Source organism: Salmo salar, chromosome ssa04 (assembly GCF_905237065.1).
Source record: "Salmo salar chromosome ssa04, Ssal_v3.1, whole genome shotgun sequence".
In the NCBI taxonomy this organism is placed as follows: domain Eukaryota; kingdom Metazoa; phylum Chordata; class Actinopteri; order Salmoniformes; family Salmonidae; genus Salmo; species Salmo salar.
The window spans coordinates 52250803-52322891 of NC_059445.1; the positions used below are offsets into that span (position 1 = coordinate 52250803).

General features: G+C 43.6%; 3 protein-coding genes across 6 annotated transcripts; 1 reads left to right on the plus strand and 2 right to left on the minus strand.

Annotated features, from left to right (window-relative positions):
- Positions 1-9173: 9173 nt before the first annotated feature.
- Positions 9174-12577, minus strand: si:ch211-284e13.5 (zinc finger protein 135). Of its 2 annotated transcripts, XM_045717085.1 has the most exons (4): positions 12306-12577; positions 11497-11572; positions 11027-11386; positions 9174-10780 (listed from the first exon to the last, which is right to left on the minus strand). In XM_045717085.1, exons 3-4 carry the CDS (start codon positions 11358-11360, stop codon positions 10200-10202), a joined length of 915 nt encoding a protein of 304 aa, XP_045573041.1. In that variant the 5' UTR covers positions 11361-11386; positions 11497-11572; positions 12306-12577; the 3' UTR covers positions 9174-10199. The 2 variants fall into 2 exon arrangements, with proteins under 2 accessions (XP_045573041.1, XP_014052937.2); XM_014197462.2 differs by having other exon boundaries at positions 11497-12576.
- LOC106603593 (insulin receptor substrate 1-B) lies at positions 11871-34004 on the plus strand. 3 transcript variants are annotated; one of them, XM_014197461.2, is made up of 3 exons: positions 11871-12152; positions 23343-26636; positions 31734-34004. In XM_014197461.2, the coding sequence occupies exons 1-3, from the start codon at positions 12128-12130 to the stop codon at positions 31739-31741; spliced, it is 3327 nt and encodes a 1108-aa protein (XP_014052936.1). In that variant the 5' UTR covers positions 11871-12127; the 3' UTR covers positions 31742-34004. The 3 variants fall into 3 exon arrangements, with proteins under 3 accessions (XP_014052936.1, XP_014052934.1, XP_014052933.1); XM_014197459.2 differs by lacking the exon at positions 11871-12152 and adding an exon at positions 20246-21652 and having other exon boundaries at positions 23343-26630; XM_014197458.2 differs by lacking the exon at positions 11871-12152 and adding an exon at positions 20247-21652.
- A 3455-nt stretch (positions 34005-37459) lies between these two features.
- On the minus strand, positions 37460-39534 carry LOC106603618 (uncharacterized). Its single transcript, XM_014197500.2, has 6 exons — positions 39296-39534; positions 39049-39147; positions 38723-38761; positions 38226-38368; positions 37966-38055; positions 37460-37855 (listed from the first exon to the last, which is right to left on the minus strand). The coding sequence occupies exons 1-6, from the start codon at positions 39441-39443 to the stop codon at positions 37715-37717; spliced, it is 660 nt and encodes a 219-aa protein (XP_014052975.1). The 5' UTR covers positions 39444-39534; the 3' UTR covers positions 37460-37714.
- Positions 39535-72089: the final 32555 nt, after the last annotated feature.

Genomic DNA, 72089 nt, shown 5'->3' on the forward strand with positions numbered 1-72089 from the left:
TGGTAGCTGGGGATTTTAACAAAGCAAATTTGAGAACAATGCTACCGAAATTTCATCAGCATATTGATTGCACGACACGTAGGGGATAATACTCTCGACCACTGCTACTCTAACTTCCGCGATGCATAGAAAGCCCTCCCCTGCCCTCCCTTCGGCAAATCCGACCACAACGCCATCTTGCTCGTCCCGGCTTATAGGCAGAAACTCAAACAGGATGTACCAGTGACGAGAACCATTCAACGCTGGTCTGAAGCCACATCCAAGATTGTTTTGATCACGTGGACTGGAATATGTTCCAATCAGCCTCAGAGGACAATATTGACCTATACGCTGACTCCGTAAGTGCGTTTATAAATAAGTGCATTGGAGGCGTTGTACCCACTGTGACCATTAAAACCTACCCTAACCAGAAACCATGGATGGATGGCGGCATTCGCATTAAAACTGAAAGCGCGATCCACAGCATTTAACCATGGAAAGAGGTCTGGAGATATGGCTGAATATACAGTCGTGGCCAAAAGTTTTGAGAATGACACAAATATAAATTTTCACAAAGTCTGCTGCCTCAGTTTGTATGATGGCAATTTGCATATACTCCAGAATGTTATGATCAGATGAATTGCAATTGATTGCAAAGTCCCTCTTTGCCATGCAAATGAACTGAATTCCCAAAAAACATTTCCACTGCATTTCAGCCCTGCCACAAAAGGACCAGCTGACATCATGCCAGTGATTCTCTCGTTAACACAGTGTTGACGAGGACAAGGCTGGAGATCACTCTGTCATGCTGATTGAGTTCAAATAACAGACTGGAAGCTTCAAAAGGAGGGTGGTGTTTGGAATCATTGTTATTCCTCTGTCAACCATGGTTACCTGGAAGGAAACACGTGCCCTCCTCATTGCTTTACACAATTAGGGCTTCACAGGCAAGGATATTGCTGCCAGTAAGATTGCACCTAAATCAACCATTTATCGGATCATCAAGAACATCAAGGAGAGCGGTTCAATTGTTGTGAAGAAGGCTTCAGAGCGCTCAAGAAAGTCCAGCAAGTGCCAGGACCGTCTCCTAAAGTTGATTTAGCTGTGGGCTCGGGGCACCACCAGTACAGAGCTTGCTCAGGAATGGCAGCAGGCAGGTGTGAGTGCATCTGCACACACAGTGAGGCAAAGACTTTTGGAGGGTGGCCTGGTGTCAAAAAGGGCAGCAAAGAAGCCACTTCTCTCCAGGAAAAGCATCAGGGACAGACTGATATTCTGCAAAAGGTACAGGGATTGGACTGCTGAGGACTGGGGTAAAGTCATTTTCTCTGATGAATCCCCTTTCCGATTGTTTGGGGCATCCGGAAAAAAGCTTGTCCGGAGAAGACAAGGTGAGCGCTACCATCAGTCCTGTGTCATGCCAACAGTAAAGCATCCTGAGACCATTCATGTGCGGGGTTGCTTCTCAGCCAAGGGAGTGGGCTCACTCACAATTTTGCCTAAGAACACAGCCATGAATAAAGAATGGTACCAACACATCCTCCGAGAGCAATCTCTCCCAACCATCCAGGAACCGTTTGGTGACGAACAATGCCTTTTCCAGCATGATGGAGCACCTTGCCATAAGGCAAAAGTGTTAACTAAGTGGCTCGGGGAACAAAACATCGATATTTTGGGTCCAAGGCCAGGAAATTCCCCAGACCTTAATCCCATTGAGAACTTGTGGTCAATCCTCAAAAGGAGGGTGAACAAACAAAAACCCACAAATTCTGACAAACTCCAAGCATTGATTATGCAAGAATGGGCTGCCATCAGTCAGGATGTGGCCCAGAAGTTAACTGACAGCATGCCAGGGCGGATTGCAGAGGTCTTGAAAAGGAAGGGTCAACACTGCAAATATTGACTCTTTGACTCTAATTGTCAATAAAAGCCTTTGACACTTATGAAATGCTTGTAATTATACTTCAGTATTCCATAGTAACATCTGACAAAAATATCTAAAGACACTGAGGCAGCAGACGTTGTGAAAACGTATATTTGTGTCATTCTCAAAACTTTTGGCCACGACTGTAGACTGTGTAGTTATTCGTTCCGCAAGGCAATCAAACAAGCGAAATGCCGGTACAGGGACAAGGTGGAGTTGCAATTCAACCACTCAGACATGAGACGTATGTGGCAGGGTCTACAGGCAATCACGGACTACAAAACAAAAACAGCCATGTCACAGATACCGACGTCATGCTTCCAGACAAACTAAACACCTTCTTTGCCCACTTTGAGGATAATACAGTGCCACTGTCGCGGATCGCTAACAAAGACTGCGGCCCCCCCTCTCCTTCTCAGTGGCCGACGTGAGTAAAACATTTAAACTTGTTAACCCTCGCAAGGCTGCTGGCCCAGATGGCATCCCTAAGCGCGTCCTCAGAGCATGCGCAGACCAGCTGGCTGGTGTGTTTACAGACATATTAAATCGCTCCCTATCCCAGTCTGTTGTTCCCACATGCTTCAAGATGGCTACCATTGTTCCTGTACCCAAGAAGGCAACTATAACTCTGCTAAATGACTACCACACCGTAGCACTCACTTATGTTGTCATGAAGAGCTTTGAGAGGCTAGTCAAGGATCATATCACCGCCACCTTACCGGCCACCCTAGACCCACTTCAGTTTGCATATCGCCCCAACAGATTCACAGATGATGCAATCGCCATCACACTGCACACTGCCCTATCCCATCTGGACAAAAATAATTCCTATGTAAGAATGCTCTTCATTGACAACAGCCCACCATTCAACACCATAGTACCCTCCAAGCTCATCATCAAGCTGGAGGCCCTGGGTCTCAACCCCTCCCTGTGCAACTGGGTCCTGGACTTTCTGACGGGCCGCCCCCTTGTGGTGAAGGTAGGAAACAACATCTCCACTTCACTGACCCTCAACACTGGGGCCCCACAAGGGTGTGTGCTCAGCCCTCTCCTGTACTCCCTGTTCACCCACGACTGAGTGGCCATGCACGCCTCCAACTCAATCATCAAGTTTGCAGATGACACAACAGTAGTGGGCTTGATCACCAACAACGACGAGACAGCCTACAGGGAGGAGGTGAGGGCACTCAGAGTGTGGTGTCCGGAAAACAACCTCTCACTCATCGTCAACAAAACAAAGGAGATGATCGTGGACTTCAGGAAACAGCAGAGGGAGCACCCCCCCATCCACATCGAAGGGACAGCAGTGGAGAAGGTGGAAAGTTCCTGGGTGTACACATCACAGATAAACTGAAATGGTCCACCCACACATGCAGTGAGGTGAAGAAGGAGGCTGAAGAAATTTGGCCTGTCACCCAAAACCCTGACAAACCTTTACAGATGCACAATCGAGAACATCCTCTCGGGCTGTATCACAGCCTGGTACGGCAACTGCACCGCCCTCAACCGCAAGGCTCTCCAGAGGGTGGTGCAGTCTGCACAATGCATCACCGGGGGCAAACTACCTGCCCTCCATGACACTTACAGCACCCGATGTCACAGGAGGGCCAAAAAGATCATCAAGGACAACATCCACCCGAGCCACTGCCTGTTCACACCGCTATCATCCAGAAGGCGAGGTCAGTACAGGTGCATCAAAGCTGGGACAGAGATTGAAAAACAGCTTCTATCTCAAGGCCATTAGACTGTTAAATAGCCATCATTGGACACTTTAATAAATGGATCACTAGTAACTTTAAATAATGCGACTTTAATGTTTTACATATCTTACATTACTCATATCACATGTATATGCTGTATTTTATACTATCTACTGCACCTTGCCTATGCCGCTCGGCCATCGCTCATCCATCGCTCATCCATATACTTATACAGTTGAAGTCTGAAGTTGACATACACTTAGGTTGGAGTCATTAAAACTCGTTTTTCAACCACTCCACAAATTTCTTGTTAACAAACTATAGTTTTGGCAAGTCGGTTAGGACATCTACTTTGTGCATGACACAAGTAATTTTTCCAACAATTGTTTACAGATTATTTCACGTATAATTCACTGTATCACAATTCCAGTGGGTCAGAAGTTTACATACACTAAGTTGACTGTGCCTTTTAAACAGCTTGGATAATTCCAGAAAATGATGGCATGGCTTTAGAAGCTTCTGATGGGCTATTTGAGTCAATTGGAGGTGTACCTGTGGATGTATTTCAAGGCCTACCTTCAAACTCAGTACCTCTTTGCTTGTCATCATGGAAAAATCTAAAGAAATCAGCCAAGACCTCAGAAAAACAATTGTAGACCTCCACAAGTCTGGTTCATCCTTGGGAGCAATTTCCAAACGCCTGAAGGTACCACATTCATCTGTACAAACAATAGTACGTGAGTATAAACACCCAAGGGACCACGCTGCCGTCATACCACTCAGGAAGGAGACGCGTTCTGTCTCCTAGAGGTTAACATACTTTGGTGCGAAAAGTGCAAACCAATCCCAGAACAACAACAAAGGACCTTGTGAAGATGCTGGAGGAAACAGGTACAAAAGTATCTATATCCACAGTAAAACGAGTCCTATATCGACATAACCTGAAAGGCCGCTCAGCAAGGAAGAAGCCACTGCTCCAAAACCGCCATAAAAAAGCCAGACTACGGTTTGCAACTGCACATGGGGACAAAGATTGTACTTTTTTGAGAAATGTCCTTTGGTCTGATGTAACAAAAATGGAACTGTTTGGCCATAATGACCATCGTTATGTTTGGAAGAAAAAGGTGGAGGCTTGCAGGCCGAAGAACACCATCCCAACCGTGAAGCATGGGGGTGGCAGCATCATGTTGTGGGGGTGCTTTGCTGCTGGAGGGACTGGTGCGCTTCACAAAATAGATGGCATCATGAGGGAGGAAAATTATGTGGATATATTGTAGCAACATCTCAAGAAATCAGTCAGGAAGTTAAAGCTTGGTCGCAAATGGGTCTTCCAAATGGACAATGACCCCAAGCATACTTCCAAAGTTGTGGAAAAATGGCTTAAGGACAACAAAGTAAAGGTATTGGAATGGTCATCACAAAGCCCTGACCTCAATCCTATAGAAAATGTGTGGGCAGAACTGAAAAAGCGTGTGTGAGCAAGGAGGCCTACAAACCTGACTCGGCTACACCAGCTCTGTCAGGAGGAATGGGCCAAAATTCACCCTACTTATTGTGGGAAGCTTGTGGAAGGCTACCCAAAACATTTGACCCAAGTTAAACAATTTAAAGGCAATGTTACCAAATACTAATTGAGTGTATGTAAACTTCTGACCCACTGGGAATGTGATGAAAGAAATAAAAGGTGACATAAATCATTCTCTCTACTTTTATTCTGACATTTCCCATTCTTAAAATAAAGTGGTGATCCTAACTGACCTAAGACAGGGAATTTTTACTAGGATTAAATGTCAGGAATTGTGAAAAACTGAGTTGAAATTTATTTGGCTACGGTGTATGTAAACTTCCAACATCAACTGTATGTACATATTCTCATTCACCCCTTTTAGATTTGTGTGTATTAGGTAGTTGTTGGGGAATTGTTAGAGTACTTGTTAGATATTACTGCACTGTTGGAACTAGAAGCTCAAGCATTTCGCTACACTTGCATTAACATCTGCTAACCATGTGTATGTGACCAATAAAATTTGATAATGCACACATCTGGATGTAAATACCTGAGCTGTTTCAGCTGACAGTACCACTTCTGTTACATCTGCTTATAGCCCAGTGAGGAGTGCAGTAAGGATAAGGAGCTGTACTGGTCTCTCCTGCTCTAAACCGAAAAGCAGGCAGGCAGGTATTCACCACGTAACACTTGAATTATTGCATTTTAAGAATAAGAATACTTTTAATAAACTTTCTGAGCCTAATACAAATAGATGCATATTGGTGGTGGTCAGTGGCAGTCAGTGCCGTTTAAGATGAGGGAGGACGAGCATGGCCTTATTTCTATTACAGCATATTCAATGACTGGAATATCTATGACATTCACCCAGTTCAATGTGACAGCGATAGGTTTAGGCTACTACATGATACTCAAATTGAAAGTTTACAATATAGGTGCACAAAGGTTCGAGAGAAATTTGAGGTGATAGTGACACATTCAATACCGCCTTGCACACTCTTGCCTGCATCTAGCTGATCTAGGGTGTAACCATTAGTCCAACAGTTTCTATTGGACAAATTCAGGTATGTTTATCCCTGTTTCGTTCTGTTTGCTTCCTTTTAAGATTTTTTTTTTTAAACAGAATTGATGGGATGAATACACCCCTGATCATGTGTAAAGACAGTTCACTTTTATAGCAGCCACATTGTATTCCTTCTTGCATCAATGCGCTCTCCTCCTCTCATCTTTTCCCTTCGCTTGTGCACTTCAATGCAGAACACATCAGTTTTAACACATCGACCTGGCCAAGGCTTTCGACTCTGTCAATCACGTATTCTTATCGGCAGACTCAATAGCCTTGGTTTCTCAAATGACTGCCTGTCCTGGTTCACCAACTACTTCGCAGACAGAGTTCAGTGTGTCAAATCGGCGGGCCTGTTGTCTGGACCTCTGGCAGTCTATGGGGGTACCACAGGGTTCAATTCTCGGGCCGACTCTTTTCTCTGTATATATCAACGATGTCGCTCTTGCAGCAGGGGATTCCCTGATCCACCTCTACGCAGACGACACCATTCTGTATACATCTGGCCCTTCTTTGGACACTGTGTTAACTAACCTCCAAACGAGCTTCAATGCCATACAACACTCCTTCCGTGGCCTCCAACTGCTCTTAAACGCTAGTAAAACCAAATGCATGCTTTTCAACCGTTCGCTGCCTGCACTCGCCCACCCGACTAGCATCACTACTCTGGACGGTTCTGACCTAGAATACGTGGACAACTACAAATACCTAGGTGTCTGGCTAGACTGTAACCTCTCCTTCCAGACTCATATTAAACATCTCCAATCCAAAATCAAATCTAGAATCGGCATTCTATATCGCAACAAAGCCTCCTTCACTCACGCCGCCAAACTTACCCTAGTAAAACTGACTATCCTATCGATCCTCGACTTCGGCGATGTCATCTACAAAATAGCTTCCAATACTCTACTCAGCAAACTGGATGCAGTCTATCACAGTGCCATCCGTTTTGTTACCAAAGCCCCTTATACCACCCACCACTGCGACCTATATGCTCTAGTTGCCAGACCCACTGGCTCCAGGTCATCTATAATTCTATGCTAGGTAAAGACTGGTCACAATAACAACACCCACCTGTAGCACGCGCTCAAGCAGGTATATCTCACTGGTCATCACCAAAGCCAACACCTCCTTTGGCCGCCTTTCCTTCCAGTTCTCTGCTGCCAGTGACTGGAACAAATTGCAACACAAAAAACAATCGTTGAAGCTTTAGACTTACATTTCCCTCACTAACTTTAAACATCAGCTATCTGAGCAGCTAACCAATCGCTGCAGCTGTACATAGTCCATCTGTAAATAGTCCACCCAATCTACCTACCTCATCCTCATATTGTTTTTATGTACTTTTCTGCTCTTTTGCACACCAGTTTCACTACTTGCACATCATCATCTGCTCATCTATCACTCCAGTGTTAATCTGCTAAATTGTAATTACTTTGCTACTATGGCCTATTTATTGCCTTACCTCCTCACGCCATTTGCACACACTGTATATAGACTTTCTTTTTTCCCCTATTGTGTTATTGACTGTACGCTTGTTTATTCCATGTGTAACTCTGTGTTGTTGTTTGTGTCGCACTGCTTTGATTTATCTTGGCCAGGTCGCAGTTGTAAATGAGAACTTGTTCTCAACTATCTTACCTGGTTAAATAAAGGTGAAATAAAATTTAAAAATTTAGGTGACAAGGTGAAAAAACCTTTCCAAGCCAAACCATATCATAACCGCTACATACAACCTACATCGTTGTAACGGCATAGTCAGCATAGCTAATAGAACTAACGCTGTAACACTAGTAAACCCGCTAAGGGAAAGGGGGATACCTAGTCAGTTGCACAATTGAATGCATTCAACTGAAATGTGTCAGTAAGCAGTTTAGCACTTACACCGGCGGGCCCCGTGGCAATACATTTGTAAAACCGAAAGCTTACCTTAACTTGGAAGAGTTCCAGTGTTGTGTTGGATAGTCATAGCCAGCTAGCTAACATAGCATCCCTCTGTTTGAGCAGGGTTTTTTAGTAGGCAAAAATAGCTATCTGCATTTGCTAGCTAAATAAATGAAACTGAAAGTGAAAAAAATACTAATTTGCTTCTCCATTTTGGAAGAAATTAATTTGTTCAAAACTGTTAAACTATTGTCGTTCTCTCTCTCGTCAACTACTAACCACATTGTATGAACTGCAGTGCTAGCTAGTTGTAGCTTATGCTTTCACTACTAGATTCATTATCTGATCCTTTGATTGGGTGGACAACATGTTGGAGGACGTCGTCTGGAAGTTGTCATAATTACTGTGTAAGTCTATGGAAGGGGTTGAGAACTATGAGCCTCCTAGGTTTTGTATTGAAGTCACTGTACCCAGAGGAGGACGGAACCTATCTGTCCTCCGGCAACACCATGGTGCTGCCCTAAAGAGTGCTGTTGAGGCTACTGTAGATCTTCATTGCAAAAAAAGTGTTTTTATCAATTATTTGGTGACATTAATATATTTAGTATAGTTACATCTAAAAAAATATAACTTTTTAAATTTGCCATTTTTCCTCCTCTGAGGAGCCTCCACTGGTGGTGGTATTAGCTGGATCCTATAATTCTCCTGACCTTTATAGATTCAACTAGGGAGACCTTTTCCATATACATGCTGAGGCATTTAGATCTTCAACTAAAGTTGAATCATTGAGAAACTCCCAGATCAGTACAGTAGATCTCAGTAATCAGGGTTTCCCAAAGTTGGTCCTGGGACCCCCCATGGATGCACGTTTTGGTTTTTGCCCTAGCATTACACATTCAAATAACCAACTCATCATCAAGCTTTGATTATTTGAGTCAGCTGTGTAGTGATTGGGCAAAAAACAAAATGTGTACCCGGGGGTCGGAGGGGGGGGATGAGCAGGACAGAGTTTGGGAAATCCCGAAGAAATGTTTAAAGATAATGTTTCTGTATTGAAATCCGATTGATTTGACAGAATACATCTAGCATGAGAAAATAAAGACAAAGGATACAAAATCTGTTTTGTGAAGTATTAATACATAAACATGTCAATCTCATTGGGACTCCATTACAGTAAAATAAGCGAGGCCATAGTACAACAGCAGTTGATTTCATGTGTCTGGGAATAGATTGTTTTTTTAACAGGATATTTCAAGTCCTACATTAGTCTACATCAATGATCCATCGCATCTCACCTTGAATGAACCGGACTAACAACTGTGCTCCACTCAAAGTTCTGCCTCCTTTGACTCCAGTTATTTCTGTTCCTTCCAGTAAAACACAGGATAAATGTATTAACATTTACAGTAAGCTTTAATACATAACAGCTACACCATCAAGAGTATCCTGACTGGTTTGCATCACTGCCTGGTATGGCAACTGCTCAGCCTCCGACTGCAAGGCACTACAGAGGGTAGTGCGTACGACCCAGTACATCACTGGGGCCAAGCTTCCTGCCATCCAGGACCTCTATACCAGGCGGTGTCAGAGGAAGGCCCTAAAAATTGTCAAAGACTCCAGCCACCCTAGTCATAGACTGTTCTCTCTGCTACCGCATGGCAAGCAGTACCGGAGCATCAAGTCTAGGTCAAAAAGGCTTAACAGCTTCTACCCCCAAACCATGAGACTCCTGAACAGCTAATCAAAGGTCTACCCCCCTCCTCCACTGCTGCGACTCTCTGCTTATTATCTATGCATAGTCACTTTAACTCTACCTACATATATACATATTACCTCGACTAACCTGTGCCCCTGCACATTGACTCTGTACCGGTATCCCCTGTATATAGCCTCGCTACTGTTATTTTGCTGCTGCTCTTTAATTATTTTGTATTTTTAACCATTTTTTACTTAACCAACAATTAAATTAAGAAAAATGTGTTAAGGGCTTGTAAGTAAGCATTTCACTGTAAGGTCTACACCTGTTGTATTCAGTGCATGTGAGAATTTGATAACAGTAAATGTTTCCCCCTCTGCGTATATCCCCAGTGCATTTCTTGCTCCCTGTCTTTCCATCCATTACAGTCCATCATGAAGGCCTTATCAGCCGAGCCCTCCCATTGAGTGAGTGCGTTGGTGAAAGCGCAGCCCCCCACAGTTTCGGAAAGTCTTGCCACACTGGCTGCAAGTGTAGGGCTTCTCTCCTGTGTGAATACGGAAGTGTCTTGTGAGAGCCCAAGAGTGACGGAAGCGTGCGTTGCACACGGTGCAGGCATAGGGCCTCTCTCCAGTATGAATACGCTGATGGATCTTCAGGTGCTCCATGCGGTTGAAGTCTCGACCACACAGGGAGCAGTGGTACGGGCTCCGCCCAGGGGGGTAGAGGTTGCGCTTGGGGAGCTTGTTCATATCCTTTGGGTGAATAAGACTACGATGTCGCCGCAGCTCCTCAGACAGATGGAACTTCTCTCCACAGATCTTGCAGATGTGCTGTGCTGCAGCCATGTTGTTCACTTCACCTGTCTGAGGGCTGTACATCTGGTGTGAGTGAGAAGTGGAAGCCCCAGCAGTCTCTCTGGGTGGGTACTGCTGTTGTTTACCAAAGCCTGCATGGAGACCTGTAGCTGAAGAAGACGATAGGATGTCCAAGTCTGGTATGTTTGGGGTGAAGATGGGGGAGTCCGCTACAAAGTCAAAGAAGAGAATATGTATTAACCATTAACCACTTGAAATTCTATCATCATCATCATCATCAACATCATCATCACTGACATGAGATCAAAACCAATTTACTACAGAACTCCTTGGACTGGGGTTCCAGACAACTTAAGGCTAGTCCGGGACTAAACATTCTCTATTGAAATTGCTTTTTCAGTCCAGGACTAGGCTTAATTTGTGTGCAGGAAACTGGTTCTTAGTGCAGGACTTACATAGCGAGTGGCTGGTGGAGGGGGTGAATGAGTCTGGGTCACTGAGTGGGAGCTGCAGTGCCTCTGGCCTCCAGTCCTCCAGCAGCCTGGTTTGAGCCAAAGAGAGACCGTCTGGACAGTAGTCCTCTTCTCCCCCTCCAGTATTGGGACCACAGTTCCTACTGCTTCCCAGGTCTACAGACTCCACCTTCACCTCAACCAGACACTTCACAGCTGCATCCTTCATGGTACCTTCAGGAAAGGGATGGCCGTCAACATGGGCTCTTGATGTATCATGTCCCATGGTTGGCTCTGTGCATGCTCGGTTAAAATCTTCATGGTTGTCCGAGTACATGTTTGAGACAACCTCTTCTTTAGTCCCTGCAAATAAATATTGACATAGACAACATGCATCATAGCTTTGATGAAATAATAAGTTACAGAACATTTTAAATGTAAATCAACAGTAGTGAGTGACAGTCACAACTTACCAGCTTCATCTTCCTGATTTAAAGTAAAAAAATCCGGTTTAATATCTTGAGTGCACACCCGACCATCCTCACGGATCTCACAAAACGATTCGTTAAGAAATGCAGGGTTATCTACAACTTCTGATTCAAATTCTTCATACCTATCCTCAACATTTGTTGTACCAAGAGACTGATTGGATTCAAGAACTCTGTGCTCTCCTTCGCTTCCTGATTTTATTTTATTTTGTGAGACGTTTAGAGAATTCAGCTGCTGATGAACCTGTTGGATTCTACTATTGGTGCTGTTTTTTCCCCTATTATTGATTGTACTTGACGCTCCTCTCCTCGCGCTGCACATAATTCAAGTTCGGCTGCTTGCAAGCGAAACTTTAGGGACTTATTGTCCCGCAGCGTCTCGTGCATTTGATCCCGCACGTCCCTCAACACTTGGCCGACTAGTTTTGTAATCTCAACCACCGCTATCTCCACTGCTACTCCTAATGCATTTTGAATGGTAGCAGTCAATTCATCCTGAAACGAGAAAGATAATTCCGCTACTAAAGCAGTGTTTGGAGGACTCACGTTTGCTGACATTTTCGTGTTACCCTCGTCAAATTCTGACCTCCGAAGTCATTACGTATGAAAAATACTGATGTCCAGAGATGTTTTCAAACCAGGTAAACAAGCTAACTAGTACCTACGTGTGTTAGCTGCTTAACATGCAGGCCTATCTATGTAACTAGCCAAGCTATCTGGCAGGGAGTGGACTCACTATAATCACTCCTTGCCTCGGACTAAACGCTGTCCCTTCGCTTGTTCACTTTACTTACCTAGCGAGTAAAGCGTTTAGACTTTACCTAACACTTAGTCACAAAAGAATGTGAAACTATCATTTCAAGTTACGTTTAAATAATTATTGCACGCTTTCCATTTCGTATCTTTCCTCGACTCTAAGCGGAAGTTTCTTCTTCCTGTTTGCGGTTAGGGCCAACCGGTCTCTGTACATTCAAATTGTAGACTACAACAGCAATATCTTTCAAGAGGATATATAATAGATCATGTAACTATAATACGTTTAATAGAAACTCTGACTTTAGAATATACACGATGAATGTTATGTGTTTATCAAGTCATGTGAAAAACAAACGCAATGTTAAACTCTGGGCTGAGTCTTACTTGGCCATCTATTTCACATCAAATGGCCCTGTTCGAATACGTGTTCGCCAAATGCATCCTTCCTTCCTTCCATGCTTGAAATGATGACTACTGGCAAATTAGTGAGTAAACCATTATTAGTTTGATCATTGTGGGGAAAGAGTTAAACAAATGAGGAATTCATGCATTTTAAAGGGCGTAGGATTTTTTTTAAATCTACATGTCTTATGCCTTTGTTAGACAAAATGCTATTATTTATTGTATGATTGATTGATGTGGAGGATGATGAGCAATTTATGTAGTTGCTGCTTGTAGGCCTAAGGATGTTGTTGTTGTCATTAACCACATTTGAGTTTTCTTGCACGTTTCCTTACACCTTGCAGTAATGTTACCAAGTATTTTAATTTTACAATTCTTAAAGGACATTTTCAAAAAATGTCTACTTCATATTCATCATCTCCAGCACCACCCCTACATCGACATATGTGAAAATGGTGCGTTTCTATGTTTTGTAGTAAAACATATAGAGGAAGATAAGCGTTTCCAATGACATCATCAACCAATTAGTAGGCAATGCCTACTCATAATTGGTTAAAAACACACAATGCACACCAATGCCATTGGAAACATTTATCTTACTCTGTCTTTTTTACTACAAAATATACAAATGCACAATTTTCACGTATGTTGATGGGGTGGTGCTGGAGATGATGAATAAAAAGTTTTAACATTTTGAAATTTCTCTTTAAACATGGAATCCGTAGTAGGCACTGTCCGCACCAAGGCCTTTTCAATGTTTTTGTTTTGTTGATGAAGTAGAGCTGGGGAGCGTTGTGCATCAAGGTAAAAAATATGCTGTACATATGCTGTTGTTCTATCGTGCGCGCAATGATTGTTGTTGTAATATCACAAACGGACGTGAAAGTTTCACCATTATGGATTCCAGCTTTAAGGGGAATTTCAAAGAGTCAACAGGCCCCCCACCTGCTGCCACACAACAACACAGGTCATTTAGAGCTGACCACGGTGCTGGTCAAAGAGCCTATACAGAAACTGTTTTTCCAATAGAAATCCCTGAACATGCTTGTAAGTGATGTCATGGCAACATGCTAGCTAAGCTCATGCACAGAAAGACGTCATTGGGCCTAATGGTTATCTTGCACTGAACTGTGCATGTGCAGGCCATCAAATCAAATGCACTACTTCACTAAAAAGTTGTTTTTGATGGAAATTCAAATGTGTGGGTTTGTAACTAAGTTTAAGATGTATAACTTTCTAAATACAGAAATACAACCGACTCTATTTCTGTATTTAGAAAGTTAGATCTCTTGAAAACTTGATTGCTGATTGATTTTGGGACAATATTAACAATGGACTAATGAAACAAATACCAAAAGATTGTTTTGGGATGGAATTTTCCTTTAAGACATTGACTCAAATCTAGATTGTGTCTTAGATTTCGAGAAAATTTACAATTTAGGCTACATTTTTCACTTCTCCCATTGACTTCCCAAACCCCAGTCTGGTCTAGTAGAAAGAAGAGGAAGGGAAGTGCTACTAAGGTACACAATAGTACATTTTGGTAGACAGAAGGTGCTCTTTGGTAAAAGGGGTGAATTGGTCATCAAAAAGAAATGAGGACCAAGGCACTCTTCATATAATTAATTAAAATGCCTTTATTTGTATGGCATGTTCAATAGAAACAACGTTTTAAAAATCGCGTTTCAGCTGCATGGCCTTCGTCAGGGAGTACAAATAAATAATGAAATGTCCTCTTTTGAACAGCTTTTCCAATTAGCCCTAATTTGAAGAGGGCGTGGTTACAAAATTGATTGGACACACCTAGTAAGCAATACTATACACATTAAAAAGTGAAATACTGTAGCTATGTTATCAAAAAATGTAACTCCAAGCTAGAAGTATCAGAACGCCTAGAAAGGTAGTTCTAGTCTTAAATATGACTGGGAGAAGTGTCAAGAAAATGAAAGCAATATATTCCATACTACACTAGAACACAGCAAAACATGAACAACAACAGTCTAAACATCGCTGAGGGCAATTGAGCAAAATGTCCACTAGATGACAGCAAATGGACCTATCACAACCCTACAGGAAGGGTGAGAAATCCATATCTTCATTTAAACCAGGGTAATTAGTGGCCTGTAGTTTGTAAATCCCAAAAACTTTCCCTTTGGTTTAACTGTTTAAGACGGTCCTCTTTTGTAATTGAGGCCGGAACATGATCAATACCCATAGCTTGTAGGGAGGTAAGGTTGCCATGGTGTAAGGACTTGTATAGTGCCTTGCCATGGGGTAATCTTCATTGCCTATCCGTATGGCGTACTTGTGTTCCGCTAAGCAGTCTTGAAGGCGTCTCTTTGTCCGTCCAATGTAGAACACATTGCACTGTGGACATTCCAATCTATAGATGACATGAGTGGTTTTGCAGTTAATGAAATGCTTGACGTAATACTCCATTTTAGAAGCTGTGTCAACAAAATTCTTTTTCTGTGCAATATTTCTGCAATGGTTGCACTGGTTACATTTAAAAGAGCCCTTGGGTTTGTGGTCAAGCCAAGTTTTTTTGAGAGTCACCAGGAAGATAACTGTGGACTAATTTGTCATTTAGGGTAGGACATCTCTTAAAGCTTATGACTGGTGGCTCAGGAAAGACTTGGTGTAGTAGCGTATCACTTTGGATAATTCCCCAATTATTTTTAATGATTCTTTTAATGTTCTCTGCTTCAGTGCTGTATTTTGTAACAAAACACACTCTCTCTGATGTATCACGAGGCACTCCCCTTCGCAACAAGTTCTCTCTGTCATGTAATCCAGCCTTTATACCGGCATCTTTCAGGACTTGAACGCTGTAGCCCCGATTCAAGAAGCGATTCTCCAATTCAGCAGATTTGACACTGTAGTCTGTTTCCTGATCGCAAATTCTCCGGACTCTTTGGAATTGGCCATATGGAATATTCTCTTTTAGCCTTTTGGGGTGAAAGCTGTCTTCCCTCAGAATGGTATTCCCATCTGTAGGCTTCCTAAAGATTGATGTGTGCAAACCACCGTTGTCATTTTTACTGATGTCGAGGTCCAAAAAATGTATGTTATCCTTGCTGTACTCCATAGTTAGTTTGATGTTAGGGTTAATGCTGTTAAGGTATTAGTGGAAGGAAATAAGTTCATCTTTTGAGCCAGACCAAAACAGGCAAACATCATCAATATAGCGTCCCCACCATATAATCCGGTCAAAGAAATGGTTATTAGAAGGATCCAAAATGAAGTAATTTACCCAAGTAGAAACCAGCATAGGAAGGGCTGTAGCAAGCTCCCATGGCACATCCTTTGACCTGTTTACAAATACGGTCCTGAAAGATAAAGATGTTATGATTAAGAGTCCATTCAGTCAGTGAGACAATGAATTCTGTAGGAGGCATCTCAGTTTCAGGTCGGGTACTCAAGAAATGGTACATAGCTGCCAAACCTTGTTCATGTTCAATGGTGGTGTATAGAGACTCCACATCCATGGTGACTAAAAAGGAAGCTGTATCTATATTGTTGAATTCCTTAATTTTGTTCAACACATCTGTGGTATCTTGAAGATAGGCTGGGCGTGAAGGCAGAAAAGGCTTAATAAAGGAATCAATGTACTTAGAGATGGGTTCTGTCAGACTTTCATTACCACTAATGACTGGCCTGCCTGGGGGATTTTCAAGATTCTTGTGGACTTTTGGAAGAAGGTAATTGAAAAGAAATTTGAACTCATTGTCTGAAATGTAGCCATTCTCCTTAGCTTCTGTGAGGATCCCTTTCAATTCAGTTTTTAGGTCCTCTGTAGGGTTGAATGTAAGAGATTGGTAGAATTCATCATTGTCTAATTGACGGTAGGCTTCTGTCACATATTTGTCTTTACTCCACACTACTGTAGCGCCACCTTTGTCTGCTTTTCTTTAACCACAATCCTTTCATTTTTGGACAATGATTGAACTTGGAGAGATGTTTAGCTAGTACCAGGCCTTCAGATGTAGAAACGAAATAGGTCAATCTTTGTATTAAATTCATTAGTTGAGTATGTGGGGGCAAAGGACAGTCCTTTAGACAAGACCCTTACACAATCATCAGAAAGGGGTTCTCCAGAAATGTTGATCAAAGCCTTGTTCTGGTCCTGCTCCGTGTGGTTGGATAGTCTTGCTTTCTTCCTCCTCCTCCGTGTTGGCCTCTTCCGCATCCTCTCCCTCTCTTGTTGAGGAACCTGCGTGACCCCTCTTCCTGATCTAAAACATCTTGGGAGGAGCTGGCCTCTGAGTGTCTGGGGTGTTCCTCATCTTCACTGCTTGTAAAGTTGAAAGAAACAGATCTATGCTTCCTCTGCGGATGTGATTCTGAATTCTTGTGCGTTGGTTTTCTCCAGGCAAAGACCTTGCCATCTCTATAGTCTACTTCATCTCTTCTACATTTTCTTAGCTTGTCTTGCTTCAATGTTAGAGTGAATGTGTCTACTTTCTCTTTCAAGATCTCATCACATTGTGCTTTGTTAGAATTGTCACTGTTCTGTGATTTTCCTTTTTACTTCAATTTCTGTTTGGACTACTTGTCTGGCCTTTTTAGATTATTCTATTAGAAGTAGCAGTAGGTCAAAAGAACACTTGTTGAGAATAGCCTCCCATGTATCTCTAAATTCAGTTTTACCTTGTGCTTCATTAGCTGGAAACTTCAGAATACGGAATCCTCTGGGGATTAGGCCTTTCCTCCAATAGTCAGACAAGGTGGTAGAATTGAGGTCAAGTTTGGTGTCTTTCTCCATAAGGTGTTGCAAGTCTCTGTAAGCCTTGTTTAAGTCCATTCCAGTATTCTCTGTGGCTGTCATCTCATCTAGCAATGAGGTAGTGGTAATAATCCTTTGGCCCTCTTCATGGGAATAGGAATAAGATAACTTGATACCCTCGTTCCATTGAACAAATCCACTTTCCCAGGCTTGTCTGCCATTAGGCTAGTAAAAGGACCGAGGTTTTAATCCATCCCCTTCATAGGATTTAGTTACTTCTATAAACTAAGTGCCACCTATGCCACCCATGGATAAAATCCATAGTTTGAGTTGTAAAATGTCCCCAAAACACAGAAAAAAATGACTGTGGAGCTGCTTCCTCTAAGCACCACCCAAGTGCTATGCTTAACTAAGTCTGGTCTGTCGAGTCTGCTGAGACTCAACAACACCTCCACCATACTGACCTTCAACACGGGGGCCCCTCAGGGGTGCTTGCTCATTTCTCTCCTCTTCTCCCTGTACACTCATGACTGCATGGCCATGCATTTCGCTACACTCGCAATAACATCTACTAGCCATGTGTATGTGACCAATAAGATTTGATTTGATTTGACTCCAACACCATCATTAAGTTTGCCGACGACACAACAGTGGTGGGCCTGATCTTCAACGGCGACAAGAGCCTACAGCGAGGAGGTTAGAGCCTTGGCACAGTAGTGCCAGGGAAACAGCCTTTACCTCAAGGTCAGCAAAACCAAGGTGCTGATTGTAGACTTCAGGAAACGTAGAGGAGCGCGCCCCTATTGTCATCAACAGGGTTGCAGTGATAAGGGTCAAAATCTCCTCGGCAGGCACATCACAGAGAACCTGACATGTTCCAATCACACCACCAGCGTGGTGAAGAAGGCATCACAGCGCCTCTTCAATCTCAGGCGCCTGAAGAAATTTGGCATGGGCCCTCGGACACTAAAGAATTTCTACAACTGCACAATCGAGAGCATTTTGAGCGGCTGTATTACCGTCTGGTACGACAAATGCACCGTCTTCAACCAGAAGGCCCTAGGATGGTGCGGACGGCACAATACATCACTGGGGGCGAGCGACCTGCCCTCCAGGACATCTACACCAGGCGGTGTCTGAGGAAGGCCCAAAAGACAGTCAAGGACTCCAGTCACCCGAGCCGTGGACTGTTCACTCGGTTACCATCTGGCAAGAGGTATCGGAGTATCGGGTCGCAGACCAAAAGGCTCAGAGACAACTCCTACCACCAGGCCATCAGACTGCTGGTAGGAGGCCATCAGACTAAACCTAGCTGTCTCTCTGCAGAGACCTGCACCTTAGACCTGCACAGACTATTTGCATCGAAGAGACTATCAGCACCTTAGAAATTATTTGCACTGACTACACACCCAACCCTTACACACACAAACACCCATAAACACACACACACAGTCAATGCTGCTATTCTATTATATACTATTGATTCCACGACACACTTAATACACTACATTACCAAAAGTATGTGGACACCTGTTCGCCGAACATCTCATTCCAAAATCATAGGTATTAATATAGGGTTGGTCCTCCCTTTGATGCTATAACAGCTTCCACTCTTCTGGGAAGGCTTTCCACTAGATGTTGGAACATTGCTGCAGGAACTTCCTTCCATTCAGCCACAAGAGCATTAGTGAGGTCGGGCACTGATGTTGGGCGATTAGACCTGGTTTGCATTCGGCGTTCCAATTCACCCCCAAGGTGTTTGATTGGGTTGAGGTCAGGGCTCTGTACAGGCCTGTCAAGTTCTTCCACACCAATCTCGACAAACCACTTCTTATTGGACCTCGCTTTGTGCAAGGGGCATTGTCATGATAAAACAGGAAAGGGCCTTCCCCAAACTGTTGCCACAAAGTTGGACGCACAGAATCGTCTAGAATGTCATTGTATGCTGTAGCGTTAAGATTTCCCTTCACTGGAACTAAGGGGCCTAGCCTGAACCATGAAAAACAGCCCCAGACCATTATTCCTCCTCCTCCAAATTCATTGGGGCAGGTAGCGTTCTCCTGACAGCCGCCAAACCCAGATTCGTCCGTAGGACTGCCAGATGGTGAAGTGTGATTCATCACTCCAGAGATCACATTTCCACTGCTCCAGTCCAATGGCAACGAGCTTTACACCACTCCAGCCAACGCGTGGCATTGCGCATGGTGATCGTAGGCTTGTGTGCGGCTGCTCAGCCATGGAAACCCATTTCATGAAGCTCCCGACGAACAGCTATTGTGCTGATGTTGATTCCAGAGGCAGTTTGAAACTTGGTAGTGAATGTGGTAACCGAGGACAGACGATTTATACGCGCTACGCGATTCAGCACTCTGCGGTCCCGCTCTGTGAGCTTATGTGGCCTACCGCTTCGCGGCTGAGCCGTTGTTGCTCCTAGACATTTCCACTTCATAATAACAGCACTTAACAGGGCAGCTCTAGTAGGGCAGAAATTTGACGAACTGACTTGTTGGAAAGGTGGCATCCTATGACAAGTCACTGAGCTCTTCAATACGGGCCATTCAACTGCCAATGTTTGTCTATGGAGATTGAATTGCTGTGTGCTCGATTTTATGCGCCTGTCAGCAAACCTGTGGCTGAAATTGCTGAATCCATTAACTTGAAGGGTTGTCCTCATACTTTTTTGTATTTGTAAATAAAGCGTTATTACTATGCAAACTACCTCTTCTATTACTTCTACTACTTGTTACTTTTTACTTGACTCGTTTCATTGTTATTGTTGATTAATGTATTGTTGAGGAAGATAGCACATAAGCATTTCGCTGCACCTTTATACCTGCTGTAAACTGTGTATGTAGTTTGAAAACTCTGTGGCAAGGTGCTGAGTAATTGACTGTGGCCCTCTCCGCAGATGTGGTGCTGAAGCGCTGACCACGGCGTTGTTCACAGTCATGGTGCTGAAGAGTTGACTGCAGCGCTGTCAACGGTGGTGGTGTTGAAAAGCTGACTGTAGCGCTGTTCACGGATGTGGTTGCTGAATCAGCGTTAATCTTTTTGCTTTCAGCGCTGACGGCGGGTCTGACCACGGTGCTGAATGTTTACTTATGCGCCCAAAAAGGGATACTGTTGGTATTGCCTGTAGCTTCTCCCGGGCAGATCAATGCAGTCTGCTTGATGTATAGCCCACAAAATGTGCAAAAATATGAACCCATACAGGGAGTGACCAACGGGTGTCGCAAACGCTCTGAAGAAAGCATGATTGGATAAATATGTCAATGCTCAGGAGAAGGGATTCCGCATTGAATAATTTAATAAAAAATTTTGGGTTAGAAATTGAGTGATATGGCTAGCAAAAATATAGTCCGTAGATGACTGCTCTTATTTTCTCTTTCTGGCTAGTTAAGAGGTGTACTTCTGTAAGCACATAAATAGGCTAATTATATGACTTAGCCTATTGGCTAACGTATGGATATTTATTGATCAGTCCATCTATGGTGAAACATGCGATAACTGGCTATCACTGTGCAGTAGATGAACATGCATAGAGGCGCATCAATGTGAGACTCCATGCAGAGTAGTAGGTCAGGCTACAGTAAATAGACTGAGTAGGAGTAGTCCTAGTACTCCAGCAAGCAGCATAGGTTGGCTATAGGGAGCAGTGTGCAGACGTCGCTCGCCGCATGTGCACGCCTGTGTGTGTGCGCGCAGACGATGGAAAAAGCTGATTTATATAAATAACACATGTTCAAATTAGCTCTCTTATTCCGGGCATGCAAGTTGGATGCTTCACTCTATGGATAATATGAGAAGGAGAAGAGGAATGTGGCTATAATTAATTAATAGCCTGCTCGTTTTAGTGAGGAGATTTTAAGCAAGCAAAACAAGAGACCTGTCTAGTAATGGAGAACCATGCAGCAGAGCTGCTACAACAGCAGCAGAGCTACGAGGACGTTCGGAAAAGCGGGTATCTCCGTAAGCAGAAATCTATGCACCGGCGATTTTTCGTTTTGAGGGAAGCCTCGGAAGAGGGCCCTGCCCGTCTAGAATATTATGAGAACGAGAAGAAATTCCGAAGCAAGTCACCTGTCCCGAAAAAAGCGCTGAATCTGGAGACTTGCTTCAACATTAACAAGCGGGCGGATTCCAAGAACAAGCACATGATAGTGATGTATACCCGCGGGGAGAGCTTTGCCATTGCAGCAGACAGTGAGGATGTCCAGAATGAATGGTACCAGGCCATGCTGGACCTTCAGTGGAAATGTAAGTCATACAAGGGTTTACTATGCCCAATATTCCCCTTGCACATTTAGTCTGCATTGGCCAATGGTGGTCTAGCAAGCCATTCTGGATTGACATCCATTTGACATTCAGATCTGTAACGCGATAACATGTTATTTATTTTTTATAGCCCATCACACGTGCGATGCTCTTTGTAGAGATTAGGCGTATAGTACATTAAATACAGGATATTGCTATTATAAATCAACATATAGGCCTATCCAATGAACAGTTGCATATCAGTTCAAGAGAGGTGGTGGACCACTGCTGCATGCGGTGTGTCTGAGCAGTAGCTTATCTGAATCATTTATTGTTATATTAACCAATATTTTTGACCATTTTCATTTTGCTGCATGTTAGCCTACAAAATTATTGTAACGTGCATGAATCAATACGATTTTTTTCTTCGTATTCGCGACCAAATAGGCTGCAGCACACCATCATTCAAAGCGTATACTGCAGAGGACGCAGCCATGTACCCGAGTGCTCTCTGTTTTTGTTTTTCTACACGTCCCTCTGCATGTCGTGCGCGTAACCTACATTTCTGTGCTATGGCGTTGCCTGGCAGGGAGGAAAGCCGCAGCGTCTGCGTGCTTTCATTGGAAAACTGGTTTCTATCGGTTTCCCTCGTGTTTAGGTTGTTATGCTGTAACACTAACCCCAGCCCTGCTATCGTTTCAGTAGTAATATGGAATCAATAATCTTAATAATGATTGTAATAATGTGGATATATTTTATTGCATATATGATTTGTATTATTTGCGCAACATTTCCTCAACATTCCATCTTCTTTATTTTACACCTCTAGTTATGGTATTTATTTTTATAGGCCAATGTCATTAACGTCTATAGACTACAGCCTTTACACAAATGAAACAGTAGGCCTGGGTATAGATGTGGGTTTCTTCAGGGGAGCAATAATGTTGCTAAATGAAACACATCTGGAGTTACAATGCGAGGGTAAGTATTTTATATTTACATTTGACATTTTAGTAATTTAGCTGTCTCTCTTCTTACTCGAGCCATTATGGTTAAGTACCTTGCTCAAGGGCACATCGACATATTTTTCACCTAGTGGGCCCAGGGATTCGAACCAGCAACCTTTCGGTTACTGGCCTAAGGCTCTTAACCGCTAGGCTACTTTTTGTAATAATCTGTAGTTACAGAGTATTTACACATTGTAGGTTATAAAGATTGATCATTTTCATGATTATTAACAGTCTTTATTGTACCAACCCAATAATATTTCTTTAAGAAATGGTGTTGAAGAAAGGCCTTATTCACACAATATCAAATGTCAATCCACCACACGCTCTAAACCATCATGCAGCAGGATGTTTTTTTGTTACACCATAGTCTTCAATTAATGTGTATAATGAATACGTTCATGAAACAAAACCTGCATGCATGAATGATGAGGCTCGTCACATATTTAAACCAGTCAGAGTTCAGTCTGAATGTGCTACAACTGACGGTCACTCTAACCTTGATAATATATTAATATTGTATACAATATTTTTGTCTCCTGACTGTCAACTCTCGTCTTGTGCTACCCCATGATTCCTCCGAATATTGTCTATTCTATTTCCAACATTTTCTCTGTCTCTATATCTATTTGCATAGTTTTCTGTCTTGTTGTTTATTGAGATGTCTTCATTGTGATTCTCTGCAGATAAAAACCCAGAGGACTGTGGTAGTGGTGGAGAGTGTGGACTCCCCTCTCCTCCAGGCCCCACCTTCAAGGAGGTGTGGCAGGTCAAGGTGTGGCCTAAAGGGCTTGGCCAGGCCCGAAACCTAGTGGGCATCCACCGTCTGTGCCTGACCGACAAGACGGTCAACTTTGTCAAGCTCAACTCTGACGTGGCCGCCGTAGTCCTACAACTGATGAACGTGCGTCGCTGCGGCCACTCAGAGAACTTCTTCTTCATCGAGGTAGGCCGCTCGGCCATGACGGGGCCTGGGGAGTTCTGGATGCAGGTGGAGGACTCGGTGGTGGCCCAGAACATGCATGAGACCCTGCTGGAGGCCATGAAGGCTCTGAGTGAGGAGTTCCGCCAGCGCAGTAAGTCTCAGTCTGTGGGCGCTACAGGCGGCGGGGGCACCGCCTCCAACCCCATCAGTGTCCCCACCCGCCGCCACCACCCCAATCTGCCCCCCAGCCAGGTGGGCTTTGGCAGACGAGCCCGGACTGAGACCCCTGGAGCAGGTGGGGCAAACTGCACCAGCACTTCACCCACGCCACGCCACGGGTTCCCCAGGGCACGCACAGCCAGCATCGGGGGAAGGACGGAGGAGGGTGGAGGTGGAGCCAGAGGGGCATGGGCAAGCTCCAGTCCCAGCCTGAACGGATCCTGTTCCACTACACCCACCCTGAGACCTAAGCCCACCAGAGCTCCAACCCCAGCTAAGATCACTCTCAGCCTGGCCCGCTACACCCCCAACCCAGCCACCTCCCCAGCCCCAAGCCTCTCCTCCAGCTCTGGTCATGGCTCAGAGTGTGGACTTGTCGGAGGGGTAATGGGAGGTGTAGCGATCTGTTCTTACACCCGCGTCCCTCAGAGAGTATCTGTGTCAGGTTCCCCTAGTGACTACGGCTCCTCAGATGAGTATGGCTCCAGCCCTGGAGATCACTCTCTACTGGTCCCCAGTCTACCTGGAGGGTCCAATGGTGGAATGGGACACCATGCTCATGGAGAGGGCTCTTCCAGCTACATAGTTATGGGCCAGCGAGAGAGCCTCCCTGGGTCCCATCAGCGTCCTCAGGGCCGGAGGATGCTGCGGCGCTCCTCCAGCAGGGAGTGTGAGGCAGAGCGCAGACTCCTCAGCAAGAGGGCCTCCCTGCCCCTGACTGCCCACGAACGCCTGGCCCCTCGTAGGAAGGAGGAAGAGGAGGATACGGACCAAGAGTACGCCGTCATGTCACGGAGTGTTAGCAGAGACGCCTTTGTGTCGCGGCGGCGCGGATCAGGAGGCTTCGCAGCAGGGGGCTTGGAAGCGGGGGCCGTGGTTGGGGAGACCCAGGCGAGGGTTGATGTGGTCCGAGGAGATGTGGGCGGAGGAGGAGGGGGACCAGTGGACAGTGGCTACATGTCCATGTTACCTGGAGTGACGGCTCCTCCTTTTTCCCTCTCCCTGTCTGTGGCTGTGTCTGACGTCAGCGCCAAGCCTGGGGCTGATGATGAGTACATGGCCATGACCCCCAACAGCAGCGTGTCCCCCCCCCAGCACATCAGTCTGCCTGTCTCCGAGGGCTACATGGTTATGTCCCCCAACAGCAGCTGCTCCCCAGACATGCATGGAATGGCCATGTGGGGGAGCAGGGGCAGCATGGAGAGCCGGGCTGGCAGTGACTACATGAACATGTCTCCTATCAGTATCCGCTCGGCTTGCAGCACACCCCCCTCACAACCTGAACAGAACCCGCTACAACACAGGATGGTCTACTCCTACTTCTCTCTGCCACGATCCTACAAACACACGCTCTCCACACGCTTTGAGGATGACTTGGATCAAGGGAAAAGGAAGGAGGGGGGTCATAGCGACCAAGACAGTGCTGGAAATCGGGGTGGACAAGTGGGCTACAGCAAGAGGGACACAGCCACAGTTGGCCCTGCAGGAGGCTGTCAACTCTCCCTCTCCTCTTCCTCCTTCTCTTCCAGCTCAGCTAGCAGTGAGAGCCTGGAGGATCGGCCCATGTCAGTGGCAGCTGGGGGAGGGCTACGACTAACAAGAACAGGGCCAGGGTTCAGGAACGGGGGAGCACGCTCTAAGGACGGATCCTATCAGCAGAAACGTGCATCGCATGGCCCAGGGGGCCAGCAGAGGAAGCCTCGTCCCCTCAGTGTGTCTGTGGACATGTCTAAAGCTAACACCCTGCCCAGGGTTAAGGAGAACCTCTTCCCCACAGAGCCTCAGAGCCCTGGGGAGTACGTCAGCATAGTGTTCAGGGGTGGTGACGTGGGTGGTAGGAGAAGGGGCCAGTGGGGGCCAGAGCACGGACTGTCAGTGGCCCATGGAACCCAGAGGCCCCGGCACCGTCCAGCCCTCTGCCATGGTGGCTCCACCAACCTCCCCCGCAGCTTCTCTGCACCGCTGGCCACCTCCGCTGCCTTGGCTGCCTCTACTGAGTACGTCAACATGGATTTGGGGATGGGAAACTCCCCTTGCCCCTCCACTGGGACCCCTGTTAAATCACCTTTTTGCCCGCCCCCAGCTATTGCCCCCAAGCCCCCAGTTGTGGCCCGTAGTAGGCCCTCTCCAAGGGCAGCAGAGGGCAATGTAGGTGGGCATAGGGCAGCAGTGCCAACAGACTTACCCACTTCATATACAAACTACACAGAGATGGCCTTCAGCATAGTTTCAGAGACTAACCCTGCAGCGCCCGTCATGCATGCTGCCCAAGCTTCATCAATGGAGCAGGAATCAGGCTTGGACTTCCCCTCAGCAAGGTCCTACTCATCTCCTGACCAGAACCAGAGCAGCAGGCTGGCCAGAGACAGGGTTGGCAGGGGCGACCAACTTGGACGGAGACGCCACCGCTCTGAGACATTCATCATTACTCCTCCCCCTCTCCCCCTCCAGCTGTCCTCCTCAGGCTCCCTGTTCTTGGAGAGTGCCCAGGCAGCAGCACCTCATCGACAAGGAGGACTGGAGAGGGGTTCACCATGGGAGAATGCCCAGGCAGATGCAGCCGCAGCCCAGGCTTCATCCTCTGGGTCTGCTAAACAAGGCCTTAACTACATTGATCTGGACCTGGCCATTAATAAGGACAGCTGTCAGAATGAACTGGAGGGGGGAGCCACTGCCCCCCATAACATCTTCGCTCCAGTCCACAATGGGGCAGGTGGGGGAGTCATGATGGGAGACATGACTGGTTTGGGGAACAACCCTGGCTACGCCAGTATTGATTTCTACAAATCAGAGGAGCTGAGAGCACTTCACCAGAGCAGCAGGAAAGATGGTAAAGGTACTCAACACTTATTCTCTCTCTGTTTTATCACTCAAAGCACACAGAAATGTGTATGTTAGTAATCCAAATCATGTTTTGATTACTAGTAGAAATCCTTGTTATTCTGTAGTAGAAATCTTGGTAACGCTTTACTTGACACCCAGTGTCATAACACGGTCATAATCATGTCATAATATGTCATAACAGCTGACAACTTGTCATAACCTGTCATAATATGGTCATAACACTGTCATGACCCATATATTTACACCTATTGTGACATATATTGTGTACCTTTATGGCTGTTTATGACACCTACATAAGTGTCAAAACCCACATTTATTCAAATGATTTTTTTCCCCTGCCAAGAAGTTTAGTTTTTTTTAAAGTTTGTTTCTTAAATCCTTTGTTGTTGTTGTAATGAATTCGTTACAGTCATCATATTTTAAATAACTTGAAGAAAATACACTTTATGACACTGTCAAGAAGCATTATGACCATCATAATCATATAAGCCAGATAGGCCTATCACGTACATGCCCTTATGTCAGACATCAGTCAAAAAGAGGGTGTCTTGTCCTGCTCCTGAAATCTGCTCCTGCGTTCATCCCAGTCATCAGCAGCAGAGCATTGGGGTACATTGTCTGACATCAATGTGTGCGTAATTACAATGATAATTTAATATGATCAATAAAAAAATATATATACAGTACAAGTCAAAAGTTTTGGACACACCTACTCAGTCCAGGATTATTCTTTATTTTGACTATTTTCTACATTGTAGAATAATAGTGAAGACATCAAAACTATGAAATAACACATATGGTATCATGAAGCAACCAGAAAAGTGTTAAACAAATCAAAATATATTTTATATTAGATTCTTCAAAGTAGCCACCCTTTGCCTTGATGACAGCTTTACACACTCTTGGCATTCTGTTATGATGCTGGGTGTCAGATAGTGTTACCAAAATCTTTGTTATTCTGTGTGATGGAGTACATTTCCTGCACACAATTTCTTCAAATCAAATACAATTTTACACATGCACTGTGAAGTGCTTCCTTACTTCCTTACAAGCCCGTAACCAACAATGCAGGTTTAAGAAAATAAGAGGTAAGAAAATATTTTCTAAATAAATTGAAGTAAAAAAACGTATACAAAAAATGATGGAGTTGAGGTGTTGGCTGGCATCCTTACTTAAAATGACTTCTGCCTCCCTTGAGTTGAAAAAACATCTTGTATCACCATCAGAGTTTGCAAGGGCAAAGTCATTTTTACACAGAGGGAAGCATGTAACACAAATACTCCTTTCTCAAATAAACCCTGTCTCCTTTTTGTCCTTCTCTGAGCAGCCTGGTCTCCTAGAATAGATGTAACATAGTAAACTTAAATCCGGGACACTCAAATGAGTATGATATATTACGTTTGATATGGATACATAAAACAGATGGTTACTTAAGGAAAAAACTAAAGTGGGGTGGATAGGTGGGCGTATAATGCAAATGTCCAGCAACCCCAAGGTTGCGTGTTCAAATCTCATCATGGATAATTGTAGCTAATTAGCAACTTTGCAACTAATTAGCATGTTAGCTAACCTTTCCCCCAACCTTAACCCTTTTAACTAACCCTTCCCCTAACCCTAACTTTAACCCCTTTAATCTAACTCCTAAACTTAACCCTAATCCCTAACCCATAGCCTAGGTAACATTAGCCAGCTACCTAGAATTTGTAACATATGATACATTTTGCAAATTCGTAACATATAATATGAATTGTAATTCGTAACATATCATATGAAATGGGTGATGGACATCCACAAAGTAATACATATCATACGAAACGTAACATAGCATAGTAAATGGAGAGTCACGGATTTACGTACATAATAATACGAATTGCTCTGAGATCAGGATGTTCTCAGACGTTGTCTAGACAATGGATTGTGCTGGTTTATGAAAGCTAAAATGTAGTGTAATGATGGCTGGAGAAATAATGGCTTCCATTGTATAGGGGTTGCAGTAGATCGGAGTGGCACTGGCACCCAACTATTATGTAGAATTATTAGCATTAATAGCCTAATAACACAGCAGATGCTGTGTGTGGTAAACTAGGACGGTTTTAGTTTATATAACCTGATCAAGGCTTACCCTGGCCCCACCTCCTCTGGATTACACAGGTATTTGATTGGGGAGGGGGAGAAATACACACAATATTTACCTCCCCCTTAATTCTACCCAAATACAATTAATGAATTCTTAATTCTGGAGAAACACACAGAGAAAAGTTTGACTGTTTGTTTTGTTGTAACCTTTACCCTCTTAGCTGCTTTACATGATGATTGCCTTTATAAATGCTTTTGTTACTGTCGCAAGGACACCATTTTCTACAGTGTTTAATGCTGGTATAATTAATGACTACTTCCCAGGTCAAGGAGAACATTTAGGGTGATGTACCGTAAGCCATGTATAAAGAAATGTGGAATACAGCTTAGGTTACATGATATCATCCTTTAGAACCATATGACTGAAGTTGAACCATAAACTATGACATGTCTGGTGGTCAGCAGGCTGTGCGTAGGACCATGTCATCCCCTGGACCCTGACCAGTGTCAGTGGTCTTCAGTACCTGTGGTAGAGATGGTTTGCTGTCAGCGTATGTCAAATAATTACCCTGAGCCCTGTGTCAGCAGTATGTGCAGCATGTTACAGAGCCTGGAGAAAGGAGACAGGTATTTTTGGTTCTTTGATTTTGCTTACGTCAAAGGAAGTCCTATTCGCTGCGTTTCCTTAGTGATGCCACTGAAAGTGTTGTTGTTTTTATTCCGATCCTTCTGCCCCCACCCACCCTTGCCAAATTGCCCTGTTCCACCCAGGCTGTTTTCACCTTCACAACCTATTTTCACACTCTCTTCTTCATCTCCTCCTTGTTATGAAGCCATTTCATCAACCCCAAGGTGCTTATCCTTTAGTGTGTGATTAAACAGCCCACACAGCTCTTGTGTGGTAACAACAATCACCAAACATAAAGTGGTTACTCCTCTCAGTGCAACATTCAACTCTCAGCCAGCCAAATACACTTGATCTATGGATCCTTGTTTACACCCTAAAGCTTTCAGCCATGTCTGATGTGCAGCTTGGATTCCGGTCTGTGAGAAGAAGTGTTGAGCTGTCTGCCAGGCTGGGGGTTGTATAGATGTCTGCCAGGCTGGGGGTTGTATATAGCTGCCTGCCAGGCTGAGGGTTGTATAGCTGCCCGCCAGGCTGAGGGTTGTATAGCTGCCCGCCAGGCTGAGGGTTGTATAGCTGCCTGCCAGGCTGAGGGTTGTATAGCTGCCTGCCAGGCTGAGGGTTGTATAGCTGCCTGCCAGGCTGAGGGTTGTATAGCTGCCTGCCAGGCTGAGGGTTGTATAAAGAGAGTCTCTCATTTTCACAAGTGGGCGTTCAGAGAGCGAAGCCAATTGATTTGTCTGCTGGTAATGAGCCATTTCACATGGGTGGAGGTGGAGGGGTCAGGACTGTCGCCAGGTGTTTGTGTTAATGTGTGGGTGTCTTGTTGTCTATAGGCTTTCACATGGCAAATACCGTAAGATGTTGTGTTTGCATGTTATAGAGATGGATTCCAGAGTACATGATCCATTGACTGGATGTGTTTTTTTAAAGGGAACTAAACCTGCATTGGAATAGAGGAGATGCAGGAGATGAGAGAGGGTTATGGATTGTCATTGACATTTTCTTTACTGCCGTCAAATTGAGATATGAATAGTTGGGGCTGAAAGATTTGTATTTAGTTGTGGATGTTGAAATATTGAATTATGGCAACAGAATGCAGATGATTTTGTAGTGGACATGAGTTGGACATGGTCACTTGTTTAGGTAGCTATGCCTGCAAACTTCGAAACCAGTGTCTGCCATCGGGCCAACAGGGAATTTCCTCTTGGTCTGAGATGTTGGTTGCTCCTGTGGGAGACCTGGGTTCATATCCCGCGTGTTACACTTTGTTATCAAAAGGAATTGGAGAGAGAAGAGTGCTGAGAACTCTTGAGGAGTGTGGTAAGAAGGAAGGAGAAGTCCTTGTTTCAGCTCTTTACACACGTGCTTGTGTTGAGAGTTTCCAGCGCTGACTAAGGGAACTACAGAAGCATTAACTGTAACAGTGGAGGAGACCGATGTGGCTGGTGGGCAGGACAGACCAGAATCACTCCAATCTGAGGTGGATTCGTGAGGTCTTTTGTCTGTGCTTCTTGTGCCGTAGATGAGTAGTGAGGGACCGTAGGCTACCCTGTTTAAAAACTGTTTCTTCAGACTCTACAAATATTTGGTTATTTTCAAAATGTATAATTATTTGATTTGACCACCATTATAAGGGGTCTGCTGTTGTTTTTATTGTTGACTCATATCTAGTGTAGCAGGAGTGGAATGTGTTGTGTTGTTGCCACCACTGAAACACTGCCCAAGCATGCCAAGCGTTTTGTGTTTGGGTTTAGCGTTTACTCCCCTTTGCCCTGTTTGGCTCCAATCCTCATCCCCAAGCTGGATGTTCCCAAGCAGAACCCTGATATCCTTCTGTGTCGTTCTACTTACTCTACAGTGATGCCCACAAACATCCACTTAAACACTTCCATGTGAGATCATTCGTCACAATGGCCCTGTGAGGATTCTCTTTTCTTCCTGAATGTTCTATTGTGCTGTGTGCAATTTGTGTGTTAATTAAACCTGCAGTGATACACTCACAGATGTAATGTTAATTTAACTTTCAAAACCCATGCTTTTATAATGCTAAATCCAAGACAAAAATATCATTATTTGTTACAGCTTTCAAAAATGTCACATAATGAAATGGGTGGGGGAGAGGGGGGATTCAGTCTAGCTCACTCTCAAACAGACTGAAAAATATTCTAGTGGCATTGTTAAATGGCCTGTGTACAGACAGCGAGGAAGACAAGAAACGCATTCTATTGATTGACATTACAGTTACAGCCACATGTGAGAGAGATGGAGACAAAGAAAGAGATTTTCCCATTAGGCTACGGAGGTGTAAATCCTAGATCCAGACCTCTCCTTGTCGGTTTTGTTATGATTTGTTTGTTAACATCTATATTTCCTCTCTTCTTTCAGAATGTTAATGATCCGTCTTCGTCTGGACATTGCTCCTGGGGTTGAGCAGCACTGTCCTAACTAACCATGGTGGGATTGGTTGGCAACAGTATGTTTCCCTACTGACCTTTCTCACTGGAAGAGGAGTAACAGAGGTGAAGGCAAACCCATCAAATCATCATTAACTCTTTGTCATCCTGTCCAGTTGTTGCTATCCAATACTAATGTGTGCCAAAAGACTACTGGTCCAAACCAACACAACAGGGTTCACTGAGGTAGAAGAATATAGCCAATCAAGTTTACATTTGTTTCTTTTTCCTTAACATAAACTTATGGAAATTGTTATACAAATGTGAAATAGTAGAAAGGTACATACTAAAAAGTATATAGTATACATATGTTGATGAAAGCTACATAAATAAATACATCTATATATATATTATACTTTTTAAAAAGTGCCTAATGTTTTGTTTGTAGACATTTTTACACAGGGAATCTGGAACTGGTCTGTGAGAGGGAAAACTATGTTTATGTCTCAAATGTAATTTTGTGTTAAGAATATTGTAAATATGTTGAAAATGACAGAAAACATAGAGTTTTAGTTATATAGTAAGCATAATCAAACTGCCTTACTGTGTTTGTGAAACGTACTAAAAGAATAGCCTCTTTTTACTTTATGCTGTGCCTCACGCTTCAGCCACAGTGAAAGCTCTAGTTTCCACACTCTCCTGCCTGACCTCTACCAGTACCAGCTGGAGCTAAGCCAAAAACCAGCGCTGTATAATGCCAACCACACACATTTGAATAGTCATGCGTGTGGTTCAGCTGAGTAGGTGAGGTTGATAGTCGTCACATTTACTGCTGTGACATTTACTACCTGTGTTTGCCAGAATATTATGACACGAACAGGCTGAGAACGGTATTGAATGTCTGATCAATGTGATTAAAGAATGCTGTGCGTGCAGGTGCGAGAGAAAGAGCATGATTACAGTGGTGATGGATATCAGTCAATGAAGATATTTCCAGGCCACATTATGGCCTCCCACAATGATCAACAGGGTAATTTTTATTTATGTAATAATAATATTCATTCCTTTCACTTACTTGTTAAGGTTCCCTCACGCTTTATAACCACAGTGACTGAAAATCATATCACACACACATCCCCTGTAGCCTGGTCCGAGATCGGTTTGTTCTTTCTTGCCAACTCAAGACAATACAAACAGATCAGGCACCAGGCTACGTCCTCTGTGCATCCGAAAAACACACTCAAGTGCCTGGCTGCCTGTGTTATTTGGTGTCCACACTAACGGTTACCCTCACTCATTCTCACTAGGTCCCCCCTTCCCTTATATCCCCCTTCCCTTCCCGTACCAGTTAGATATTCTTGCAGAAAAAAACAAGTGGTATTTTTGATGTGGTGATTCAGTTTTATGAAATCCCTTTAATCATTTCAACATAGCCCATTACTGCCAGTATCTTGTGCTTTAATGCAGAGAACTTTAGTGCCAAAATCCTGTATTACATAGGCTGTGTTCACGCAGGCAGCCCAATTCTAATCTATTTTTCAGTAATTGGTATTTAGACCAATCAGATCAACTATGAAAAAAATCTGATGTGAAAAGATCTGATGTAATCGGTCGAAAGACCAATTAGTGGAAAAAACATCAGAATTGGGCTACCTGTGTAAACACAGCCATAGATCAATGGATTACTCATACTTCACTATGGTAGACTTACTCTGTTTTTAATCTTAAGTTTGTCTCACCATACAGGCCAATGGCATTGCTTGATGTGACTTTTATAATATACCTTTCTTTTTTATTCTCTTAAAATGATTATTATTAATTGGGTATTTTCATTAATGAGCTTCTCTTACCTCATAATCATGTCTAGAGAATTTGAACAGACGTAACAGTTGGTCTTATATCCCCCAAGGTCGTCTGAGAAGGGTCCCCTACATTTTGGTTCACTTAACTACCATGGCTATGGCCAAGTCCAGTTAAGAGTCTTTCGGTTGGACTGGGTATCGTTAGACCATCTTTTAATGCCTTATTATTTTCAATATTAACTCTCACATAATACCACACAGCAGCTGTATAAAGGCGCTTTGCATTCTAGAATAACCAGAATTCTGACAAGTCTGAAGATTCTTCGTTTGGTGAACTGCAGAGCCGTGTACAAAGTGATGTAGAAATGAGACATACAGTACCAGTCAAAAGTTGGGACACTCCTACTCATTCAAGGGTTTTTCTTATTTTTTTTTATACAATTTTCTACATTGTAGAATAATAGTGAAGACATCAAAACTATGAAATAACTCATATGGAATCACATAGTAACCAAACAACTGTTAAACAAATCAAAATATCTTCAATTTGAAATTCTTCAAAGTAGCCACCCTTTGCCTTGGATGACCGCTTTGCACACTCTTGGCATTATCTCAACCAGCTTCATGAGATAGTCACCTGGATTGCTTTTCCAACAGTCTTGAAGGAGTTCCCACATATTCTGAGCAGTTGTTGGCTGCTTTCCCTTCCCTCTGCGGCCCAATTTATCCCAAACTATCTCAATTGGTTTGAGGTTGGGTGATTGTGGAGGCCAGGTCAGCTGATGCAGCACTCCATCACTCTCCTTGGTCAAATAGCCCTTACACAGCCTGTAGGTGTGTTTTGGATCATTGTCCTGTTGAAAACAAATGATAGTCCCACTAAGCACAAACCAGATGGGATGGCATATTGCTGCAGAATGCTGTGGTAGCCATGCTGGTTAAGTGTGGCTTGAATTCTAAATAAATCCCAGACAGTGTCACCAGCAAAGCACCCCCACACCACCTCCTCCATGCTTCAGGGTGGGAACCACACATGCGGAGATCATCCGTTCACCTACTCTGCATCTCACAAAGACACGGCGGTTGGAACCAAAAATCTCAAATTTGGACTCATCAGACCTAAGGACAGATTTCCACCGGTCTAATGTCCATTGCTCGTGTTTCTTGACCCAAGAAAGTCTCTTCTTATTATTGGTGTCCTTTTAGTAGTGGTTGTTACTTTGCAGCAATTAGACCATGAAGGTCTGATTCACGCAGTCTCCTGTAAACAGTTGATGTTGAGATGTGTCTGTTACTTGGACTGTAATCTGAGGTGCAGTTAATTGCAGATTCCTGAAGTTGGTAACTCTAATGAACTTATCCTCTGTAGCAGAGGTAACTCTGCGTCTTCCTTTCCTGTGGCGGTCCTCATGAGAGCCAGTTTCATCACAGCGCTTGATGTTTTTTGCGACTGCACTTGAAGAAACATTCAAAGTTCTTGAAATGTTCCGTGTTGACTGATCATCATGTCTTAAAGTAATGATGGACTGTTGTTTCTCTTTGCTTATTTGAGCTGTTCTTGCCATAATATGGACTTGGTCTTTTACGAAATAGGGCTATCTTCTGTATACCAACCCTACCTTGACACAACACAACTGATTGGCTCAAATGCATTAAGAAGGAAAGAAATTCCACAAATGAACATTTAACAAGGCACACCTTTTAAGTAAAATGCATTCCAGGTGACTACCTCATGAAGCTGGTTGAGAGAATGCCAAGAGTGTGCAAAGCTGTCATCAAGGCAAAGGGTGGCTACTTTGAAGAATCTCAAATTTAACATATTTTGATTTGTTAAAAAAAAGTTGGTTACTACATGATTCAATAGGTGTTATTTCATAGTTTTTATGTCTTCACTATTGTTCTACAATGTAGAAAATAGTACAATAAAGAAAAACCCTTAAATGAGTAGGTGTGTCCAAACTTTCGACTGGTACTTTATATACTGAGACCCCTCACCGTATGAAAGGTTCTACCTGTTGTTGTGGGAAAAAGGTATGTTAAGTACAATCAGGGTAATGGTTCCTGTTAGGAGAGAGCTGTGTACTTATTTTAATGCTATTAATAATACTATGACTGACTGATGTATGATGTATTCTATTGTAAAGAGGAGAAGGAGCAGGATCTATGGGTATGTACAGTATTCTGTGTATAAGGGAGTAGGCTTCAGGGGAGGGATATGGGCATGGGGTTCATGGAAATGTTATGGAAAAGATTTCTGTTCAAAACAGAATAATGTTGATGATTCTTGCCTGTGATGTAAACATGTCACTTTCTTTCTTTGAAAAACTAAGAAATGGAATGAACAAACTTTGTTTCACATGTCTGTTTCCTAGATGTATGACAGTGTTATTCAGATCTAATGAATGATAGAATTCACTAAACAAACAAAGCATTCAGTCAGTCTAGCCCAGGGGGGTCAAACTCCTCCCATGCAGGGCCTAGTGTCTGCTGGGTTTTGGTGTTTCCTTTCAGTTAAGACCTAAACAACCAGGTGAGGGGAGTTCCTTACTAATCAGGGACCTTAATTCATCAATCAAGTAAGGGAGGAGTGAAAACCTGCAGACACTCAGCCCTCCATGGAATGAGTTTGACAAGTGGCCTAGACTCTAATAAGCCATCAGTGAGTAGAAGGGAGGATAAAAGGCACTGGATGATCAATCCAATGTCTGCATTGACCGTGCAGCATTTACAGTGATATGGCCTCTGCAGAAGTCAGGGCATTCATTCTTCTTGCACTTTGCCGAGCAGTGCAGAGCTGTTGAGAAGGAAGTTGTCAACAAAGTGAGTTTGTGTTAATACAGGACCTTCCGCCTCTACCTACCATCAACCAATCATGTCATTGCGGAGCTATACGGAGCCCTCTGTATTGTTACAAAATGTGAGAGGCACACAGCGACGCGGTACAGAGCTCAATTTGGCCTCTGCATGCCTCCCGAGGCTCCGCAATTGCCTCACGCCATCCGTACTGCGCCTCCGACCACATTTGCAGATCATGCATCAATTAGCTTTAAGCCTGGGGGACAGAGGGGGTGCTGCTTGGCTGTATAATCCCAGTCTCCCTAAACACAGACAGTCACAGTCCTTCCTCCACCTTATACACATACAGTATGCCACCTCATGGCATCAGAGGCTTCCGAATCCTCCCAACATACACACAGTGTTGGTAAGGACTATGTAAGGGGGGTTGTAACGCACAGACACCAGCTATTTCTTCCCAAACCTACTAATACCACTATCTGAGTGGAACTTAATGTGATTAAGCATAAAATATAAAACGGGGATTATGGATGAAGTTGTACAATAGGAAAAACAAGAAGATTGAGACTGTTTAATGTTTCAGCGCTGATGTTTTAGCTCAGGTCTTTCTGAAGACATTTCACAAAGATACATTTTTATGTAAAGTGTGTTTGGCTAAACTAATTTGAATAAATGTCTCAACATTTTACAGTTATATTTCTTCATACAGTCTGTATTGTGGTTTGGACTACAATAAAAGTCCATTTTTAGGTGAGAATATATATGAAGTGTTGGGCTCCCGAGTGGCGCAGCGGTCTAAGGCACTGCATCTCAGTGCTAGAGGTGTCACTGTAGTCCGTGGTTTGAATCCAGGCTGCATCACATTCAGCCAATTAGCCTAGCGTCATCCGGGTTTGGGTGGGGTAGGCTGACGTCATTGTAAATAAGAATTTGTTCTTAACTGACTTGCCTAGCTAAATTACCACTCTTTTTTTTTTTTTTTTACAGATGTTGTTGAAACAGATGTTTCAGCTACATTTTGTAGTGCTTCAGCCATCATTTGAATGATGATGAGAAGTGACTTCTTCTGCATGTGAAGAAAACGTGTGCATGTTTCATTAATGTTCTCCTGTGAACAAAATGTTCTTTGAAGACTTTATTGAATCTTTACAATTACATAGCACCCTCTTGTGTTCACCGACACAAGCGGTTGCCCTGAAATGCAGGATAGAATCAAAGCATATAACTACCAAAATTAAGCAAGACATTTTGGTCATTAAAACAAGGACATTGTTCAAGGAATTAAAAAAGATTAATAAAACGATTAATATCGTGACAAAAAGTGAAAATATTCAAGGAAAAGCTGCTTTCCTTCCTGAATGGAATACATTAGATCTTATTGATTTCCAGAGACATGTGGTGGAGAGGCCTTCCTCTCACACACCCACCCCTGGCTCTTCATGTGTTCTGGTCTCATTGAGGGCTGGGTGGGATCACCAGTCAAGAGGGCACAATCAGCATTATTTTCAGAATCATCCTGAGGAGGATCAAACAAAGGTTAAAATGAACTTATTACAAAACATTTTCTTAATGAAGTACTGTACATAATACAAAAAAAGGATTATGAGAGATTGGATTATTCTGAACCTCTGTGGCACCATCTGCAGACCCGTCGGTCGTATCCCTGAGCTCAAGGACCCAAAGCTGCTGTCCTCTGGCCCTGGCCAACAACCAAACCTATGTATTCAAACTCATGTGTTTAATCTTTATGCATGTTACACCTTTAGCTCAGTATACATATTTTTGAACTGAAAATGTATGACCGGACACTGAAAGTTAATTGTATTCTATATAGTTACACTGCAAGTGTATACTATTTCACAGACAGAGTTTAGATACTGACATACCGTGTTATGTGGCTGCAATGTGGTCAGAGTAGCATTGTTCTGCTGACAGAAGCTATCAGCAGCTAAGCAATCCCCCACACTCTGCCAGAATAGATAGAACCCATTGTGATGGAGATGCCACACTTCTTCATTCTGTCTGAAATCTGAACATAAGCATAGTAGTATTGGCAGTTAGGGTTCCTCCATGCTGTTGATATATTCCAGTGTGAAAGGTAACCACATCAAATGTGGTGAATCTATAATGTTAGTGGTGAATCCTAACTTCCAGTTAAATCCATTTTTTTACATCATGCATTAATGTCAACGAGAGACTAAGTGAAAATGTGACTTGGAAGTTGGGATTCGCCGGTAATGAAATAGAACACAGTACTTTCTAATTAAACAACTAAAACTACAGCAAGACGTTCCACATGTGTTTCATCTTGATCTACTAAATAGAGGTCATTTGTGTGATTTATTTAACTTATACAGTACAGTAGCCATATGAAGTCACCCACCTCCATTTTTAGATGACAGTACCCCGGTGAAATGGGAATCTAGCAAAAAATAATAAGAAAGCTGCTCTTTTAAAAATATATATTTCATCCTGAGACAACTAATAGGTTGAACAGGTTTGGGTCTTGCATAGTTTGAACCAACCAATAGTAGTCAGGTTTCAGAGTATGAACTACAAAAGTAGAACACTGCTTAGGAACAGTGGTTAGTGACAGACATAGCTGTCTTTTACACCCAAACCCCAGCTATACTTAATCTTTAGGACCTCACATAATAATCATCACAACAATCAACTATTCAGTAGTGCATTGTTGATTCAATTACTTACAGTGAACTCCAACAATTACCAGAATGATAATCAGTAAAAGTGCATTGAAGAGGAGTAGAGGGGACACAAACGTTTTCCATTGCATCCTGTTTTGTGGCTCTGAAATACAAAGTGACAAAATTAGATTAATACTGTCTTGTCAATCATACTTGATTATCAGTCATGTAGGCCTACATATTTAGCTATTTAAAGACACAACTGAACAATTTAATTTGAGTGTACTAGAAAATATGAACAAAATACTCACTGGCCTGTCTCTGTATTGACGTTTTGTTTGGAGACCGAAGAGACTGGTAGATGTTATCTGTTGTAGGTGTCCCTGCACATGGGGTCTGAAAACCTGTGCCATCCTCATAATCATTCATTGGAATGCTGCACCTGTCTGCCAGCTCCATTTAGTCCCAATCTAAGTCAAATAACTAACTGACAGAGAAAGCAGAAGCATGAATTTTCTTTCAACATTCGGCACCACAACCACAAAACTGAGTCATATTTTCCTCTCTGCACTTGTGCATCTCTGCATCTTGTGACAAAAGCAAAGTTGCCATGTCCGCGTTTTTCCTGCGAATTGGTCTACGTTGAAAACGATGTCACAGATGAAAATGTCTTTGTGGCGAGTTTTTGGTCTACTTCTCAATTTCACCGCGGCCGCCATGCCATTTCTCTTATATGCTATATATATATATCAGGCAGTGAGCATGCTGTTATTGGGTGAGTGAGCGAGTGAGTGAATGGGTAAGTGAGTGAATGGTGGGGCGGGCCAGAGGGGTGTGTTTATTAATATGTTCATAAAACATATTAATGCCCTAGAACTGATATAACAGCGACAAAGAATTTGAAAAGGACTTTAGGCGCACTAGAGCTCTTTAGGTAAATTCGCTCAGTGGTGGCGTAAAGTAAAGGGTTTTACTCATGCACCGTTCTAGGGTCTGGAGCGCTGCGCGTGTGGAAATTGGAAATGGAAGTTATGGAACTCGTGCTTCTGTTATGGGAAAAAGTCCACAATAAAAATTACATTAAATGTGGAGAATGATAGGCTACATTTTCCTCAGTTGGCCATCAAATAGACTATTAATTTATATGCCATTGTAGGCTACTGTAGCCTACTATTTGATACAATAAATATATCACTGGAGTCATCGCAAATCAGTTTTGCCAGTTGTGTAGCGTACCTGAAGCTGGCAAACAGATTTAATAAACAGCATATAACTCTATTGTTGTAGCCTTGTGTTATTATGCAATTATTAATGGCCATGTTTAGTTAATTCAATTCAAATCAAATTGTATTTCTCACATATCCCTGAATACAACAGAGGTAGTAGACCTTACAGTGAAATGCTTACTTACAAGCCCTTAACCAACAATGCTTTAAGATGTTTTAAGAAAATAAATAAAAATGTGTTAAGTAAAAAAATTGAAAATTAAAGTAACAAATAATTAAACAGCAGCAGTAAAATAACAAGTGAGGCTATACACAGGGGGTACCGGTACAGAGTCAATGTGCACGGGCACCAGTTAGTCTGAGGTAATATGTACATGTAGGTAGAGTTAAAGTGACTATGCATAGATTATAAACAGAGAGTAGCAGCAGCGTAAAAGAGGGGTCTGGGTAGCCATTTGATTAGCTGTTCAGGAATCTTATGGCTTGGGGGTAGTAGCTGTTAAGAAGCCTTTTGGACCTAGACTTGGCGCTCCGGTACCGCTTGCCATGCGGTAGCAGAGAGAGCAGTCTACGACTAGGGTTGGCTGGAGTCTCTGACAATTTTCAGGGCCTTCCTCTGACACCGCCTGGTATAGAGGTCCTGGATGGCAGGAATCTTGGCCACAGTGATGTACTGCGCCATACGCACTACATTCTGTAGTGCCTTGCGGTCGGAGGCCGAGCAGTTGCCATACCAGGCAGTGATGCAACCAGTCAGGATGCTCTCGATGGTGCAGCTGTAGAACCTTTTGAGGATCTGAGGACCCATGTCAAATATTTTCAGTCTCCTGAGGGGGAATAGCCTTTGTCGTGCCCTCTTCGCGACTGTCTTGTGTGTTTGGACCATGATAGTTTGTTGGTGATGTGGACACCAAGGAACTTAAAGCTCTCAACCTGCTCCATTACAGCCCTGTTGATGAGAATGGGGGCGTGCTCGGTCCTCCTTTTCCTGTAGTCCACAATCTTCTCCTTTGTCTTGATCACGTTGAGGGAGAGGTTGTTGTCATGGCACCACACGGCCAAGTCTCTGACCTTCTCCCTATAGGCTGTCTCATCGATGTCGGTGATCAGGCCTACCACTGTTGTATCATCGGCCAACTTGATGATGGTTTTGGAGTCATGCCGGACCATGCAGTCATGAGTGAACAGGGAGTACAGGAGGGGACTGAGCAACCACGCCTGAGGGGCGGATGTGTTGTTCCTTACCACCTGGGGGTGGCCCATCAGGAAGTCCAGGATCCAGTTGCAGAGGGAGGTGTTTAGTCCCAGGGTCCTTAGCTTAGTGATGAGCTTTGACGGCACTATGGTGTTGAACACTGAGCTGTAATCAATGAATAGCATTCTCACATAGGTGTTCCTTTTGTCCAGGTGGGAAAGGACAGTGTTGAGTGCAATAGAGATTGTGTCATCTGTGGATCTGTTAGGCTGGTATGCAAATTGGAGTGGGTCTAGGGTTTCTGGGATAATGGTGTTGTTGTGAGCCATGACCAGCCATTCAAAGCACTTCATGGCTACAGACGTGAGTGCCACGGGTCGGTAGTCATTTAGGCAGGTTACCTTAGTGTTCTTGGGCACTTGGACTATGGTGGTCTGCTTGAAACATGTTGGTATTACAGACTCAGTCAGGGACAGGTTGAAAATGTCAGTGAAGACGCTTGCCAGTTGGTCAGCACATGTTCGAGTACACGTCCTGGCAATCTGTCTGGCCCTGCGGCCTTGTTTAAAGGTCTTACTCACATCGGCTACGGAGAGCGTGATCAGGCAGTCGTCCAGGACCAACTGGTGCTCTCATGCATGTTTCAGTGTTATTTGCCTCGAAGCGAGCATAGAAGTAATTTAGCTCGTCTGGTAGGTTTGTGTCACTGGGCAGCTCGTGGCCGTGCTACCCTTTGTAGTCTAATGGTTTGCAAGCTCTGCCACATCCGACGAGTGTCAGAACCGGTATAGTACGATTAAATCGATTACATTGGAAGTTATCAATAAAAATTATCAATTGAGATCATGGTCACAGCTCTATCGCAAATGTATCATTCTCTGCATTTAATGTCAGTTTCATCGTGGACATTTCCCTGAAATTAGATGTTGGCCTATCAGAGGCTATAGGCTACCTGCATCTAGCTCAGCAAACCATGGCAAAGTTGAATTGCAATTATAAACCCAAATTTTAGTCAGTAGCAGTGTCTATTGAAATAAAAAGTCAATCTCGCAAATAGGCCATTTATAACGTTTGTAGTCTTAATTAATAACACATAATAAAGGCACAGTTGCCAGAAAATAGGCTAACATTCTTTTAAAAAGGTTTGTCAAGTGTTTCTTGCACAGACATTTCGAGATCCTCCATCCAACTTTCATCCCTCAAACTCTCCTGTCGGATTTATGTATACAGTGCATTCAGAAAGTATTCAGACCCTTTGATGTTTTCCACATTTTGTTACTTTACAGCCTTATTCTAAAATGGATTAAATAAAAAAATATCTGAATACTTTCCCGAAGGCACTGTATAGGGTCACTTCTGTACTCCTCATCATATCAGATGACACACCTCTCCAGCCCCCACCTCACCCCCACCCCCACCTGGGTCCCAAGGAGATGAGGGGATGTGGGGGGTAGCATGAGGTACTGTGGGGGTGGTGTTGGGTTAGCGTGGGGGGAATTGGGGGTGGTGGAGGGGGTCAGGGGTTCTTAGATAATCAGTGGCGTCTAATGACCCCTCCAGAGAGACTGCTTCTAATCCCCTACACCCTAGAGAGCTAAAGGGGTTACCACACACACACACACACACACACATACACAGCGCCTCCTCCCTCTGTGTGTGTGTGTGTGTGTGTGTGTGTGTGTGTGTGTGTGTGTGTGTGTGTGTGTGTGTGTGTGTGTGTGTGTGTGTGTGTGAGTGTGAGATTATCATTTCGCTGGGTCTGTTCACACATCAGACCAACACTTCCAGCTATGCCAACACCACACACATGCATTTTAAATGACAACCATAAGGCAACACAGGCATGTGGGTGTGATCACTGTCCCACCGTATCATAATGTGATAAACACAGTAGCCCAGTGGTGGTGAGAGGGGCTGAGAAGGAGAAATGGGTTGTGATAAGGAATGAGGCTATAGAATAATAGGAAAGAGTGTGCTGAGGGACAAGACAATAAAGGGAGGGTAGTATGGCTGAAGAGAGACAAGACTTATATATTTTTTTAACTAGGTAAGTCAGTTAAGAACAAATTCTTATTTACAATGACAGCCTACACCGGCCAAACCCGGAAGACACTGGGCCAATTGTGCGCCGCCCTATGGGACTCCCAATCATAGCCAGTTGTGATACAGCCTAGATTTGAACCAGGGTGTCTGTAGTGATGTGCCTAGCACTGAGATGTAGTGCCTTAGACCACTGCACCACTCAGGAGCCCCCAAACGATAGGGGATAGAGGGAGGGTAGTGTGGCTGAAGAGAGACAGGACAATAGGGGATAGAGGGAGGGTAGTGTGGCTGAAGAGAGACAAGACAATAGGGGATAGAGGGAAGGTAGTGTAGCTGAAGAGAGACAAGACAATAGGGGATAGAGGGAACGTAGTGTGGCTGAAGAGAGACAAGACAATAGGGGATAGAGGGAGGGTAGTGTGGCTGAAGAGAGACAAGACAATAGGGGATAGAGGGAGGGTAGTGTGGCTGAAGAGAAACAAGACAATAGGGGATAGAGGGAAGGTAGTGTAGCTGAAGAGAGACAAGGGAGTGGAGTTGGAGGGCTAGAAGGGGTGGAGTGCATGGAGGGGTGGAGGAGTAGAGTTGGAGGGGTGTATAAGTAGATGTGGAGGGATGGAGGAGTAGAGGTGGAGAGGTATAGGAGGTGGAGGGATGGAGGGCTAGGCTGTGGTGGTGACATTGTGACTGTCTGTCCCCAGAGAGATTTCTCTGAGGCTATGGGTTTGAATGGGCTCCTTCCAAGGGGTAAGCTAATTGGTCATCTAAGAGCCACACATAGCCTAGACACACACATACACACACACACACACACACACACACACACACACACACACACACACACACACACACACACACACACACACACACACATAGTACAGACACTTATCTAGTTAAGTGTATGTTAGGCTATGGGGTCCATTTTGCATGAAATAAACAAGGGTTAGGTCCTGCCCATAACTTCCTGCAGGAAATCACTGCTTGCTTTTGCAACAGTATAGATTTGAATCAGCTTGAGTGCTGTTGTAATATGAAGACAAATGATGAATACTAAAGAGGACCTAATGAGGAAGACTTCACCCGCTCTCTTATTTATGGACATTTTAAAGGATCTCAACCATGTTTACAAGCAATGCTTTATAAGAAATTCCATAAAATGCTTGAGAACCAAACAAAGCAAGTAAGAAAAAGCAGATATCCTGTTTGGGATAGGGGGCAGTATTTTCACGGCCGGATAAAAAAAGTACCCGATTTAATCTGGTTATTACTCCTGCCCAGAAACTAGAATATGCATATAATTAGTAGATTTGGATAGAAAACACCCTAACGTTTCTAAAACTGTTTGAATGGTGTCTGTGAGTATAACAGAACTCATATGGCAGGCCAAAACCTGAGAAGATTCTATATGGGAAGTGCCCTGTCTGACCATTTCTTGGCATTCTGTAGCCTCTTTATCGAAAATACAGGATCTCTGCTATAACGTGACATTTTCTAAGGCTCCCATAGGCTCTCAGAAGGCGCCAGAACGTGGAATGATAACTCTGCAGTCTCTGGGCGAATAACAGTAGAGGTTTTGGAGAGTGGTCCTTCTGAGAACAATGACACTGGTGCGCGCGTGCATGTGAAGACTCCATTTTCTTATTTCAGTGTTTGAACGGATACAACGTCTCCCGGTTGGAATATTATCGCTATTTTACGAGAAAAATCGCATAAAAATGTATTTTAAACAGCGTTTGACATGCTTCGAAGTACGGTAATGGAATATTTTGAATTCTTTTGTCACGAAACGCGCTGGCGCGTCACCCTTCGGATAGTGATTTGAACGCACGAACAAAACTGAGCTATTTGGATATAACTATGGATTATTTGGAACCAAAACAACATTGGGTGTTGAAGTAGAAGTCCTGGGAGTGCATTCTGATGAAGAACAGCAAAGGTAATCCAATTTTTCTTATAGTAAATCTGAGTTTGGCGAGTGCCAAACTTGGTGGGTGTCAAAATAGCTAGCCGTGATGGCCGGGCTATCTACTCAGAATATTGCAAAATGTGCTTTCACCGAAAAGCTATTTTAAAATCGGACACCGCGATTGCATAAAGGAGTTCTGTATCTATAATTCTTAAAATAATTGTAATGTTTTTTGAGAATGTTTATCGTGAGTAATTTAGTAAATTCACCGGAAGTTTGCTAGTTCTGAACAAAACATGCTAATGTAAAAAGCTGTTTTTTGATATAAATATGAACATGATTGAACAAAACATGTATTGTATAACATAATGTCCTAGGAGTGTCATCTGATGAAGATCATCAAAGGTTAGTGCTGCATTTAGCTGTGGTTTTGGTTTTTGTGACATTATATGTTAGCTTGAAAATGGGTGTCTGATTATTTCTGGCTGGGTACTCTCCTGACATAATCTAATGTTTTGCTTTCGTTGTAAAGCCTTTTTGAAATCAGACAGTGTGGTTAGATAAAGGAGAGTCTTTAAAATGGTGTAAAATAGTCATATGTTTGAAAAATTGAAGTTTTTGCATTTTTTTAGGTATTTGTAATTCGCGCCACGCTATACCATTGTATATTGGTGAGGCGTTCCGCTAGCGGAACATCTGTCCCTAACAGGATATCCTCCTTAAGATTTCCATTTTCATGTTGCCGTTTTATATGTTGTCATGAGGTATTTTTGTCTTTTGTCCAGGGTTGCCAGGTTAAGCAGAAGTTTCTAGAACAATGACCCCTCAAAACCCTCCCACAAGCACAAAAACAAGCACAAAAACAGAAATACCTTATTTACATAAGTATTCAGACCCTTTGCTATGAGACACAAAATTGAGTGCAGGTGCATCCTGTTTCCATCGATCATCCATGAGATGTTTCTTAAACTTGATTGGAGTCCACCTGTGGTAAATTCAATTGATTGGACATGATTTGGAAAGGCTATATAAGGTCCCACAGCAAAAACCAAGCCATGAGGTCTGAGGAATTGTCCGTAGAGCTCAGAGATTGTGTCGAGGCACAGATCTGGGGAAGGATACCAAAACATTTCTGCAGCATTGAAGGTCCCCAAGAACACAGTGGCCTCCATCATTCTGAAATGGAAGAAGTTTGGAACCAAGATTTTACACTTTGACCTGAATGCCAAGCGTCATGTCTGGAGGAAACCTGTTGCAGTCCTTACGGTGCAGCATGGTGGTGGCAGCATCATGATGTGGGGATGTTTTTCAGCGGCATGGACTGGGCGACTAGTCAGGATCGAGGCAAAGATGAATGGAGAAAAGTACAGAGAGATCCTTGATGAAAACCTGCTCTAGAGCGCTCAGGACCTCAGACTGGGGTGAAGGTTCACCTTCCAGCAGGACAACAACCCTAGGAAATACAGCCAAGACAAGGCTTTGGGACAAGTCTCTGAATGTCCTTGAGTGGCCCAATCAGAGCCCAGACTTGAACCCGATCAGACATCTCTGGAGAGACCTGTAAATAGCTGTGCAGCAACGCTCCCCATCGAACCTGACAGAGCATGAGAAGATCTGCAGAGAAGAATGGGAGAAACTCCCCAAATACAGGTGTGTCAAGCTTGTAGCGTCATACCGAAGAAAACTTGAGGCTGTAATCGCTGCCAAAGGTACTTTAACATAGTACTGAGTACTTAAGTGTCTGGATACTTATGTAAATGTGATATTTCACTTTTTTTAAAATTAGCAAACATTTCTATAAAACAGTTTTTGCTTTATATTTATGGGGTATTGTGTGTAGATTGATGGGGGGGATTATTTAATCAATTTTAGAATAAGGCTGTAATCTAACAAAATGCGGAAAAAGTCATGGGGTCTGAATACTTTCTGAAGGCACTGTAACTATATCCTATAGAAGGGGTCTGGAAGGATTTGAAGAGAGATTATTTGGATGAGCAGTCCTCCATGCACCAGTCACCTCTCACCAGAAGGTGGCAGTCAAAGAAGCAATTTCAAGAGGTTGTTTGAAGGGGTTTGGAGGTGCATAGGGTTTTAAGGAAGACACTTGATTTCCCATCAGCCATATCAGAAATCAGTCCCTAATTAGAAGGCAGATTAAAATAGGTAGATTGTAGCCCTTGAGGACCGGACCTGTGCACACCTGCCTGCTCCCATTGACCTGGTTCAAGATATATTGTCATCTTTCCAACATCCTCTCCCCATACACTCCTCCCTGCACCAGTCCCCTTTCCCCACCAGATGGCAGACAGAGATCGATGATGTATAGAAACCCTGGATTGAAGCCAAGATATTGAGCAATAGTAATGGTGCATTTTTGTAAGCACAAGCCTATGGGGAAATGAATGTAATTTTTGTAAGGGTTTTTGGATAAACGCTGAAAATAAGGTCTGTGGTAAACAGGCTTAGGAGATCTTATACGTTTAGTTCTATAAGATAATCATCAGCTAACGTCACATTGTGAATTTTGAATCATTTATGTAACCAAAAAAGTACATAAAGCACATAAAAGCTTCATAATTCATAAAGATCTTGTTAACTGATTGATATTATCTCATAGAACAACACGTCAATTTTTTTTTACAATGCAGGAGTTCCAAAATGGCTGCACGCTGGCTTCAATACAGCGCCCCCTGTCAGTCATCCAAGCTTTATACACATCATTGATAGACACATAGATACTGTGTTTGGCAAAGGGCCATGTTTATATTAGGGACAAGTTATTCTGCTAAATTTGCACCTGATGTTCTCCTTAATGAAGACAGAGGAAAAGCCCTGTAGAGAGCTGTGCTAGAGCCAAGTCTCAGGACAGAATGTCATAATAATAAGCAGTAATTAAGACATCTGTATGTTGTGAGAGGATAAATTGAACAAAGCCCTTTCCTTAGCCCTGATTTGGAAAACAAATCAAGTATGATAATAAATGCATCTGTCAACTCTAATGTATTTATGTATGGTGTGCGTTGTCAGATTGTCCATCACTATGACACAATATCATATTTTAAGGTGTTATTTTCAATTGAGGGTGATATGATTATCTTTTTGCATGAATCAATCTAAGTAGAACATTGAACAAAACTGTAGAACATTGAATTTAACAGTATAATATTGAACTTAACAGTAGAACATTGAACTTAACAGTAGAACATTGAACTTAACAGTAGAACATTGAACTTAACAGTAGAATATTGAACTTAACAGTAGAACATTGAACTTAACAGTAGAACATTGAACTTAACAGTGGAACATTGAACTTAACAGTAGAATATTGAATGAAATTGTTTTGTTCAATATTACAGGATATACAGTGAGGGAAAAAAGTATTTGATCCCCTGCTGATTTTGTACGTTTGCCCACTGACAAAGAAATTATCAGTCTATAATTTTAATGGTAGGTTTTTTTGAACAGTGAGAGAAGAGAATAACAACAACAAAACAATGTAAAAAATGTTATAAAATGATTTGCATTTTAATGAGGGAAATAAGTATTTGACCCCTCTGCAAAACATGACTTAGTACTTGGTGGCAAAACCCTTGTTGGCAATCACAGAGGTCAGACGTTTCTTGTAGTTGGCCACCAGGTTTGCACACATCTCAGGAGGGATTTTGTCCCACTCCTCTTTGCAGATCTTCTCCAAGTCATTAAGGTTTCGAGGCTGACGTTTGGCAACTCGAACCTTCAACTTTCTCCACAGATTTTCTATGGGATTAAGGTCTGGAGACTGGCTAGGCCACTCCAGGACCTTAATGTGCTTCTTCTTGAGCCACTCCTTTGTTGCCTTGGCCATGTGTTTTGGGTCATTGTCATGCTGGAATACCCATCCACGACCCATTTTCAATGCCCTGGCTGAGGGAAGGAGGTTCTCACCCAAGATTTGACGGTACATGGCCCCGTCCATCGTCCCTTTGATGCGGTGAAGTTGTCCTGTCCCCTTAGCAGAAAAACACCCCCCAAAGCATAATGTTTCCACCTCCATGTTTGACGGTGGGGATGGTGTTCTTGGGGTCATAGGCAGCATTCCTCCTCCTCCAAACACGGTGAGTTGTGTTGATGCCAAAGAGCTCCATTTTGGTCTCATCTGACCACAACACTTTCACAAGTTGTCCTCTGAATCATTCAAATGTTCATTGGCAAACTTCAGACGGGCATGTATATGTGCTTTCTTGAGCAGGGGGACCTTGCGGGCGCTGCAGGATTTCAGTCCTTCACGGCGTAGTGTGTTACCAATTGTTTTCTTGGTGACTATAGTCCCAGCTGCCTTGAGATCATTGACGAGATCCTCCCGTGTAGTTCTGGGCTGATTCCTCACCATTCTCATGATCATTGCAACTCCACGAGGTGAGATCTTGCATGGAGCCCCAGGCTGAGGGAGATTGACAGTTCTTTTGTGTTTCTTCCATTTGTGAATAATCGCACCAACTGTTGTCACCTTCTCACCGAGCTGCTTGCCGATGGTCTTGTAGCCCATTCCAGCCTTGTGTAGGTCTACAATCTTGTCTCTGACATCCTTGGAGAGCTATTTGGTCATGGCCATGATGGAGAGTTTGGAATCTGATTGATTGATTGCTTCTGTGGACAGGTGTCTTTTATACAGGTAACAAACTGAGATTAGGAGCACTTTAAGTGTGCTCCTAATCTCAGCTCGTTACCTGTATAAAAGACACCTGGGAGACAGAAATCTTTCTGATTGAGAGGGGGTCAAATACTTATTTCCCTCATTAAAATGCAAATCAATTTATAACATTTTTGACATGCGTTTTTCTGGATTTTTTTGTTGTTATTCTGTCGCTCACTTTTCAAATAAACCTACCATTAAAATGATAGACTGATCATTTCTTTGTCAGTGGGCAAACGTACAAAATCAGCAGGGGATCAAATACTTTTTTCCCTCCCTGTACAGTATGAGCAAGAGTTGTTATGAGGGTGTGTGTGTGTTTGCTCTATGTCAGGCAGTGTTCATTAGGCTCAGAGTAGAGTATAGGTTCATCGGTCCTGGGTTTTTCCTGTACTAATCACCCTGCTGCCATTAGGAAGTGTCCATTAGTCTGCTTTCTCTCCCCTCAACAAACCACTCCCTCTTTAGTATCCCTCAGAGACACACAGTCTCTCTCTCTCTCTCTCTCTCTCTCTCTCTCTCTCTCTCTCTCTCTCTCTCTCTCTCTCTCTCTCTCTCTCTCTCGTCAAACTTTCCCTGTTCCTTTAGATCAGTACCTGTGGTAGCTTTGTCAAAGAAATGAAAGGTCTGATGTTAAACAAACATGCAGTGTTAGTGGCGGTTCAGCACCACTGAAGCGGACAGCGGCGTAATCGGAATTCCAAAGCTAGTACCACCACTTCAGTATCAATTCTTCAGCTATAAATATGGCCTAGAGTTTTTCCTGTTCAGGTCACATGGTCTGACAAAAACCCAGGGTCCAATTCATGAAGTGTTCCTGCACTGCATGTCAGTGAATGGAACCCAGCCCAATGCTGCAGTGCAGGGCCTTTATTTGCTGTAACAGTGCTTTGTTTCTGTACAGCCAGCATGTTTTACATGAAACCCTCCACACCTGAACAGCCCTTTTCTCCACCCCTCTACCCTTCAACCCATCCCTCCTCCAACCCCTCCACCCCTCCACCACAACCCTGTTCCGCCGTAGAATGAGATATGAAGACAAGACATCACTTTTTCATCGGGAGGAGGGAGATCAAACTCTTGGCCTCTTCCTTCCCTGCGGTGGAATTCCCACACAGTGTCGGCTTGATGGGATACATTTTTCATAGGGCGCCATGTGCCGCTGTGTCACTCCTAGCTACGGGGCATTGGAAAGGGGTATTATATGAAGAAAAATATGAAATATTAAAGTCTCACTCCTCCGAGCGGAGAACACTCCGAGCCACTTGTATCATGGTCCCAAAATAAAGAAGAGCAGAGAGAAGAGAGAAAGAAAGAGTGGGGGATCAGCAGGAAGTAGGGGTACTGAGGGTGCTGCTGCACACCCTGAACATTTTTTTGAAGAAAAAAATTGCAGCACCCCCACCCCCAAACGACTTTCTGTGGCTATGGGGATCAGGGGCAGAGTTCAGAGGACATAAATCAGGGGTCAGCGGATGGGGTGTGTGCAGAAGATAAAAACACACCCGGGACATGTCCATATGACAGATTAGCCTGTATGGGACTTGTCTCCTCTCCTCTCATCTCCTCTCCTCTCACAGCATTACCATAACAATCTGTCTAACTGGGATATTACTGGTGCCTTAAGAATATACAGGTGTGTGTGTGTGTGTGTGTGTGTGTGTGTGTGTGTGTGTGTGTGTGTGTGTGTGTGTGTGTGTGTGTGTGTGTGTGTGTGTGTGTGTGTGTGTGTGTGTGTGTGTGTGTGTGTGTGTGTGTGTGTGTATGTATATATATATATATATAAATATATTAGTGAAGAGAGCAAGCACACAGTCAATCTGTCTGTCACTGTCAATACACTGCGGTAGGATCAGAGCAGGTACACAGCGCTATACCATATAGCCGTCAATCACAGGAGATCACAGAGGCTGAGGGACTCTCAGTGATCCACCAATGACAGGCCATCAAACTAATGACACAAGCAAAATCCGACATAATCCCCTCTGGCATAAAAAATGTATGAAATTTGAATGATATATTGTACTGTTAAACACACACACACACATAAATTGCTAATGAATTCTACAATTCACTATACATATGTTTATTTTTAAATAGGGTGACCAATACTGTGTAAAAAATATGGATGAAACATTCTATTTTAGAGACTCATTCCCTTAAATGCATTTTTTATAATTACAGTAGTCTGTAAATATTCTATGATCCTTTTGTAGGTTTATACTAATTCATAACTCACTTAAATGTTATTAAATATAACATTAAAAACATTTCCCCGAATGCATCTGTCACGATTGTTGGGATAGACGGACCAAGGCGCAGTGTGATTTGAGTTCCACATCTTTTATTAGTGAAACTTAAACAAAACAATAAATAAACACAGACGGTGAAATAACAGCGCGCACATCAGCCCTCAACAAAACAATATCCCACAACCCAGGTGGGAACAATGGAGAACTTAAGTATGATCCCCAATTAGAGAGAACGAACATCAGCTGCCTCTAATTGGGAACCATACCAAGAGCACCAACATAGAAATGAAAAAACTAGAACACCCCCTAGTCACACCCTGACCTACAACACCATAGAGAACCAAGGGCTCTCTATGGTCAGGGCGTGACATTATCAAACACTACAGAATGGAAGGACCAACCAATCTCATGAAGAAAATACTGTTTGTGTTGCAATCAAGCTAATATTTTAAATAGTATGTTTATTCTATGCAGTAATAAGTGGCAGATGCTTTTGGTAAAGGATTAGTCAAAGGAATGAGACTTTCATGCTTCCTGTCTCAGTTGAATTTATTTTAAGCAGAACAGACAGACAGACAGACAGACAGACAGACAGACAGACAGACAGACAGACAGACAGACAGACAGACAGACAGACAGACAGACAGACAGACAGACAGACAGACAGACAGACAGACAGACAGACAGACAGACAGACAGACAGACAGACAGAGAAATCGCTATGGCCATATGATACAGAAACCGCCTACAGCTGAGAGTTGACACAAGATGGGGCTCGAACAGTGGGACAACTAACAAGAGAGAAAGAGAGAGAGAGAGAGAAGAGAGAAGAGAGAAGAGAGAATGAAAGAGTATCAGGGAAGGAGAGGGGTGATTGACTCTCATAGTAACGCAGCAGTTGAAAATCAATCAATCAATCAATCAATCAAATTTGACTTATAAAGCCCTTTTTAAGTCACCAACATTAGAGTTACCCAGCCTAGACCTCAAGGAGCAGGCTGAAGCAAAGAAAACTCTTTAGAACGAAAAATAAATATTGAGAGCAATCAGACTCAAACGGATAAGATGGACAGGATAGGCTGTGTATAGATCCAATGGAGGTAGAGGTCACAGGTGAGGAGGGATCAGTGGCATGACCAGGTGGATTTAGGACAGGCACATCAGGGTGTCGTCAGGCTGTAGTGTCTTCAGCAGCTGCAGTAGGAACAAAGAGAGAGAAAAACAGGGTTAGTGGCAACATGCCGAAGACCACACATAAGAAAAAGATAGAACGCCGCAGCCCGTCTGGTGTTCAACCTTCCCAAGTTCTCTCACGTCACCCCGCTCCTCCGCTCTCTCCACTGGCTTCCAGTCGAAGCTCGCATCCGCTACAAGACCATGGTGCTTGCCTACGGAGCTGTGAGGGGAACGGCACCTCCGTACCTTCAGGCTCTGATCAGGCCCTACACCCAAACAAGGGCACTCCGTTCATCCACCTCTGGCCTGCTCGCCTCCCTACCTCTGAGGAAGCACAGTTCCCGCTCAGCCCAGTCAAAACTGTTCGCTGCTCTGGCACCCCAATGGTGGAACAAGCTCCCTCACGACGCCAGGACAGCGGAGTCAATCACCACCTTCCGGAGACACCTGAAACCCCACCTCTTCAAGGAATACCTGGGATAGGATAAAGTAATCCTTCTAACCCCCCCCTTAAAAGATTTAGATGCACTATTGTAAAGTGGTTGTTCCACTGGATATTATAGGTGAATGCACCAATTTGTAAGTCGCTCTGGATAAGAGCGTCTGCTAAATGACTAAAATGTAAAATGTAAAATAAAGCAGGTTGAACCCCAGCACATAAACTATTGCAGCATAAATACTGGGAACAGGGGCGGTCAAGAGACATCATGGATCCGTCCAGAGTCACCCCAGATGGAGCCAATCAGGAAAGGATTAAGGTTAGGGTTATGGTTAAGGTTAGGGTTGAACTATGATGTGGACACTCCAAAAAGGGTTCTTTGGCTGTCCCCAAAGGAGAACCCTTTTTGGTTTCAGGGAGAACCCTTTTTGGATCCACAGCGGGTTCTACGTGGAACCCAAAAGGGTTCTACCTGGAACCAAAAAGGGTTCTTCAAAGGGTTCTCTTATGAGGACAGACGAAAAAACCTTTTAGGTTCTAGATAGCACCTAGATAGAGTGTAGGGTTAGGGTTGAAGTTTGTTTATTTTGTCATATACAAATGCTATACTGTACATGTTAATGGAGGACACAGTGCAACGACATGCTTACTTGCAGGTTCAACACTCGACATTACAACAACAATAGGAAAGCAAGTAGGCTATGTGTATAAAAGAGTAATAACAATAAATGTTCAATGAATAGAAATAGGATAAACATTTAGCAAAATATAATACAAGAAGGCACTCAAATAAATATAAGTAGGACATTTACATATGTATATTGTGCAACAGCTTGTGAAGTAATAATAAATAGGAGTCCAGTAGCAGCCGTCATGGAGTGGCTGTGTAGCATTGATGTGTGTGAATGGGAGTGTGTTTGTGTGTGTGTTTGAGCCTTTGTTTTGACGTGTGTTAGTGAGTGCATGTGTGCTAAGGTGCTGGGAGTGAGTGTAAGAGAGGTTATTGCTATGGTTGGGGTTGAACAGTGGTGTGGACATGAAGGTAGGGTTAGGGTTAGGGTAGGATCCAGGATGTGAGACCATGATGTCTGTGTGTGTCTGAGGGTAACATAAGTCAGTTAGCCAGTATCTGATGGCTGCAACCGGAGACTCCCAACCTTGAGCCCAGGCACAGACTTAACAGAAACCCTAATACACCATTTAAAGAAACCTTAAATGGGCAGTGCAGTCAAAATCATTATTTTTACAGATATTCCTGTGTGAAATTGTGTAAATTATGATAATGCACTTTTAGTGTAAGAGCTGTTTTAAAATGACATCACCAGGCGATATAAATGAATAGATCAATAACAAAGAGAGCTTGCCCTCCTCTCTGCCAATAACAGCTAGTTGTCACGTCCTGACCAGTAAAGGGGGTCATTTGTCATGGTAGTATGGTCAGGGCGAGGCAGGGGGTATTGTTTTGGTGTGTTTTGGGGTTGGTTTGTTTCATGGGGATTTGTTCTAGTTTTCATTTTCTATGTGTGGCCGAGTATGGTTTCCAATCAGCGGCAGGTGTCTTTCGTTGTCTCTGATTGGAAGCCATACTTAGGCAGCCCTCTTTTCCTTTGGGTTTGTGGGTGGTTGTTTTCCGTACAGTCTGTGCACCTTACGGAACTGTTTTGTCGTATTGTTTATTTTGGTTAAGTGTTCACGTTAATAAAAGAAGATGAGCACTTTACACACTGCGCCTTGGTCCGCTCCTTCCGACAGATGTGACACTAGTTTTCAGGTTACACATCGCTCCTGTTTGTCTCCTCCTCCTTCTCTCAGACCACTCCCAGTCAGTCCTAGCAAAGTTCTTGCTTGAGAAATTACATTTAGCTAAGAACCTATTTTGGTTTCTTTTTGACCATTTTAATTGAAAACTATCACGGCAAGCTTTATTGTTACCCAAAAATGATTTGATATTGAGATAAAAACGGCTGGCCCTTTAAGCCTGAAGCAGAGAGTGGTGAACATGTCTTTGTTGGTAGATAGCTATGAGCTTGGGTCTGGGACTGTTGGCCTTCTAGGAAACCAGAGAGTAGGGTCATATCAGAACTAACTGGGCTGGAGCTGAGAAAGGAGAATTCTGAAAGTGGCAGATGTTTTATTGACTGCTGTTCCCCCTGGAGGGGATGGGTGGTGTAATAACCCACCTACTGGTTTACACACTCAACACTCCTCCCCTAACCCTCAGCACACACACACACACACACACGCGCGCATGCGCACGCACACACACACAATTATCTGACAGAAGAACATGCCCTGACATCAACCCAACTTCAAAAACACTCAGAAATAAATAATCAATGATTTCAAAAACAATTACTTTGCCAACATATTTGCATAATGTATTGTATAGCATCAAATGGTAGCTAGGTGTATTCCACAGAATAAGGTCTGATTCCTCTTTCTTTCAATCTGATGCATCAACGGCTCACTTACTGGCACAACCATCTCACCCCATAGAGAGAGTGTGTGTGTCCCCTCTGCTGCTCAGCCAGAGAGGACATCCCTCCACTCTATGCTTTCTGCTCCAGGGCCCAAACTCCCCTCCAAGTCCTGCGATCACACACCTGCTGTTGGCATGGTGGAAAGAGTGTGTAGGGGGGAAAGGAAGGAGGGGTACACAATGGAAACAGATTGTGCTATTTGTCACAGTAAGGACTGTAGCAAAACAATATACTAGTTCCCTGTCCTCCCCCCTCATGCCCCTTTCAAAGAATGTCAGCTAGGGTCTTTTATCAGCGTCTGTGGGGTGTTGGAGGTAAATGGTAAATGGCAGGCAGGTAGGTAGGTGACTAGATGATGCAGGTCTGGTCTGGTCTGGCTGTTCAGGGAGCAGTGGCCATGACAGCTTTAAAGCAGACTGTGGTTACTGTGTTGAGGGCCATCCCTGATCTTATCAACACTCTCATTTGACTAAATACCAGAGTGTAGAGATACAACAACTGATCATTTCACATGAAGAGGTACTTAAACAAACTATTCAACAAAAATAACATAACATATATATATATATATATATATATATATATATACATTGTTTATTTTTTTATTGTATTTTTTTTATTTTTATTATTGACACATCCACATCCTCTTCGGAGGACAAAAGTAACTCTGTTTTACATTTTAGTTTTCCAGCGTTTTTGATACATGTACATTTTACACACATTTTACATGCCACTATATATTTACATGAACTGGGGAAGAGTGATTTAATGTGGTACTTAAATTAATACGGGAACAAGTTTGTTTGTCCTTTAGATACTATATAAGCAAATGTAAACATGCTCAGTCAAGTTCTTTAGACACAGCTATTGCTGTCACAAATCAACTCAACAAAGCTTGGCGTCTTCTTGTTTTCCATATCAATGTGAAATTCAAATAAAACCCAGTGATGAACTCCAAACGACCATCTAAGTGGTGCAAATGTGTGTCTGTGTGTGATTGTCCCAGGGGACTGTCTGCTCTGTGATCCAGGTGATGTAGTGACAGGGACAGGCAGAGACAACAGTGCTAGGCTAACGAGAGGGGAGCTCCATCTATCTTTCCCAGCCAGCTTATTGATCGGGAGGGAATCACACAAAGCTGTTTTCCGACTGATCCCTGACTCCAACAGCCTGGTGACAAGGCTCCCCAGACACACTCCCTGTCCTGGGAACGCCTTAAGATTTAGGAATGGGAACAATAAGTATCGTTCTCAATGAAAGACTTGGGGTGCATCTCAATACTCTAAAGTCTCCTTGTTTCTTCTCCTTTACTTTGCTTGTACTGATCTGATTCAGCCAGAATAAGTGACGTCAATATAATGGATGCATACTACGCCAGGTGTCTGCTTTCATCTGTACTATTCGTTGACATCAATACAGATGAAGGAAAGGAGACAAGGAGGCGTGTAATACCAGAACTTTAGAGTCCTTTTTTAAATGTGCTCCTTGATATGGTTTGTTGGATTCATGCCCCATTATTCATCCAGTGTGGTTGCATTTCAGATAGGTTTCAGTGGCTTTTGCATGAATCATTAGAGACATTTCCCTACCAGGTCAGTCAATAGTGGTCACATATGATCTGCACGTAACACTTTAGAATGGCTTCCTTTATTGGCATTCACTTTAAAACCTGCATATAATTAGAGCTATTGACAAGCAAAGAACAGCTACTATTATTCATCTTCACTATAATCAGAATTACTATTCTGATGCAAATGTTTGTGGTTCACCATGATACTCCATGGAATATGTTATTATGGTGCTAGAGATGACCCAGCTCAAAACATGGAGAGAGATCCTACATCTATTTACAACAGCAGCAGCAGCAGATAATAGTATAGACAATATGCTATGTTCATGAATGGGTTTTGTAGATTTAATACTACTACTACTACTGTTATTTAATAATGTTATTAATAATATTAATAATGTTATTTAATAACGATATGGTGTGTCCATGAATGGGTACTGTAGACGAAATAACAATATGGAAAAGTCAGTTGGTCTACTGGAGATGTTCCACAGACATGGACAGACAGTACAGACAACATGCAGAGACAGTAAGGTCATTAATGTTGTTAATAGTGTTGAGTCAGGTCAGAGACAGTAAGGTCATTAATACTGTTAATAGTGTTGAGTCAGACCAGAGACAGTAAGGTCATTAATACTGTTAATAGTGTTGAGTCAGGTCAGAGACAGTAAGGTCATTAATACTGTTAATAGTGTTGAGTCAGACCAGAGACAGTAAGGTCATTAATACTGTTAATAGTGTTGAGTCAGGTCAGAGACAGTAAGGTCATTAATACTGTTAATAGTGTTGAGTCAGGTCAGAGACAGTAAGGTCATTAATACTGTTAATAGTGTTGAGTCAGACCAGAGACAGTAAGGTCATTAATACTGTTAATAGTGTTGAGTCAGGTCAGAGACAGTAAGGTCATTAATACTGTTAATAGTGTTGAGTCAGACCAGAGACAGTAAGGTCATTAATACTGTTAATAGTGTTGAGTCAGGTCAGAGACAGTAAGGTCATTAATACTGTTAATAGTGTTGAGTCAGACCAGAGACAGTAAGGTCATTAATACTGTTAATAGTGTTGAGTCAGACCAGAGGCAGTAAGGTCATTAATGCTGTTAATAGTGTTGAGTCAGACCAGAGACAGTAAGGTCATTAATACTGTTCATAGAGTTGAGTCAGACCAGAGACAGTAAGGTCATTAATACTGTTAATAGTGTTGAGTCAGACCAGAGGCAGTAAGGTCATTAATGCTGTTAATAGTGTTGAGTCAGACCAGAGACAGTAAGGTCATTAATACTGTTAATAGTGTTGAGTCAGGTCAGAGACAGTAAGGTCATTAATACTGTTAATAGTGTTGAGTCAGGTCAGAGACAGTAAGGTCATTAATGCTGTTAATAGTGTTGAGTCAGGTCAGAGACAGTAAGGTCATTAATACTGTTAATAGTGTTGAGTCAGACCAGAGACAGTAAGGTCATTAATACTGTTAATAGTGTTGAGTCAGACCAGAGACAGTAAGGTCATTAATACTGTTAATAGTGTTGAGTCAGGTCAGAGACAGTAAGGTCATTAATACTGTTAATAGTGTTGAGTCAGGTCAGAGACAGTAAGGTCATTAATGCTGTTAATAGTGTTGAGTCAGGTCAGAGACAGTAAGGTCATTAATACTGTTAATAGTGTTGAGTCAGGTCAGAGACAGTAAGGTCATTAATACTGTTAATAGTGTTGAGTCAGACCAGAGACAGTAAGGTCATTAATACTGTTAATAGTGTTGAGTCAGACCAGAGACAGTAAGGTCATTAATACTGTTAATAGTGTTGAGTCAGGTCAGAGACAGTAAGGTCATTAATGCTGTTAATAGTGTTGAGTCAGGTCAGAGACAGTAAGGTCATTAATACTGTTAATAGTGTTGAGTCAGGTCAGAGACAGTAAGGTCATTAATGCTATTAATAGTGTTGAGTCAGGTCAGAGACAGTAAGGTCATTAATACTGTTAATAGTGTTGAGTCAGACCAGAGACAGTAAAGTCATTAATACTGTTAATAGTGTTGAGTCAGGTCAGAGACAGTAAGGTCATTAATACTGTTAATAGTGTTGAGTCAGACCAGAGACAGTAAGGTCATTAATACTGTTAATAGTGTTGAGTCAGACCAGAGACAGTAAGGTCATTAATACTGTTAATAGTGTTGAGTCAGACCAGAGACAGTAAGGTCATCAATACTGTTAATAGTGTTGAGTCAGACCAGAGACAGTAAGGTCATTAATACTGTTAATAGTGTTGAGTCAGGTCAGAGACAGTAAGGTCATTAATACTGTTAATAGTGTTGAGTCAGGTCAGAGACAGTAAGGTCATTAATACTGTTAATAGTGTTGAGTCAGACCAGAGACAGTAAGGTCATTAATGCTGTTAATAGTGTTGAGTCAGGTCAGAGACTGTAAGGTCAATAATACTGTTAATAGTGTTGAGTCAGACCAGAGACAGTAAGGTCATTAATACTGTTAATAGTGTTGAGTCAGGTCAGAGACAGTAAGGTCATTAATACTGTTAATAGTGTTGAGTCAGGTCAGAGACAGTAAGGTCATTAATACTGTTAATAGTGTTGAGTCAGACCAGAGACAGTAAGGTCATTAATACTGTTAATAGTGTTGAGTCAGGTCAGAGACAGTAAGGTCATTAATACTGTTAATAGTGTTGAGTCAGACCAGAGACAGTAAGGTCATTAATGCTGTTAATAGTGTTGAGTCAGGTCAGAGACTGTAAGGTCAATAATACTGTTAATAGTGTTGAGTCAGACCAGAGACAGTAAGGTCATTAATACTGTTAATAGTGTTGAGTCAGACCAGAGACAGTAAGGTCATTAATGCTGTTAATAGTGTTGAGTCAGGTCAGAGACAGTAAGGTCATTAATACTGTTAATAGTGTTGAGTCAGACCAGAGACAGTAAGGTCATTAATACTGTTAATAGTGTTGAGTCAGACCAGAGGCAGTAAGGTCATTAATGCTGTTAATAGTGTTGAGTCAGACCAGAGACAGTAAGGTCATTAATGCTGTTAATAGTGTTGAGTCAGACCAGAGACAGTAAGGTCATTAATGCTGTTAATAGAGTTGAGTCAGACCAGAGACAGTAAGGTCATTAATACTGTTAATAGTGTTGAGTCAGACCAGAGACAGTAAGGTCATTAATACTGTTAATAGTGTTGAGTCAGACCAGAGACAGTAAGGTCATTAATGCTGTTAATAGTGTTGAGTCAGGTCAGAGACAGATGTGTCCAGGTTTTGTAGATCCATGGTGCATTATCTCACTCACAGGGGAACCTACTCAACACCTTTAGGGACCCTTAGGGTCCTAACAAAACATAATGGAATCACCTAGTGCCCACACACACCTTTTCTTTTTCAAATCCCCCGCCACACTTTCAGGCTGCTCATGCAAGACACACAAAGTAGGCAGGACACACACACCTTTTCAATTCCTCCGCCAGTGCTCAGGCATGTCATGTGATACACACACGCCAGGCAGGACACACACACCTTTTGAAATCCCCCGCCAACACTCAAGGTTGGTCATATGATACACACACACCTGACAGGACACACAGACAAAATGAATGCTGGGAACAATGGGTACAGACACACGCCACACAATGCAGAGGAGATAAGAGAGAAGTTGGACGGTTTGGACTGACATGATCCCTCTGGCCCCAAGACAAAGACACACTGGGAAATAAAAGATTACACAATCCATCATGCTACACCACACCAAAACAACCTGCTGGAGTCTCAAACTGAAGTTACATTAGAGAGAGACAGAGATTGACGAGTGAAAGAGAGAAAGAGGGAAATATAAAGAAAGTGATATGACATAAATAAGGAGAGGGAGTGATAGAAAGAGAGAATGAGTGATAAGAAAGAGAGAAGAGTAAAATATAGATCAATTACAGTCTATTGACTCTAAGCAACAGTATGGAGCACTATGGAGTATTACCCATAGCAATAGGTGTAATTTGTCATCACGTGTAGCAGTGTGTGTATGTGTGTGCGTGTGCGTGTGCAGTGAGGCTGGGTCTAAGGCGTACAGACACTTCCGTATGGCCCAATGACAAATGTCTTGCTGTGGATCACTTGTAGAACACTCGGCTGACCTGCAGGTTCTATTGTTCTGCTCCAATCAGGCACAGTGGGAGAGGGGCCCCAGGGTCAGGGGTCACCACAGAGATTCATAGACAAGCCTTGTTCTCCAGCCGACCCCCCCCTTGAACACTCCCCCCACCCCGCCTTCCCAGTTGAACTCGCGTCACCTCCCATTTACAAACATACAGGCATTGGAGTTAATTACCAGAGATAGAGAGAGGAACAGAGAGAGAGAGAGGAGGACAAATGTTGATGAGAGGGAAAGAGAAATATATACAGTTGAAGTCGGAAGTTTACATACACTTAGGTTGGAGTCATTAAAACTTGTTTTTCAACCACTCCACAAATTTCTTGTTAACAAACTATAGTTTTGGCAAGTTGGTTAGGACATCTACTTTGTGCATGACACAAATAATTTTTCCAACAATTGTTCACAGACAGATTATTTCACTTATAATTCACTGTGTCACAATTCCAGTGGGACAGAAGTTTACATACACTAAGTTGACTGTGCCTTTAAACAGCTTGGAAAAATCCAGAAAATGATGTCATGGCTTTAGAAGCTTCTGATAGGCTAATTGACATAATTTGAGTCAATTCGAGGTGCATCTGTGGATGTATTTCAAGGCCTACCTTCAAACTCAGTGCCTTGTTGCTTGACATCATGGGAAAATCAAAATAAATCTGTCTGGTTCATCTTTGGGAGAAATTTCCGCCTGAAGGTACCATGTTCATCTGTACAAACAATAGTACGCAAGTATAAAACACCACGTACTTTGGTGCGAAAAGTGCAAATCAATCCCAGAACAACAGCAAAGGACCTTGTGAAGATCCTGGAGGAAACAGGTACAAAAGTATCTATATCCACAGTAAAATGATGCCGATATCGACATAACCTGAAAGGCCGCTCAGCAAGGAAGAAGCCACCGCTCCAAAACCGCCATAAAAAATCCAGACTACGGTTTGCAACTGCACATGGGGACAAAGATTGTACTTTTTGGAGAAATGTTCTCTGGTCTGATGAAAGAAAAATAGAACTGCCATAATGACCATTGTTATGTTTGGAGGAAAAAGGGGGAGGCTTGCAAGACGAAGAACACCATCCCAAACATGAAGCACGGGGGTTGCAGCATCATGTTGTGGGGGTGCTTTGCTGCAGGCGGGATTGGTGCACTTCACAAAATAGATGACATCATGATCGAGGAAAATTATGTGGATATATTGAAGCAACATCTCAAGACGTCAGTCAGGAAGTTAAAGCTTGGTCGCAAATGGGTCTTCCAAATGGACAATGACCCCAAGCATACTTCCAAAGTTGTGGTAAAATGGTTTAAGGACAACAAAGTCAAGGTATTGGAGTGGCCATCACAAAGCCCTCACCTCAATCCCATAGAAAATGTGTGGGCAGAACTGAAAAAGCATGTGCGAGCAAGGAGGCCTACAAACCTGACTCAGTAACACCAGCTCTGTCAGGAGGAATGGGACAAAATTCACCCAACTTATTGTGGGAAGCTTGTGGAAGGAAACTTCTGACCCACTGGGAATGTGATGAAAGAAATAAAAGTTGAAATAAATCATTCTCTCTACTATTATTCTGACATTTCACATTTAAATAAAGTGGTGATCCTAACTGACCTAAGAACAGGGACTTTTTACTAGGATTAAATGTCAGGAATTGTGAAAAACTGAGTTTAAATGTATTTGGCTAAGGTGTATATAAACTTTTGACTTCAACTGTACAGAGAGAGAGAGAGAGAGAGAGAGAGAGAGAGAGAGAGAGAGAGAGAGAGAGAGAGAGAGAGAGAGAGAGAGAGAGAGAGAGAGAGAGAGAGAGAGAGAGAGAGAGAGAGAGAGAGAGAGAGAGAGAGAGAGAGAGAGAGAGAGAGAGAGAGAGAGAGAGAGAGAGAGAGAGAGAGAGAGAGAGAGAGAGAGAGAGAGAGAGAGAGAGAGAGAGAGAGAGAGAGAGAGAGAGACAGACAGACAGACAGACAGACAGACAGACAGACAGACAGACAGACAGACAGACAGACAGACAGACAGACAGACAGACAGACAGACAGACAGACAGACAGACAGACAGACAGACAGACAGACACGATCAAGGAGAGAGAGAAACAGACACAAAAGGAAATAGTGAGTGAAACCTGACTATGCAGACATCCACTGTACTGACTTTGTTGATCAAGCTAAAAGCACAGCAGCACATACACGGAGTACCACACAGAGTAGCAGCTGACCCTAGGCCCATTGTGTCCCGTCAGTGGGGGTGAGCTGTAAAACTGGTAGGGCAGGGCTCAGCCCTCTCAGCCTCTCTGCCCAGACGACAAAACACTGAGCTGGGCTACAGCGCGGCCACGCACAGCCCACAGCCAGGCCTCCCAGCTGACGCAGCAGCTCCACACCACTATGGGCCTGGGAGGGACACCCCATCGCCCATCATATGGCATGCTTGGAGGGGTGGGGGCGGGCGGGAGGAAGAGTAGAGGAGGAGTTATATGAGCACACCTATAAAACCAGAGATAGTCATCATCACCTTCCCTTCCCCTTTCTCCCTCGTTTCATCCCTAAGGGGAATTTTTATCCCCCCTCTCCCGTCTCTCTTTCACTTGATCCCTCTTTCAGTCATGATATCTTTTGCTTTCCCTCTGTGTGTCTGTGAACATAAAAGCCACTGATAATCTGCATCTTGCTGGTATTGCTGTGGTGAATGACTGCATGCTGTCAGGCTAAACATATTGCACCAAAGCCAAATAACGCTGGTTTTGACTGTACCTTTGTCTGAGAATTGTACAGGTGTTGTTATCAATCCCACATACTGTGGCAATTATACCTTTATCAACTCCGAAAGGCCTGGACAGAGACACACACACAGCAGGTCTACAATGAATCCACCCAGGACCGAGGCAGCGTCCAGGCCTCTTGGCCTGTGGAATGGCCTCTTGATTGTGAGAATGTGTAAGGAACAAAGAGCATCCATTATACATCAGTGCTATCACTTATTCATCCTGCTCCCCTGTCTGTCTGTAAACATACAGCCACTCTCTCTGTGTGTGTGTGTGTGTGTGTGTGTGCGTGCGTGCGTGTCAGTGTGTGTGCGTGTGTCAGTTTAAAATATTTATCAAATAACATTGTTAACCTGCACTGTGAGTATAATAACACTTTCAACACTTTTTTTGTTTCAAATGATTTGCTCTTGGGAAATCATATCACAATAACCTGAGATTTACCGCTACTCAAATAACTAATTTCATTATTGGGATATGTTGAATCAATAAATATGTATGATTTTAATTTGATTTGCCCCCACAAAAAGTGTATCAACCCCTACAAAAAAATGTACATTAATTATAATACACATAATAATTCACATTTCCTGTTGCTGCAGGATTATTTTCCTGCTGTAGCAAACTGGCTTAAATGACATCTGTACGTTATTGAATGTTTTGTAGTTCTGTAGAGACTTCTGCTATAGGAGCAGCTTGTCATCAGTTACTGTCTGATCCAACAGGCTTCACAGTTCTATCAATGCTCTTCTCTCTTCTTAATGGTCTCTGAACTGCTGATATGAACAAAAGGCATTAATGCACCTGGCTATGAGATGGTCTGTTGATGTATGGATCATATAGAGTCTGCAAAAGGTAAAGGCACACTGGGTCATTTTCTACTGTTGTTGTTTTTCATTATTGAAGTACTGTCTGTCAAATATCAATATGGTGCATTATATCCCTGCACTTCATTTGAGGGAGAATACACAGGAGAATAGGGTAAAGGAGCGTTCTTAGAGAGCACTAGATTACTAACCCTGTGTTATGGATTCAAAGATGTTACAGACATCACACTTCCTACCTACCAGACAACACTGACCTCAAATACCAAATTCAGCCAGGGTGCTACACTAAGGTCATTGCTTCTTGTTGTGTATGGACAACCAAGCATAACAACTGCCCAAAAACAATCTGCTACACCGTGACACTCATGAGTTAACCCCTGCAGAGCCCTTCCCTGACTAGTCCAGACCGCAGCAGGAGAAGATTCTGGGCTGAACACTAAAGCTGTCAGACAGCCAATCAATATCCTCCTCCATAGTATGACTAACGCTCCCATTATTGCCATGACAACATATAAGTGTTGGGTGTCCCCAATCAATGCCATTACACTACATAACTTTTTGGGGGTTATCTACATACAGTATATTTAATTATTTGATTAATAATTCAACCATTTGATTGGCTGGTAACGATCAATAAATCAATTAACGAGTTGTGTTTGTTTTTCTCCTCTCTGGGGTCTGGGAGGAGAGCTTGACTGACAGATAGAAGCTAGTAACTGTTGTGTATTGTATTATAGTCAGTCACCTCAGGCCACAGGCTATACTGAGCCCCTACTGACCAATAGCTCCTGTCAATCAACAAGCACTGTATAGTCTATCTATTATATAGTCTCTCTGTGTGAGCTCTGAGTGAGTCTCAGTGGGTGAGGGATGTAAGGTTAACACACAACGTATGTGCATAGCACACACAAGTACGTAGACACCACAAAGGCACAAACGTGTAGAGTACATACACACATATGGCGGCAGGTAGCCTAGCGGTTAGAGTGTTGGACTAGTAACCGAAAGGTTGCAAGATTGAGTCCCTGAGCTGACAAGGTAGAAATCTGTCGTTCTGCCCCTGAACTAGGCAATTAACCAACTGTTCCTAGGCCATTATTGAAAATAAGAATTTGTTCTTAACTGACTTGCCTAGTTAAATAAAGGTAAAAATAAATCAAAATATGCAGTACATTGCTTGTTCTGAAAGACAGAGGGAAGGGGCAGGTTTGGTAAGGGACTATAGAAAGGCAGAGAGAGCTGTGGAGAGAGTGAGTGAATCAAGGGGAAGACAGCAGGGCGGGTGAGGTTGGTCCCTCATTGCGCTCTGCTAAGTGGAATAGGCTTTTTTTCTCTCATCCTCTGTTTTCTTTTTCTACCTTGCTCTTCATGAAATATTCACCACTCCATTCCCCGCTAATTGTTCCCAACAAGACGGAGTGCCCTGCCTGCTGGAATTAAATTAACCCATTAGCGGCTGTCTTCGTCAGAGCAGCCAACCCAGGAAGTGTGTGTGTGTGGTGTGTGTGTGTGTGTGTGTGTGTGTGTGTGTGTGTGTGTGTGTGTGTGTGTGTGTGTGTGTGTGTGTGTGTGTGTGTGTGTGTGTGTGTGTGTGTGTGTGTGTGTGTGTGTGTGAGTAAGTAGCATTCTTTCCCCTGAGTTACACAAGCACACGCATGCACACACACACACACACACACACACACACACACACACACACACACACACACACACACACACACACACACACACACACACACACACACACACACACACACACTCTACCACCTGTCTCACATACCCAAGAGAGCCCAGGTACAGTCAATAAACATGAGTGCTGCCAGGTGGTATACAGTAAAAAAACAAAGCCAACTATAAAGCACAAATACTGAGCATTTACATAGGTACACACACCCACCCACAATACCCACAATAACAATCCTGACATACCCCAACCAAAAACCCTGGACGAACGGAGATATCCGTACCATGCTGAGAGTCCGTACTGCAGCATTCAATGTCAGCAGAATGAACCCCGATGACTCGGTGGCGGGTGACGCATACAAGGCAAGCAGGTACGAGCTCTGCAAATCTATTATGAAAGAAAAAAGACAATACAGGCTCCAACTTTAATTGATGTTTCACAACTCAGACTCATGACGCATGTGGCAAGGACAACAGACCATCAAGACTACAAAGAAAAATCCTGCTCTGTGGTGACCACCAAAGCCTCCCTCCTAGCCGAACTTAACACATTCTATGTTCGCTTCGAGGCAGACAATACCGAGTCATCCAAAAAGACTCACGCTGCTCTGGACAACCAGGTGCTTTCGTTCTCCCAGGCCATAGTCCTCACCTGCTTCAAGGAGACCACCATTGTCCCAGAGCCCAAGAAAAACAAGGTGACATGCCGCGTCACACTCACCTCGGTCATCATGAAATGCTTCCAGAGGCAGGTCATGGCCCACATCAAGGCCAGCATACCAGGCACACTGGACCCACTCCAATATGCTTACCTCTCCAGTAGATCCACGGAAGATACCATTTCCATCGCTATTCACTTGGCCGTAACACATCTGGACAAGAGGGACACCTATGTGAGAATGCTGTTCATTGGCTACAGTTTAGCATTCAACACTATTGTTCCCTCCAAGCTCGACACCAAGCTCAGAGCCCTGGGTCTGGACACCACCCTCTGCAACTGGGTCCTGGACTTCCTGATGGGCAGACCACAGGCTGTGAGGATTGGCAACAACACCTCCTCCACACTGACTCTTAACACAGGGGCTTCCCAGGGGGTGTGTCCTCAGCCCTCTGCTGTACTTCCTCTTCACCCATGAACGTGTGGCTTTGCAACTCCATCAAGTTTGCTAACAACACCACATTTGAGGCCTGATAAACAACAATGAGGAGTCAGTCTATAGAGGGGAAGTAAGTGAACTGGCATTGTGATGACAGGACAAAAACCTCTCCCTCAACGTCAGCAAAACAAAGGAGTTGATTGTTGACTTCAGGAAGCAACCGCAAGGCCCTCCAGCGGGTGATGAAGACGGCCTGGAACTGTGCTCCCACCCATCCAGGACATCTACTTGAAACGGTGCCTGAGGAAGCCCTGCAGCATTAACAAGGACCCCACACACTCCAGCCACGAGCTGTTCACTCCCTTACTGCCGGGCAGCCGGTATCGGAGCATGAGGTCTGATACCAGCAGGCTCAGAGACAGTTTCTATCTACAAGAAAACCAGTCTGCTGTACGCTTGAACTTGACTCGCCGCACCTTAGCACACGTACACTCACTCACCTTCTCACACACATACGCACACGCACACGCACACACACACGTACACACACACAAACAACTGCTGCTGCTACCAGACTCTTATTATGACTTCTAAATACTTCACAATTTATGCACTTGCCCAGCAATCCCGCCTTCCCTGATACATGTGTAAATATTGGTCTGTAAATTCTGTCTTCCTGTATTATACTTATGCTAAAATGTTTATTATTATCTATTGAGCCATTTACTTTATGTTTGTATTGTTATATTTTATTATTTATTATTGTTGTTGCATTGATGAGGAGGAAACTGCAGGTAACCATTTCATTGGATGGTGTATACCGTGTATATCCTGTACATATGACTAATACAACTTGAAACACACAGGCCCTCAGAGAAATGTTTAAGTTTCCACACAGGAAAGTACATCTGCCAACATATACAATACACTTCTCTCTCTCAACAATGAAAATAGAGAGCAACATGGAGAGTATAGAGACACACCTCTCCTCTGTTATGTCCTGCTCTGCTCTCCTCTGTTATGTCCTGCTCTGCTCTCCTCTGTTATGTCCTGCTCTGCTCTCCTCTGTTATGTCCTGCTCTGCTCTCCTCTGTTATGTCCTGCTCTCCTCTCCTCTGTTATGTCCTGCTCTGATCTCTTATGTTATGTCCTGCTCTGCTCTCTTCTGTTATGTCCTGCTCTCCTCTCCTCTGTTATGTCCTGCTCTGCTCTCCTCTGTTATGTCCTGCTCTCCTCTCCTCTGTTATGTCCTACTCTGCTCTGCTCTGTTATGTCCTGCTCTGCTCTCCTCTGTTATGTCCTGCTCTGCTCTCCTCTGTTATGTCCTGCTCTGCTCTCCTCTGTTATGTCCTGCTCTGCTCTGCTCTGTTATGTCCTGCTCTGCTCTCCTCTGTTATGTCTTGCTCTGCTCTCCTCTCCTCTGTTATGTCCTGCTCTGCTCTGTTATGTCCTGCTCTGCTCTGCTCTCCTCTGTTATGTCCTGCTCTGCTCTCCTCTGTTATGTCCTGCTCTCCTCTCCTCTGTTATGTCCTACTCTGTTCTCCTCTGTTATGTCCTGCTCTGCTCTCCTCTGTCATGTCCTGCTCTCCTCTACTCTGTTATGTCCTACTCTGTTCTCCTCTGTTATGTCCTGCTCTGTTCTCATCTGTTATGTCCTGCTCTCCTCTCCTCTGTTCTGTCCTGCTCTGCTCTGCTCTGTTATGTCCTGCTCTGCTCTCCTCTGTTATGTCCTGCTCTGCTCTCCTCTGTTATGTCCTGCTCTGCTCTCCTCTGTTATGTCCTGCTCTCCTCTCCTCTGTTATGTCCTGCTCTGCTCTCCTCTGTTATGTCCTGCTTTCCTCTCCTCTATTATGTCCTGCTCTCCTCTCCTCTGTTATGTCCTGCTCTGCTCTCCTCTGTTATGTCCTGCTCTCCTCTCCTCTGTTATGTCCTGCTCTGCTCTCCTCTGTTATGTCCTGCTCTGCTCTCCTCTGTTATGTCCTGCTCTCCTCTCCTCTGTTATGTCCTGCTCTCCTCTCCTCTGTTATGTCCTGCTCTCCTCTCCTCTGTTATGTCCTGCTCTGCTCTCCTCTGTTATGTCCTGCTCTGCTCTCCTCTGTTATGTCCTGCTCTCCTCTCCTCTGTTATGTCCTGCTCTGCTCTCCTCTGTTATGTCCTGCTCTGCTCTCCTCTGTTATGTCCTGCTCTCCTCTCCTCTGTTATGTCCTGCTCTGCTCTGCTCTGTTATGTCCTGCTCTGCTCTCCTCTGTTATGTCCTGCTCTCCTCTCCTCTGTTATGTCCTGCTCTGCTCTGCTCTGTTATGTCCTGCTCTGCTCTCCTCTGTTATGTCCTGCTCTGCTCTCCTCTCCTCTGTTATGTCCTGCTCTGCTCTGCTCTGTTGTGGCCTGCTCTCCTCTCCTCTGTTATGTCCTGCTCTGCTCTTTTATGTCCTGCTCTCCTCTCCTCTGTTATGTCCTGCTCTGCTCTCCTCTGTTATGTCCTGCTCTCCTCTCCTCTGTTATGTCCTGCTCTGCTCTCCTCTGTTATGTCCCGCTCTCCTCTCCTCTGTTATGTCCTGCTCTGCTCTCCTCTGTTATGTCCCGCTGTCCTGTCCTCTGTTATGTCCTGCTCTGCTCTCCTCTGTTATGTCCTGCTCTGCTCTCCTCTCCTCTGTTATGTCCTGCTCTCCTCTCCTCTGTTATGTCCTGCTCTGCTCTCCTCTGTTATGTCCTGCTCTGCTCTCCTCTGTTATGTCCTGCTCTGCTCTCCTCTCCTCTGTTGTGTCCTGCTCTCCACTCCTCTGTTATGTCCTGCTCTGCTCTCCTCTGTTATGTCCTGCTCTCCTCTCCTCTGTTATGTCCTGCTCTGCTCTCCTCTGTTATGTCCTGCTCTGCTCTCCTCTGTTATGTCCTGCTCTCCTCTCCTCTGTTATGTCCTGCTCTGCTCTCCTCTGTTATGTCCTGCTCTGCTCTCCTCTGTTATGTCCTGCTCTGCTCTCCTCTGTTATGTCCTGCTCTGCTCTGCTCTGTTATGTCCTGCTCTGCTCTCCTCTGTTATGTCTTGCTCTGCTCTCCTCTCCTCTGTTATGTCCTGCTCTGCTCTGTTATGTCCTGCTCTGCTCTGCTCTCCTCTGTTATGTCCTGCTCTGCTCTCCTCTGTTATGTCCTGCTCTCCTCTCCTCTGTTATGTCCTACTCTGTTCTCCTCTGTTATGTCCTGCTCTGCTCTCCTCTGTCATGTCCTGCTCTCCTCTACTCTGTTATGTCCTACTCTGTTCTCCGCTGTTATGTCCTGCTCTGTTCTCATCTGTTATGTCCTGCTCTCCTCTCCTCTGTTCTGTCCTGCTCTGCTCTGCTCTGTTATGTCCTGCTCTGCTCTCCTCTGTTATGTCCTGCTCTGCTCTCCTCTGTTATGTCCTGCTCTGCTCTCCTCTGTTATGTCCTGCTCTCCTCTCCTCTGTTATGTCCTGCTCTGCTCTCCTCTGTTATGTCCTGCTTTCCTCTCCTCTATTATGTCCTGCTCTCCTCTCCTCTGTTATGTCCTGCTCTGCTCTCCTCTGTTATGTCCTGCTCTCCTCTCCTCTGTTATGTCCTGCTCTGCTCTCCTCTGTTATGTCCTGCTCTGCTCTCCTCTGTTATGTCCTGCTCTCCTCTCCTCTGTTATGT

Coding starts and splice junctions, on each gene's coding strand:
- LOC106603618 (XM_014197500.2), bottom strand. CDS start 39,443: ATGGAGCTGGCAGACAGGTGCAGCATTCCAATGAATGATTATGAGGAT. Junction 38,369..38,722: donor ACTGTCATCTAAAAATGGAG/GTGGGTGACTTC, acceptor GCTTATGTTCAG/ATTTCAGACAGAATGAAGAA. Junction 37,856..37,965: donor CTGCAGATGGTGCCACAGAG/GTTCAGAATAAT, acceptor GATCCTCCTCAG/GATGATTCTGAAAATAATGC.
- si:ch211-284e13.5 (XM_014197462.2), bottom strand. CDS start 11,833: ATGTGCAGCGCGAGGAGAGGAGCGTCAAGTACAATCAATAATAGGGGA. Junction 11,387..11,496: donor AAATCAGGAAGATGAAGCTG/GTAAGTTGTGAC, acceptor ATTTATTTGCAG/GGACTAAAGAAGAGGTTGTC. Junction 10,781..11,026: donor CTCCACCAGCCACTCGCTAT/GTAAGTCCTGCA, acceptor TTGACTTTGTAG/CGGACTCCCCCATCTTCACC.
- LOC106603593 (XM_014197458.2), top strand. CDS start 21,292: ATGGAGAACCATGCAGCAGAGCTGCTACAACAGCAGCAGAGCTACGAG. Junction 21,653..23,342: donor GCTGGACCTTCAGTGGAAAT/GTAAGTCATACA, acceptor GATTCTCTGCAG/ATAAAAACCCAGAGGACTGT.